The sequence below is a fragment of the Schistocerca gregaria genome, chromosome 4, assembly GCF_023897955.1.
Source record: "Schistocerca gregaria isolate iqSchGreg1 chromosome 4, iqSchGreg1.2, whole genome shotgun sequence".
Taxonomy (NCBI): domain Eukaryota; kingdom Metazoa; phylum Arthropoda; class Insecta; order Orthoptera; family Acrididae; genus Schistocerca; species Schistocerca gregaria.
In genome coordinates this window covers 519,111,230-519,183,121 of record NC_064923.1, presented here as the reverse complement: position 1 = coordinate 519,183,121, position 71,892 = coordinate 519,111,230, and the positions used below count along the sequence as shown (strand labels likewise).

Here is a 71,892-nt window from a genome sequence, read left to right as displayed (position 1 = left end):
ATGCAAACACCTCGTCGAGAACATCATTGGTTGAAGTCACGTGTTTCACAATTCACTGATTCTGTGCTCAATAACCATGGGGATGCACAGGAATTAAGGTACGGGTAAAATTGTTTTGGCAATGGGTTCACGGACATTGTTGGTACCATAATTTGACTACCAAATAATTTTCCCTATGACAAAATATGTTGTGTCGTAGTTTGTAACAATATGTAGTTTTAATTTAAGAATTCTTCCAGAAAATTATTCCCATATATAAAAGACATAAAAGTTCCTACTTATTCAGTATTTGATAGCATACAGATTTGTTATAGACAAGTACATTATTACTTATTCTGTATTTACATATCTTAGTTTCTTACATCATTAATTATAAATTTTGTTGACAATGCATTTCTTGACTTACTGTCCTAAAATTTTATCTTCCATTCAGGGGTGTATTCGTCAGTTATGAGTCGTCAAATGTCAGGTCATAATATACAATAAAATTACTGTCATAAAATTATTTAAAGTATTCTTTTGCAGCTGAAAATTAAGGTAAACATTATTCTGGTTAGACATTGTAATGTGTGGTCCCCATCCATAGTGTTGCAATGTGTCACATGCTAGCAAAATTATTTCTTAACATTATACATTTCTTATATACTAACATAACATACACATTCTTCTTCTGCATCTGTGTCAACTCTCTGCATAACCTGTTATAAACATTCAGCATTAATTAACGTCAGCGCACGGCATGACTTATTATAAAACATTCAGTATTAATTATCGTCAGTGCACGGCATGACTTCAATAAACATCTTCTGGTACTTCTCGTCCGCTCCTGGCATGACCTATAAAACACTTTATCATAATATTAACTGCTGCAAAATCACGTCAGCTCCCGGCATGACCTATAAAATTTCTGTAATGACAATTAGCGTCAGCTATCTGCGTGACCTAAAGATTCACATCCTTATTCTAACTAAAACTACGTTTCATTTTGATGACGTGTGACAACAATGCTGCATTCTGGAATAAAGAGTACATGTTAATGTTACCACTAAAATAATTGATTAATGAACGATCTATATTATCAGTTTAGCTATTGCAAAAATCGACATTTTCTTAAGTAATTATGTCACGTTATAAAAAAAAATTTCTTTCATTTATGAGCTCTCAGTGCACAAATTCATACGTCGTGTCGTTGTCTGCATGTTCTCTTTAAGTTAGGAAATGTGTCTCGTGTTTTTATTTGTCTTGGCTGGCGTAGCATCATTAAGTACTGCTGTGTTCTTTAAGGTACGGTGAAATATTAGCGGCCCGCTGCGTGTCGCGGCTTTGTTTGTTACTGAAGCGCGCTGAAACTACCATTGTTGCATACTTACGTGTCACGCCGTCCTTTCGTCAGCTGAAATGCAAAAATTTAAGTCAAGAAATGTTTCACGTTGGATACATGATGATTCCCTAATGATTTCTTCTTACGTAGCGTTTCCACATGCACTACATTAGCGTGTGGAATATTACGAACTCTGTAAGGGCCTGCATACAGAAGTTCGAATTTACGGCATCTGTGCTTACCTTTGTTGGAAAGAAAATGAGTGCGAATCAGTACTTTGTCGCCAATCTCGTACTTCTGTAGTCGACTTACCTGCTTCTGTTGTTTCTTCCGCCGATCTGCAGCTCTTTTAGTGTTTGCTAATGCTGTGTCTATTATTTCACAATGTCGAAGCCTACGCGTCTTAGGAAAAGTAATTAGTTCGGTAATTTTGTTCGGTGGGTCTTTATTTGTCAGTATTACGGTTGGTGATAGCATCGTAGATTCATTGGGTATTGCATTTATCACTTCTTGAAACTGTAAAATATATTTATCCCATGTTGTATGTCTTTTATGACAATAAATTCTGCATAACTTCCCGATCTCTTTCATTATTCTTTCTGATGGGTTGGAAGAACTGTGATATCTTGATATGTAAATAGGTGTTATGTTCTTACTTTCTAACATTTTCTTCCATACGTCTGACCTAAACTGCGGACCGTTATCCGAAATAACCTTCTGTACACGTCCTACTACTGATAGAAAATCTCTTACAAACGCTCTTGATACTGTTCTTGCTGTTGCTTTCCTTAGTGGAGAAAATGTTACAAATTTGGATGTTAGTTCTACAGCTACAAAAATATAACTATAACCATTATTTGTTCTGGGGATTGGACCGAAAAGATCCACTGCTGCCATGTGTCTTAACTTAACCGGTATGATGGGATACAATGGTGGAATGTGTGACACTGTTGATGATTTAGCTTTTTGACATATCTTGCATGATGCTATTACTTTTCTTATGTGTTTTTCCATGTTATTAAAGTGGCAATTTTGTCGCAGAATCAGAAAGCATTTCCTCGCTCCGTAGTGTCCATAACTTAGATGTGTATACCATATCAGTTTATTTACGATCCCTTCCGGAATGCATAAAAGCCAATTATTACCGTCTCGGTATGATCGAATAAAGAGTATATTTTGATGTACAGTGTAATGAAGTCTGACTTTAGCGTTACTTCTGTCTTTCAAAAGCGTTACAATCTCTTTCAGTGTTTCATCTTTCTGCTGTTCTCTCTCTATATCCTGTAATGCTGCTGATATAAAGTTTTCGAAAGCTACTTGTTTAATATACATAATACTATGGTTGTTGTAGCAAAAGGTATTTTCTTTCTACATGCGTTTATTGTGAATGGACCTCGACAATGCGTCGGCAACAGTATTCTGCGTGCCTGGAATGTGTATAATGGTAAAATCAAACTCTTGTAAGTATAATTTCCAGCGGCTTAATCTATCGTGCGTAAGTTTTGCTGACAATAAAAACTGGATTGCTCGGTGATCGGTATATATTGTTGTATGTCGGCCATATAGAAAATGACGGAATCGCTTAAAAGCGTAAATTACACATAGTGTCTCTAATTCTGTTACAGAATAATTGCGCTCTGCTGGAGAAAGTATCCTGCTTGCAAAAGCAATGTGTTTCACGACTGTCTTATCTTCTTCCTTTATTTCTTGGAAAATGAGTGAAACCTTCCCGTCTAATATTGGATGAACGTTTGCTTGCTGACTGAACGCTGCGTCTCTTAAAATCTTTTAACTGCTGCTCTGTCAAGACTACCTGCTGATTATTACGACGAAACATAAAATGTGTTGTCGCCGTGGCCCTCAGTCGTTACCTGAAATTATTAAGACTGATTCTTACCTTTAATTATTTATACTGGATCGCCATCTGACTGCTACAGCAAACTGTGGAATGAATATACCTACTTCTCTTTAACATAATTATAAGCTGCTGGTGGAGTTTCATAATACTTTGTGACTGGAATTCTTTAAGTTGAAGTTAATTTAGATTTGATAAAAGCTGAAGCTCAGTTTAGACTTTTCTTTTAAGATAACAATAAATTCCGTAAAGCATTTACGTGAATGATTTTGGGATAGAAAATTCTTAATGCATTTAATCTGGTAGAAGTTAACTATATTCTGAGAACGATCTTGACAAACAATTACAAGGGGTATAGTTCTTTACAAAAATTCTTAAAAAGTAGCGTTGCGCTACATACCTAATTTTCCATCAAAATTACATAACTATATTCTGAGAACGATCTTGACAAACAATTACAAGGGGCATAGTTCTTTACAAAAATTCTTCAAAACTAGCATTGCGCTACATATAGCGAGTGGCTGGGCGAGCACACCGCTTCTTTCAAAGTGTTAATTCATACCTCGCTTACAGCGACCTCCTCTCATGTCTCGCTAGCTACGACTGCCTCGTCTCACATCTTACTCGCAACTGCTCGCTTCCAACGCTCAATGCTACAAAAGTGCGGTCTCGCCGCCAACAATGGTTTTTGGTGCAGACAATCCCTGCTACCATTACAGATGTATTACTGCGCGCTGTTTCCCGCTCTTTCTCAAAATGTATCCATGCGCGGTTTCCCGCTCTTTCTCAATAATACACAATGCAATTTAATTAACAAAACAATTTAAATAAGAAACAGTTCAGATAATTACATGCTAAAACAGTTTAAATACGCCTATTACATAATTACAGCCTCTCTGTGGGCTCTAATCTCTCTGATTTTATCCTCATGGTCTCTTCACGAGATATACGTAGGAGGGAGCAATATACTGCTCGGTGAAGGTATGTTCTTGAAACTTCAACAAAAGCCCGTACCCGGCTACTGAGCGTCTCTCCTGCAGAGTCTTTCACTGGAGTTTATCTATCATCTCCGTAACACTTTCGCGATTTCTAAATGATTCTGTAACGAAGCGCGCTGCTCTCCGTTGGATCTTCTCTATCTCTTCTATCAACCCTATCTGGTACAGATCCCACACTGCTGAGCAGTATTCAAGCAGTGGACGGACAAGCGTACTATAACCTACTTTCTTTGTTTTCGGATTGCATTTCCTTAGGATTCTTCCAATGAATCTCAGTCTGGCATCTGCTTTACCGACGATTAATTTTATATGATTATTCCATTTTAAATCACTCCTAATGCATACTCCCAGATAATTTATAGAATTAACTGCTTCCAGCTGTTGACCTGCTATATTGTAGCTAAATGATAAGGGATCTTTGTTTTTATGTATTCGCAGCGCATTTACACTGGTGTACATTCAGATTCAATTGCCGTTCCCTGCACCATGCGTCAATTCGCTGCACATCCTCCTGCATTTCAGCACAATTTTCCATTGTTACAACCTCTCGGTATACCACAGCATCATCAGCAAAAAGTCTCATTTAACTTCCGATGTCATCGGCAAGGTCATTTATGTATATTGTGAATAGCAACGGTCCTTCGACACTGCCCTGCGGCACACCTGAAATCACTCTTACTTCGGAAGACTTTTCTCCATTGAGAATGACATGCTGCGTTCTGTTATCTAGGAACTCTTCAATCCAATCACACAATTGGTCTGATAGTCCATATGCTCTTACTTTGTTCATTAAACGACTGTGGGGAACTGTATCAAACGCCTTGCGAAAGTCAAGAAACACCGCATCTATCTGGGAACCCGTGTCTATGGCCGTCTGAGTCTCGTGGACGAATAGCGCGAGCTGGGTTTCACACGATCGTCTTTTTCGAAACCCATGCTGATTCCTACAGAGTAGATTTTTAGTCTCCAGAAAAGTCATTATACTCGAACATAATACGTGTTCCAAAATTTTACAACCGATCGACGTTAGAGATATAAGTCTATAGGTCTACAAATCTGTTTGACGTCCCTTCTTGAAAACGGGGATGACCTGTGCCCTTTTCCAATCCTTTGGAACGCTACGCTCTTCTAGAGACCTACGGTACACCGCTGCAAGAAGGGGGGCAAGTTCCTTCGTGTACTCTGTGTAGAATCGAACTGGTATCACATCAGGTCCAGCGGCCTTTCCTCTTTTGAGCGAGTTTTATTGCTTCTCTATCCCTCTGTCGTCTATTTCGATATCTACCATTTTTTCATCTGTGCGACATTCTAGAGAAGGAGCTACAGCGCAGTCTTCCTCTGTGAAACAGCTTTGGAAAAAGACATTTAGTATTTCGGCCATTAGTCTGTCATCCTCTGTTTCAGTACCATTTTGGTCACCGAATGTCTGGACATTTTGTTTTGGTGCACCTACCGCTTTGACAAAAGACCAAAATTTCTTATGCGATTTCTTTGGTGACCATTCAGTCATTGAGGGTGCAAGCCTTTGCAGAACGTGGTCGAGATACAGTCTCGTGTCTTTCCTTTGTCACTTGTTCGAACAGCCCTTTAGAACTGCAGGAAAAGAAACCCATCAGACACACAATTCAGAGTCCGAGGCCATCTGCCGGCAGGCCCCTTTCCTACCTCAGAGCGGCACATAGACGTGGTTGCAAAACATGTGGCCATCATCTGTACACAAATTCCACAATGACGCTCCCTTCCCCATGCGGCAAAACCTCATCAGCAGTGCCGATTAGTTTTTGTCCTTGGACTTGTCAGACATGCGGTTGCTTACTGAGACTACATTCGGTTTTATATGGTAGGGAAATTGTAGCAGATACTGAAAGTCGTCATGTTATTCTATTCGTATGGTCGTTTATGCCTCGTCTGTGAACGCAAGTGAAACAGTCGGAAAGAGCACTATGTGTAGTCATCGAGTTAACAATTCGGCATAACTGCATCATAAGGTGTCGCGCTGCGCAAACGGAACTGTCTTGGTTCATTTTTCGGCTGATAAGAGACCAGTTTGATGGTGATCTTGAGAGGTTTTCCAAATGTAGGGAGAGTAATGCATTTTACATAACAAAGAATGTAGCTCCTTAAAACACATTTGGTTAAGCTTCAACTATGGTAGCTGACATTAAAAAATGTTAAGCATGAAAATAATGTAAGAAATAGGTTAAGATTTTTGGAAATAAAGCTTTATGGGCAAACAGGATGTTGTAGACTTCATCGAAGCTCACTTCCTGATATTCCTCTTTCAGTATTAATCAATTACAAGAGCCCCTTCATCTGTGGCGAAGTCGCATGAGCAGCAATCGTTCTCCATGACTCACCGTGCACACGGTACGGTGTCACTCACTACCACACCGACGAGCACTCGCCGACTGCGACTCCGTGGTGCCTTCGTCCTGGTTCAGGAAACAAGTGCGGTTAGCTGCATCACAGTGAATCGCGAGGCGTTTCTCCTATTCCGACTGAAGCTTCGTGGATAGTGTGCATCAGTACGAGTTCCGCGAGGCTATGCGGCCAGGTAATGCCGGTCATTTCGGCAACTTCCTGCAAGACTGGCGAAGTTTATTCATTCTCTCTCAGGTTCACCGCAGTAGCTTGTAGACTAAACGGATGACGCCCGCACGTGTAGTGCCCTGATGTTTCCTGTGTATTGTGCTGTCGTCAGTGACATACGCACCGTTCTGGTTAAGTCAGTACCCATGTCAAGGCGATAACAGAGCATATGTAAATTAGTGGTAAGAAATAAAGACGTATGCAATTAACTGTATTATGGTTATTGGTGTCGAACACCTGGTCGACCCTTCATGGCTCCACATCCCGCAACCATTCATCCTGATGGTATTCAGAATGAAATCCCTATACAATGGTTCTATTACGTTATCTGCTTTTTTTGTTATTCTGCAGGATTTTCACTGTTCTGTTTATGTCTCCGATTCCAGATTTCAATTGTCATTGTCAATCTAAGATTATTCTTATGTGTTAAAATGATTTAGGAATACTTTCCTGCTTTATTTCCTAACTCGTCGAATAGACTAGATTTAATCATATATTTTAATTTAGAATCAATAATTAAAAAATGGCATCCATAATAGTGTTAATAAAAGAAAAATATGTACTCGCCAGTAAAATGTTTTTGCCTTTTAGACATCAAATAAATCTCACTCAAAAAAGAAAAAAGTATTTGTACAATGATCTCCCTTTTATTTCTAAAAGGAGACGAATCACGACTGATAAATTATTCAGGAGGAAGAAAAAAACATTCCAAAATCTCGTTTAACAATTTAATGGCGATTTCTTTCTGTTATGTGAAAAATTAATTTTCTTCAATGTGTATGTATAATATTACCCAATTTGAAAAATATTTGTTGTTGCTATGGTGATTTTTATAACATGAAGTTATCCCCTTAAAGTAATAAATTAGGAAGCAAATGTATTTTAAGGCGTTTATTTTAATTATACGAAAGTAAAAACTTGTATTACATGAACGAAAGAATTCTGAGCCCAAAAATGTTGCTATTAAACAGAAAAATTACCGTAGATTATCATAATATGGTCTGATTTAAATGATAACCAAATAACTTATTGTTTCTAAATGCTTTTGAACCCAACATTGAACATGTTTAATATCGCTTTTATAGCACTAAATGTTTACAAAACTGCCCAAAGTTCATAACAAATGAATACAAAACATGCCATAAATAATGATTAGCCACTTGTTCAAAAAACTACATTAAGTTTACACAAAAGTAACACAAAACATGTTACAAAACTGATTGGTTCTCGTCGTTTTTCAGTCAATTTCATCCAATTCTGCTGTAGGCTATGTCTTCAGCTGATTGTAAGAACTTGATACTTTCTGTCTGTAATATACTTCAGACGTTACTCATTATCATCTTTCTTCTTCTCGTTTATGGAAACTTTCACATCATATGATTCTGTTTCACGAAGCCCAATACTCTTCTCGAAAAAATATGTCCTGGCTTTCATTAATGTAAAGTTAACGACTTCGAGTCCTGCGATATAGGACTTAGAACTGCTTTCCATTTTTGAAATGTACTCATAGTACATAAATAATGGGAAGCAAACTACACTTTGTCCTTTTTGCTAGTGCTGAAATGACGACCATTCCGTATAAAATGTTTCATAGCGTTTTAAAATTCACTATTTTGCTTGTTTTTTTTTCTGCGTAAACTGTAAAGCGACGAAAGCGGCTGTTTTCGGTTATAATCGGTCTAAAATAATTACTCAGTCACACATTCGTAACTTCCTCTTCACGACACGTAAGTCGCGGTCAGATGGTAGAAAAGAATGCCCTCCAATGGGGAAATATTGGTAGGTTTTGACAAATCTTCCACTTGCTGTTAAGAACGGTATACCCGCATGATTGAGATTTTGGATTCTTCATGCAGTGTTGAACAAGTGGAGTTGCCTTGTGGGGACAAGGTGCTCGGTGCAATGGTATACAAAGGCGCATGCTTCATTAGGACCTTTCTTAACTTGGTTCTCTTGACGACAATAAAATGTGCCTTCATTTGTTTTCATATTTTGTATCTCACAATTAAAATGCTAATAGGGTCATTGCAAATTTTGGCAATATACATATCAGTAAATTAGCTTACCACGCCTATTTTCATTCTCTGCTTTCGTATGGCAACATATTCTGGGGTAACTCATCATTGAGTAAAAGAGTGTTCATTGCACAAAAGCATGTAATCAGAATAATTGCTGGAGCTCATCCAAGATCATCCTGAGGACACTTATTTAAAGAGCTAGAGATCTTCACTGTAGCTTCACAGTATATGAGGCTACAGTGAAGATCTCTGGCTCATATATATATATATATATATATATATATATATATATATATATATATATATATATATATATATATATATATATATATATTTATGAAATTTGTTATTAACAATCCGAACGAATTCAAAAGTAATAGCAGTGTACATGGCTACAACACTAGGAGAAAGGATGATCTTCACTACTCCAGGTTAAATCTAACTTTGGCTCAGAAGGGAGTAAATTATGCTGCCACAAAAGTCTTTGGTCACTTACCTAATAGCATCAAAAGTCTGAAAGATAGCCATATAGCATTTAAAAGGATATTAAAAGAATTTCTTAATGGCAACTCCTTCTACTCGTTAGATGAATTTTTGGATATAGTAAGTGGGTAATTTCCCCAGCCCCCAGAAAAAAATTAAAAATATTAAGTGTATGTAATATTTTGTGTAATGTAATACCTATAGACGCCTTTTTTTAACCTGACACTTTGCACATCACCATGAAGTGTCGTATTCATGATCTATGGAACAAGTAGTAACCTAATCTAATCTAAAAGCATACTAAAAAGTAATCAAGCTTACCTTGATTTCGTTTTCTTGTTTCTTTCCACCAGTATTTGATACTTCAAGCTCTGAGCTGCACAACTTATAATAAATGGAATAGTTAAAGTTTTCAACAACAATCACAGATTGGTCCAGAATGATTCCAGACCTGCCACAAGTTCACTTCCAAAACGTGACAACTCCTGGAGTTGTCCCCTATTAGAAACAACTGCAGATTTATATCCTCTCTTTACAATCAGCAAGGCAATGACAGTTTTCCCTTTTTAATTTCTGTTCGATGTATCTGTTTCTAAGAAACCGAAACGGACATAATCTGCATTTTCTATTTTTGAGGAGTTACGGCCTTTTACGGGGTGGGGGGGGGGGGGGGGAGGCGTTCAATCAGTATTGCAAGACTTTTTTTCTGAATTCAGGTTGGTTTTATTCAAAATTCCAATATACCATGTAATTCCCCACTATTTTGTCTACAAAATCCTGTTTTTAAGAGCAAGTTCCGTTCAATGCGACGGCCTTACGCCACCTTGCTGGGAGGCCCGGCACGCCCGCATCGCACTACTCTATAGGTCGACGTCGGAGCCAACGTCTTCCTGGACGAGAGCATCAGCTCGGTAGAGCCCAGTTGAGCAGCGACTTATTCGGTTGCGATCTGCTGGCCGGCTCGAACTAGTGTTCGCAAAATCCAACACGGCAGGAGTCGCAGCTGTGTGAGATCGGCTGGCGCGCGGGAATGAGACTGTTTTGGGCGACCAAGCGATGATGTCAGACGCCACACCTAACGACTCATCGTGCTTTTATTCGTTGACAGGTGTTTCTAAATATTCTGCAAGCGCCAGTGAATATTAGCTATTCTCTGGTTTCCCGCCAAAACAAACTCAATGACAGCTCTGTGCTTAGAACGCACTTCCGTTACAGATTCAATTTTGAACGATACGTATAGCGCCACCACCTATCGAAAATTCATTAAACTATAGAGGCTGAAGCGAGAACATTCCACGATATCCCGCAACAAATTCTGCATTTTTCAACAGAAAAATCGCTGCGAAAAATATCTGTTGCATTGTAGTCTGTCGGTAAACTGAAGAGCGAGCGTGCGAGTCCCCACTCTGCCTACCCTGATACGTCACAGGGCGTTTCTACAGGCTGTTCCACAACGTAGTGCAGTCGCTGCCGCAGCGCGCGCTTTAAATCTGTGACGACGCCGTGTAGAGATGCGTCTTGTCTGCGTTTATTTTTAGACAAATGCGTTAAGATTATAAGGAAAACAAAAGACGATAGCTTCTTCGAAACAAAACATTATAGAGTAAATAATATTAACATAAGAACGGAAGTCAGGATTCTACTACAAACATAGAAGCGAATGCCTATTCATATGAATGTATGTTCCTCTATTCGTAAGACGAACCATATATAGTGAAATCAGTCTGTAGAATTTAAGGCTTGTTCTTACTTTGTGTTTCTACTAAAAGGTAAAAGTTTTCTTTGGAGGGCTGCATTAAAACTTAACAATTCCTGCAACACGAAGAGTGTTTAAAAAGTAATCAGATATTTATAATTACGTGTGTTGTATTAGTTCGATTCCCACTGCTATTTTTGTCATTATCTTCGTAAACATGTCTGAAAAGTATTTCCAGGTAAATCCCATTTCACTCAATGTCTTGTGTAAAACATGTTTCTGCAACGAAAATGTATTTTTTGTTTCACGCCAGTGAGTAATTTCCGTAATGTGGGCATTATTTTTGGTTTATGTAAAAGTCCTCCATCGCTTGTCGAATGACCGATTTTGTGAAACTGTCTATAACGATGGGTTTCCTCCCTAAATTATTAGTTTTTCTTCGCGGCGATTCCAGTAAACCATGCGCCTTGTTTTCGCGTTCCTTCCTTATGCGTCCTATTTTGGCGAGGCTGACGTTTGCATGAACTGCAGCCCTTTGATTGGGACTGGTAACATTAGCCATCAGTTCTTTTTGTGTAGCCTCCTTAACACAAGCTGTACTAACGTTACAGACGATCGAACGCTCGTTCTGCGCAAATATCTCCTTCGTATTCTGCACATTTTCTTGCAATACAGGGCGATTATCCATCACTTCCGGATACTGAAGTATATCAGTGAGTACACAAAGTCAACTGACTGAGATTGGCAACTAAGATCCCACGAATAGAAACGACGTATATCACTGCACGCCGAACTACACCGCTAGATAGGTAACGGGCAACTGATTTTGGGTTGCCCTGTAGGCCAATGGCAGGGTTCTTCCGGGAAAGGCCATTTCCCCCACCAAAAGCGCTGCTCGCTCTTGAGTTTACAGACTATACTTACTGAAGGGCCTCGTAGTAATAAGCGGTTTTTTAGAATCTTTCGTCCTCTTGAATACATTTTTGGATAGGTGGAAAATCAGTTAAGAAAATCAGTGGCTTTCTTTAGGTACTCATTTATTATAGGAATTAACATTATCAGTCTGAGAATTAATTTATGTCACGTTATATCATTAAATACAGTAATTCACGCTATACTAATGGATATCGAGGAGGGCAATCGCGGTGAGATTCTCGGTGCTGGGCGGCTGTTGCACGGGGCGCCTACTTCTCGCCGTCCATCTCCTTGATGATGATGACGTTCTTCGTGGGCGTGGCCTTGGTGGCGGCGGCCTTGGTGGGCCGGTGACCCTCGCAGTAGTCGAGGTCGAAGGGCAGGCGCGTGGGCTCGCAGCCGGTGACGGAGAAGGTGACGACGTGCGAGGGGTCGACGTGGGCGCGCGTCGCCGTGTGCAGCAGCGTGCCGCGCAGCGTCACCACGCCGTCCGCCCCCGCGGCCGCCCCCTGCACGGCCGCCGCCCCCGCGGCTGGCACCCGCGGCGCTGGCGCCGCCAGGCCCAGCCACTCGCTCCACGAGTAGCGGTGCGGCTGCTCGCCCTTCTTCACCGCCACCTGCAGCGCCACACAGACCGAGTCGCATTACTGATGTGCGATTTCGGCAGATCGTAGATACTAATTTCGATTGAAAAAAAGACAACTGTGTTTTGCGTAACAGACTGACCGTACAGTACCCTTTATAAGTTTGGAAACACTATATTGCGTACTACAACAGACCAAGATGGGAGTGATTTGCGTGAGATATTGTTAGAATACGGAAGGGTATGTTCAAATAACGATTAATAATGACACAGTATTTCAAAGATAATTATTGTACATAGAGGATGTTGGAACGCGTGAGACAATACTGACCTTACTACTTATCTTAGAAGCTAGATTAAGTAAAGGCAAACCTACGTTTCTAGCATTTGTAGGCTTAGAGAAAGCTTTTGACAATGTTCATTGGAACACTCTCTTTCAAATTCTGAAGGTGGCAGGGGTAAAATACAGGGAGCGAAAGGCTGTTTACAATTTGTACAGAAACCAGATGACAGTTATAAGAGTCGAGGGACATGAAAGGGAAGCAGTGGTTGGGAAGGGAGTGACACAGGGTTGTAGCCTATCCTCAATGTTATTACATCTGTATACTGAGCAAGCAGTCAAGGGAACAAAATCAAAATTTGGAGTAGGTATTAAAATCCACGGAGAAGAAATAAAAACTCTAAGGTACGCCGATGACATTGTAATTCTGTTAGACACAGCAAAGGACTTGGAAGAACATTTGGGCGGAATGGACAGTGTCTTGAAAGAAAGATATAAGATGAACATCAACAAAAGCAAAATGAGGATAATGGAATTTAGTCGAGTTAAATCGGGTGATGCTGAGGGAATTAGATTAGCGAATGAGACACTTAAAGTATGTAACATTACAGGACATATTGAAGTATTCGATACTGTAGACTTTTAGGGGATGTCGATACAGATATGCAAAATGTAAAGGGAAACTTTGGTGATGTTTAAATATTGTACTGTGTCAATATTAGGACATTTTGCACAGAAAGAACAAAAATAGAATTAATGTAAATATATATTAGTGTTAGTAACCTATTTTCATTCAATTTTGTAATTATATTTCATTTTGTAAAAGAAAGACTCACTGTTTGCTGTAGCTCTGATTAATAGTATAAATTATCAGTTTTGAGCTAAATTATTTCGTATAATATGGACAAGATACTTTTAAAAACTCACCAGCTAAAGAGAAAGTCTCTAAATGAACGTTTAATGCACACTTCTGGAACTTTCTATGGAGAAATTCTATATTATGATCGCAAAAATACGAAAACTTGTGGAAACTGTTTCATAACCTAATTTCGAAAGACGATTTGTATCAAGAAATATTGCTAAAAAGAGTTATTTACGTTTTGAAACACGATTTAAATCATTTTACATATAAATAGTTGTTCTAAATCACTCAAGAAACATCCAGAATCAAATGTCAAGATATTTCTGGAAACATCGGTACAAATCTGGTGAAGGTTATCCAGAAGCTGGTAGAAAAATGTTATAAAATCTATTTGGAAATTATGCTTGTAAGAATTTATATGTACTGATCCTTTTACTTACTTTAATCTGTACTAAAATTCTGTAATGTCTAATTTAGTTCTAAGTCTTGGATTGCTATCGTATTGTAAACAAAACATTGTCAAAGGCTCTCATTGTTTGGAAAGATATTAATACACCTAGGAGTTGTCAGTTGCCAGTTCGGATATGCAGTGCGGTTAGCTCTGAGAGTCAGTTGTTGAGTCTGTGGTCTGTCAGTTCTGTTTTTAAATAAACGTCTGTAATGAAGAATTACTTGTTGTCGTCAATATGAACTCAAGACCTTTTGCACGAAGCAGACACCTCCTAATGCAACGTTTTAATTTGGTTGAGGAAGCTGGGATCGCTATAAGTGCAAACAAATTGAAGTGGAACGTTTTAATTTGGTGTTGAGGAGCTGAAATGTTATAAGTAGTAAAGGAGTTTTGCTATTTGGGAAGCAAAATAACTGATGATGATCGAAGTAGGGAGGATATAAAATGTAGACTTTCAATGGCAAGGAAAGCGTTTCTGAAGAAGAGAAATTTGTTAACATCGAGTATAGATTTAAGTGTCACGAAGTCACTTATGGAAGTATTTGTACGGAGTGTAGCCATGTATGGAAGTGAAACATGGACGATAAATAGTTTGGACAAGAAGAGAATAGAAGCTTTAGAAATGTGGTGCTACAGAACACTGCTGAAGATTGGATGAGTAGGTCACATAACTAATGAGGTATTGAATAGAACTGGGGAGAAGAGGAGTTTGTGGCACAACTTGACTAGAAGATGGGATCGGTTGGTAGGGCATATTATGAGGCATCGAGGGATCACCAATTAAGTATTGGAGGACAGCGTGGAGGGTAAAAATCGTAGAGGAAGGCCAAGAGATGAATACACTAAGGAGATTCAGAAGGATGTAGGTTGCAGTAGGTACTGGGAGATGAAGAAGCTTGCACAGGATAGAGTAGCATGGAGAGCTGCATCAAACCAGTTTCAGGATTCAAGACCACCACAACAACAGAGGGTGTTCGGAAGTTCCAGTTATAAATTTCTAGGACTTGTATAGGGGAGCGAGTACATAATGTTTTGAACAGGAGCCTATGCTCAGAAATGCCACCCAACGACGCTACAGAGCGTCAAAGTTACAGGCGCCAGTGCCTGCAAATGAGTGTATATACAGGGTGACTCCGTGATAATGTTACGAACTTCCAAGGATGACGGAGAAGGATAAATATTTCAATGTGAGGTAAGGGTCCTTGGTCCGGAAACGAAGGAGTCGAAAGTTAAAAGCCAAAATCATTCTGATACCTCTAAAAATGGACTTGTGCAGTTGTTGCTAAGAATGTAAGGATTGCAACTTTCAGAGGCGGTAGTATGGACCAAGACAAGAAAAAATGCCTGGTAAATGTGGGCTCTAAATTGCATACCTGAGGAGTTATGAGCACTTGTTCATTTCGCTACTATGACACACAGCTCTACTGAACAACTACTCATAGCCTTCAAGTCATGCATTGAGAGCCCGCATTCACTAGATATTTCTTCTAGGTTTCGTCCATACTGATGATGATGAGGTCCCATACTCCGAGGAGCGTAGGGGACGATGCGGGAGACCCGCACCGCCGTACGCGACAAGATCCTTGTGGAGGTGGTTTGCCATTCCCTTCCTCCGACCGTAATGGGGATGAATGATGAGGTTGAAGGTGATACAACAGCACCGAGTCATTTTGAGGCAGGAAAAATCCCTGACCCCACCGGGAGTCGGCCTATGTGGCCGAGAGGTTCTAGGCGCTTCAGTGCGCTACGGTCGCAGATTCGAATCCTGCCTCGGGCATGGATGTGTGTGATGTCCTTAGGTTAGTTAGGTTTAAGTAGTTCTAAGTTCTAGGGGATTGCTGACTTCAGATGTTAAGTCCCATAGTGCTCAGAACAATTTGAACCATTTGAACCCAGCCAGGAATCGAACCCGGGACCCCGTGTGCGGCAAGCGAGAACGCTACCACAAGACCACGAGCTGCAGACTTCGTCCATATTACCACTTCCGAAAGTTTCCTACCCTCTTGGCAGCGATACATGTACTACACTGCCAGAGGTATCAGAATGATTTTCAGGGATCCTTACCTCAAATTGATTCATTTATCCGTCTCCAACATCCTTGCCAGTTTACAATATCGTGACGAAGTAAACCCGCACATACTGAAATTTACAAGCACAGGCTCCTATAATTTTGATGCTCTGTAGCGTCGGATGATGTTTGCGGACGTGGATTTCCATTCAAATTATTATGTACTCACTCCGCTCTACAAGTCCTAGAACTTTGTAACGGGAATTTACGAACACTCTGTATCTCTGTATACATACACACTGGTATTTCTCGGTTTCATATAAAATGACTCTACCTGACCAAGCAGTTCCACTGAACACGACAAGTGGCGCAGTAGATGGCACGACTGAGTACAGGAACGTTGTTTACGGTTCGGTTCAGTTGTGGTTCTACATCTACATGCATACTCCGAAAGCCACCAAACGGTGCGTGGTGAAGGGAATCCTGTACCACAATAGTCGTTTCCTTCCCTGTCCCACTCGCAGATAGGACGAGGGAAACGACTGTCTATATGTCTCCGTGTTGTTGTTGTTGTCTTCAGTCCTGAGACTGGTTTGATACAGCTCTCCATGCTACTCTATCCTGTGCAAGCTGCTTCATCTCCCAGTACCTACTGCAACCTACATCCTTCTGAATCTGCTTAGTGTACTCATCTCTCGGTCTCCCTCTACGATTTTTACCCTCCACACTGCCCTCCAATGCTAAATTTGTGATCCCTTGATGCCTCAAAACATGTCCTACCAACCGATCCCTTCTTCTAGTCAAGTTGTGCCACAAACTTCTCTTCTCCCCAATCCTATTCAATACCTCCTCATTAGTTACGTGATCTATCCACCTTATCTTCAGTATTCTTCTGTAGCACCACATTTCGAAAGCTTCTATTCTCTTCCTGTCCAAACTAGTTATCGTCCATGTTTCACTTCCATACATGGCTACACTCCAAACAAATATTTTCAGAAACGACTTCCTTATACATAAATCTATATTCGATGTTAACAAATTTCTCTTCTTCAGAAACGCTTTCCTTGCCATTGCCAGTCTACATTTTATATCCTCTCTACTTCGACCATCATCAGTTATTTTACTTCCTAAATAGCAAAACTCCTTTATATATGTCTCCGTATGAGCCCTAATTTCTCGTATCTTACTTTCGTGGTCCCTACGCGAAATACATGTTTGCGTCAGCAGGACAGTTCTGCAGTCAGCCTCAAAAGCCGGTTCTCTAAACTTTCTCACTAGTGTTCTTCGAAATGAATGATTTCTTCCCTCCAAGGATTCAACCGGAACTCCTGAAGCATATCCGTAACACTCGTATGGTGATCGAACCGAACGGTAAAAAATCTAGCAGCTGCAGTTGTATGCTGCGAATGAAAGTAGTACACGCACAGAAAATAACTGAAAATGGCCCGAAAATGCAAGATTCCTTATGATTCACGGGTAAAGATAATCGTTTTGCACCTGACAAAACTGAAGATTTCCGTCAGCGGAGTTGTAAAGAGCAGACATCGGCATCGAGATACAGGCTACTATGATGATCGTCCTCGCTCAGAAGCACCTAAGGAAAATATCACACTACCACGAAAAGTATTTGGGATTTACCAGCATATGTAGTAGATTCAAAACTATCCGTGAACTGACTGCTGAAGTAAACTCATCTAGGAATACACCATGGAGAGAATCAACAGTGAGACGACGCCTGGCAAGAAACAGCTTCCAGAGTTGTTGCACCCTCTTACTAAGAAGAAAAGGCTTCAGTGGGCTGCCACACACTAGGGTAGGGAAGCAGGGGTTTTGGAAAGGGTTTTATTCACTGATGAATCCAGAATAGAAATATATGGAAGTAAACGCCGTCAATTCATACGCCGTTAACCCCACGAACGCTTGAATCCTTTGCGCGTAATTCCAACTGTGAAGTTTTGAGGGTGTTCTGTCATGGTATGGGTATCTTTTGGAGGGTATAAAGTCGAGGATTTTGTGAAAGTAGATGAAAAAACGAACCAAAACGATTATCATTCATTCACCAGCGACATGCCAAGACATCCAGTTTCCGTCTTATTATGAAAGGGTTTGTGTTGCAACAAGCCAACGACCCGAGACATACACCCCGCTTGTGTCAGAACTGTAGAGGTTAAGAAAATTTTGAAAAATAGGAAATGGCCTCTCCAGCCCCCTGATTGTAACCCAATCGAGCTGCTATGGAATGAATTGTCAGCAAATCCCGAAAACGGGGAATTGTGAAAGGGACACGGTCGTGCAAGGCCCTGCAACAAGAATTGAGGCTAATTCCAGCTGAAAACCTGGCAAAATTGAGCCATCGCATGCCAAGAGTACGCAAGGCGGTGATTAAAGCACAGGGTAGCTACTCTGAGGAACCTAAAATTTAATAGCTACCTTTACCTACGTATTGTTTGAACTTAATCAACATCTAGAAAACAATAAAATGCTATTTTATAATGTATTTCCTTTCCATTGTCCATAATCACTTGGTGTTCGCAAACTTCTGGAGGGCAATGTATATCCACTGCAAACACTGCAAATACGGAGTTTCAAGTCAAAAAGTTAAATAACTCATTGTTGACATACTGATGACCGATATCAATTAACCCCGAAACAACGACGTTAAATGATGAATATACAGAATGGTGTAAAAAGCAACATAAAAATACATCTAATACTGTACTTATTAACCAATAAACAGCAGTAATTAACTTTTTTAAAAAAATGGGTTACCTTAAAGTAAGAAGTGAAATAAATTAAGGAAACATTTGATGTGTCTTTGAATGATGCTCGATATCACGTACAGCAGGTGAAATACTCATACTCTAGTGATGTCAGAAGACCATCGAGTCAAATTCCACCGGAAAATAACCTCTAGCACTCTTTAAAAATCTAATATACTAAGAAAAAATTTGACCTTTTAATTGGCACTTTATTTGCTGTATATGATTTCGAGCATAATTCAAAAGTGTGTTAAATGCTTATGTACCCTAGTGGTACTTCTAGTGAAGGTCGAAGCATAAACTGATTATTACTTCTCATTCTACAGTTAACGTAACGCAGAATTCTCCTCCATTTTTCTTTCTTTCATAACAACGTGTCAAATAAAGTTTCAATAACCGCAGAAATTTTCCGTCGACGAATACGACGTTCCTACACTGCCGTATTATTTCGTAATTAACTTTATTGTAAACGTAGACTGCGAGAAAAGGAAAGAGAGATGGAAGTACTTTACTTCATAGTAACAGATGAAAAGAATAAGATTATTCGAGAACTGGCGGAACACAGACACCTGAAAGATCTTAATTGCGGATTAGCGATTTATTTGGGTACAAATGTGCGATCAGTCGCTGCAGGCTCTTCATCGGATGGAAGTGCTATAGGAACATTATATCGATCACCAGATGCTGCTAGACGCTGTGGTAACAGTTCTCACGAAAATGACGGAAATTTAGTTATCTGTAACAAAACGTTTACGGAACGAAAAGGTTGTTCTACTAAAATCCAAAAAAGCGACCGGTTGCATATTTATACCCGAATAAATTGCCAGTTTAAATCACATATGCAGTTAGTCATCAGTAATGGATATACTGAAACTTAATTGTGAATATGTTCGTTTCCTTCATACAAATACTCATTTCCGCATGGATCAAGTGTAACCTTACGCATCATAAACAGAATATGTACTTACATAATTCGAAATATCATTTCTAGCAATTAAAAAAATTCCGAACAATACAGGCACAAATGCGAAATATCATTTCTAGCAATTAAAAAAATTCCGAACAATACAGGCACAAATTACTTGGCACTGAACTGAATGAGCAACAAAGGGCATACTCCATGCTTAGCTACAACAATAGCCAATGGGCCCTCCTGTCCCCGAGCATGATCACGTTTACAAGTCTGACTAGTGTCGTTAAGAGACATGATCACAAGTAAAATTTTAAACGACGAAACAGTTATTCACGATGGCAACAAGTGGTCTTGTGTTTATGCCATTAAAGTCGATATTTTAACACTGATGTTACGATGTTTCAAAGACAGCAGTATCGATATTGAAAAACTGATTTTTGAATTCCCAATATCTCTAATTTGTAAATATTAATGAACACTGAATGTCTCTAAACTGATCCGCCCCGATAGCACTGCGAATTAAAGCACTTTCTTCTTTTGGGATAGGCTGGTGTACTGTCCTTGGATCGGAGCAGACTGGCGGGTGTGTGTGTCGGCCAGCATAAGTGTGGCTTTTAGGTGGTTTCCCACACTTGGACACTTTGAAGTACTCAGATTCATCAAGCACAATGCGGCTGCCTAAAAGCTGTGCAGACAGTTATCTGTTATTACAATAGTACTAAATTTAGAATTGATACTATTGTTTTGTTGTTAGAATTATCGCGTTTTCTTACTAGCCCGTTTTTATTAGAGGACACACTCAGCGATAGATGGTCAACATTGCAACTTGTGGACAATCGACAAGTTGTTTCGTCGTGTGTAATGCGAGTAACAGGTGATTCGCTTTGTAGCTGGCAAGTCGACAGCAGAGCCGAAGCACTGCCTGACGCGCGCGCTCGTCTGAACGCTCTCATTTGAATCAGCGTATTGTGGATCGCTTCAGTTAACTGCAGCCGGCCCGCATTCCCTCGTGCGAAACACCCAAAGCTGCGTTCAACTGATTTGGTAGAATAAATAAATCACACTTGATGCTACGTATGATTAATTTAATGAAACCAAAGAAAGAACGTTCTAATAACAGAACTTGTGACAACATAGTAAATCATACAGCTACTTTGTATGAGACACAAAATTAAGTATTTAAATATGTTGAAATGCAGAGTTACGGTTGTGTACAGCACCCAGAGTTCCATTTTAACTTTTCTGGCTCTTTTAAAAATGGTATTTATTGGATTTCTGAACTTTAGAGAGAAGATTCTGCCGCTGAATGACGTAGTCATAAACGTCAGAGCAGTTCATTTTATAACTAAAAACACATTTTGTTGTTGACTCAACTACTTATACTTGTAATCTATTTCGTTCCTCACTCCACTGGACATTCATGAGAGAGAACACGCTTCCCATGTTAGCGCTGTGCTGGGACAATAATGATGAATTTGCACAGATTTAGTTCTTGCGAATACTGCCCCAGCGACCACATTATTGAAAGCAACTGGTACATTTCTCCATATTCTATTCACTAGGCCAGTTATCACGGCCCACTTGGATTCAAGTACGAAGAATGCAGAAGTACTTTTGCAAGACAGGGGCAAGGAATTTAACATATATTCTTGATTTTGTGGACCACTCGACTGTGACTTCAGTTCTTTTTTGATAGGGCATTGCCATGTAGAGCTGTTGCCATGCCGTGATAGAATATTGCCTGCCGCTGTGGCCGAGCGGTTCTAGGCGCTTCAGTCCGGAACCGCGCTTTAAGTAGTTCTAAGTCTAGGGGACTGATGACCTCAGATGTTAAGTCCCATAGTGCAGACAGGCTCGTGGTTTTCTGCGAAGAGTCAACATAAACCACAGCAGAGGCTCTTGATCCGGAGATTGTCAGTTCGTAATCAGTAGCGACGAGTATTGTCATCACCGAGATTCGAGGAATCGAGCATAGGTGACGGCGAAAGTTTTCTCATTACCAGACTTCGTTTTATCTCTACTTCAGCCAAAACCTTGGCTCTGTCTCAGGCGACGAGGATATAAGACGGCGTTAATGGTGATCCATCCGTGTGTAATAGGAATAATGAAGTTTGCAGCCTCTTTAAGTAGGCGGTGTACCACCACTGACATCAACAACAGAAACACAGAACTACATTTAACGTATAACATGCTCTCATTTTGTGAAGGACATGTGCAATCAAGCGCAAAATAACCTTTCCAAGTATATGAGTCCTCCTTACATTCGGAGTCCACCAGCCAAAATGGAAACGTACTTTACGTTTATTTATGTAATTTGACCATTGGATGTTCCTCATATTAATATTAAGTACACGGGTGTTGCACGCTCGCCTTCACTGCGAGAAAGGATGGTAACTGTGTACGTGTTTTCATGAGACTGCATTAAATACAGAATAAAAACAAATCTTTCTAAATTTTCATGACGTAGCCAACCGGCGGTAATGAGTTGCTTTTCCACTTGTAAGTGTATGTTGGTTAAGTGCAAGATGTAATAGCACTGGGATGGAATTTCTGAAATTAATCAGCGTTTGGTTCGTCGAAAAGGAGTCGTAAATTGGTGAACCTACTGCACTAAGGAATTATAGGATAACGATGCTATGGTCCCTTCTAAATGATTATTGATGCATTTGATTGACGTCATAGAAACAGCTATTGAAATTGGAAAAGGAGAAAAATATTCACTGTAAAAGGGGCGCTTGCAGTACGACCCAGACTTCATGTAGAGCTATGGAAAGTCTGGTGATTTCATAGTTATTGTTTCTATGAAAGTACTGTCACACTGTTCAACCAATCAGAAACCTAAGAATCTGTGACTGATGCAAGATACAACGATAGGGACTCACCAGTCTTCCAACAGGAAGGTCACAATAAACTAAAACTACTGACTGACCATCAGTGTTTCATTCGTCCACATTTGCAATGGCTTGATTGGAGCCGCTTTATAGAATGTGAATATTGGCTCTGAGCACTATGCGACTTAACTTCTGAGGTCATCAGTCGCCTAGAAATTAGAACTAATTAAACCTAACTAACCTAAGGACATCACACACCTCCATGCCCGAGGCAGGATTCGAACCTGCGACCGTAGCGGTCGCTCGGCTCCAGAGCGCCTAGAACCGCATGGCCACTCAGGCCGGCGAATGTGAGTATTACGTGGATTTCCGTTCCACCAAAATTTCATGACTCTCGCAGACTCAGCCTTGTGTTTTACATTAAATCCTAAATAAACTCATGAAACTTTCCAGTCTTCTCTTCGTTTTTGAACAATGCTGCTATCCTACATTTATTGTAAACTAATAACAAAAATTTCATTTCTGCCATAGTGATCTCTGATCCTAGTGTTCTGCAGCACCTAGTCCACTAAGTCCCTCTACCCTTACAAGGTCTCCACATAACATCCCATCTAAATTTTAACCACGTCCCTCTACACTGTCTAATCAAATGTGTTCCTGTAAGCCGTGTGTAATGAAGAATTGACAGCTAGATGTGACTAGAGGTGGACACGCCAGTATTAAAGGAGAAGGAGACTATTGTATTGTCAGCAGAAAAGCAGTAACAAGAGATGAGTCGCTCAGAACAGTGCAGTGGCCTCGAACGTAGACTAGTCACTGGATGTCACTTGTGTGACAAATCCGTCAGGCACATTTCAACCCTTATAAAGCTGCCCAGGTCGAATGCTGGTGCTTCGATTAAGAAGTGGAAACGAGAAAGAATAATCACAGCAAAGCCACTACCGCATGGACATCACACACTGACCGTCGAGCTTTGCGGATTGTACTTATACAAGATCGAAAGGAATCAGCAGCAGAAATGACTCGTGAGTTCTAAAGCGCTACCAGCACTCCATGTAGCATAATAACTGTGCATAGGGAGTTAAAAAGAATGTTCTAAGTGGTCGAGCAGCTCCTTATAAGCCACACATTTCTGTAGTCGATACCAAGGGACGCTTGAAATGGTGGAAAGAGAGATGACACTTGACAGTGGATGACTCGAAACGAGTGATTTGGAATGATGAATCACGCTGTACCGTGTGACAATCGGATGGAAAGTTTTGCGTCTGGCCATTGCCTACAGAACATTACCTGCCATTATGTGCAGTACCAACGGGGTTTGGGGAGGAAGTAGCATTACGATATTGGGGTCTTTTACGGGGTTGGGGTGTACGCCCCTTATTGCGCTTAGCAAAATGTTAAATGTGGAAAGATATGAGCAGAAATGTGTACTGCGTGCAGTAGAGGAACAGTTCGGGGATTCTGACAGTATCAGCACGACAGTTCACCCTGTCATAAAGTATGATCTGTTGTAAGTAGGCTGTTTAGGTTTTTATGTTGGTAACGCCTCGTAGCGCTCTGTATGAAAATCACTGACAGTGCTGTGTGCACTCTGTGGCTCATTTGCATTGTTGGAATATTTGCTATTGTAGTGTTGGGCAGTTTGGTGTGAACAGCGCCTAGCGTTGTGCAGTTGGAGGTGAGGCGCCAGCAGTGATGGATATGGGAAGAGAGATGGCAGAGTTTTGAGAGCGGATGATCTGGACGTGCGTCCGCCAGAAAAAGGAAATTTGTAAGACTGGATGTCATGAACTATATATAATGACTTTTGAACACTATTAAGGTAAATGCGTTGTTTGTTGTCTATCAAAATCTTTCATTTGCTAACTATGCCTATCAGTAGGTAATGTCTTCAGTAGTTAGAATCTTTTATTCAGCTGGCAGTATTGGCGCACGCTGTATTGCAGTAGTTTGAGTAACGAAGATGTTTGTGAGGTAAGTGATTCATGAAAGATATAGGTTATTGTTAGTCAGGGCCATTCTTTTGTAGGGATTATTGAAAGTCAGATTGCGTTGCGCTAAAGAAATATTGCGTGTCAGTTTAGTGATGATCAGAATAAGTAAAGAGAGAAATGTCTGAGTATGTTGAGTTTTGCTCAGCTGTTTGAAAATCAAATAACGTAGAGGTTTTCCAGCACTGCCATGTATAAAAATTTTCTAAGGGGATGTTTCACTGTGAGGTTATAATTTGTAGACAATAACATCTCTGGAATGGACTCACCCGACTTGAACCCAATAGAACACGTTTGGGACCAGGAACGTTGACTCAAGTTGAAACCCTAGTATCCGTCACTAGCTTCTCTGGTTTCGGCTCTTGAGGAAGAAAGGGCTACCACTCTTCCAGAGACATCCCAGACACCTCATTGAGGCCTCGCCCGCCGGAGGTTCGAGTCCTCCCTCGGGCATGGGTGTGTGTGTTGTTATTAGCGTAAGTTAGTTTAAGTAGTATGTAAGTCTAGGGACTGATGACCTCAGTAGTTTGGTCCCTTAGGAATACACATACATTTGAACACACCTCATTGAAAGTGTCTCCAGTACCGAACAGAGTTCAAGCTGTCGTAAAGGTAAAGTGTGGAAACACATATTATTGTTGTACACTAATACGTGTATGGATACTTTTGGTCACATAGTGTACATGACCATGGTATCCGCAGATAGAAAGTGTACTGGACTTTGGGTAGGAACTGTTATACTGAAAATTTGTGGAGTTGTGACAACTTGGCGCGGTTGAAAGATTAATAAGTTGTGATTAAAGAGCAGGGATCGAGAACGCACCACTTGCTGCTGGGGTTCGGCGCCCTGTAGCAAGATGGTGGTGCCGTGGATGGCGGATTGGTCCTCGGCGCCGGCGATGACGACTTTCTGCAGGGGCCTCTGCGGCTGCTCGACCAGGAAGACGCCGCCGGCGTCCTCGGCGCCGCTGACCACGATGTGGTGCTTAGACGCGCCGGCGGGTTGGGCCGCCCCCTCGAGCACCAGCGTGTGCGTGACTGGCGAGACCTGGTGGGTGGGCGCCGCCACTACCAGGGTGCGCAGCGGGGGCCGCTGCTCCTGCAGCAGCACCGCCTCGCCGGCGCCGCCCACCACCTCCTCGTGCAGCACCAGCGCCGGCGTCGGCCCGGGCACCACCTGCGGCGCCGGGGCCGCCTCCGTCGTCGACCCGCCGCGGAACCAGCCGAACGTGCGGCCCTCCGCTGCCCCTTCAGCCTCGTGCAGCGTCGCCGCTCTTGTCGGCTCGATTCTGCGCAGTCCACGTGTACAGTGAGCATCTGCACACGTACTCCGCACGACACTATACAGTCGTCAGACACACATCTACATCTACATCTACATCTACATCTGCATACATACTCCGCAAACCACCATACGGTGCGTAGTGGAGGGTACCTCGTACCACAACCAGCATCTTCTCTCCCTGTTCCACTCCCAAACAGAACGAGGGAAAAATGACTGCCTATACGCCTCTGTACGAGCCCTAATCTCCTTTATCTTATCATTGTGGTCTTTCCGCGAAATGTAAGTTGGCGGCAGTAAACTTGTACTGCAGTCAGCCTCAAATGCTAGTTCTCTAAATTTTCTCAGTAGCGATTCACGAAAAGAACGCCTCCTTTCCTCTAGAGGCTCCCACCCGAGTTCCTGAAGCATTTCCGTAACACTCGCCTGATGATCAAACCCACCAGTAACAAATCTAGCAGTCCGCCTCTGAATTGCTTCTATGTCCTCCCTCAATCCGACCTGATAGGGATCCCAAACGCTCGAGCAGTACTCAAGAACAGGTCGTATTAGTGTTTTATAAGCGGTCTCCTTTACAGATGAACCACTTCTTCCGAAAATTCTACCAATGAACCGAAGACGACTATTAGCCCTCCCCACAACTGCCATTGCATGCTTGTCCCACTTCATATTGCTCTGCAGTGTTACACTCAAATATTTAATCGATGTGACTGTGTCAAGCGCTACACTACTAATGGAGTATTCAAACATCATCGGATTCTTTTTCCTATTCATCTGCATTAATTTACATTTATCTATATTTAGATTTAGCCGCCATTCTTTACACCACTCACAAATCCTGTCCAAGTTATCTTGTATCCTCCTACAGTCACTCAACGACGACACCTTCCCGTACATCACAGCATCATCAGCAAAACAGCCGCACGTTGCTATCCACCCTATCAAAAGATCATTTATGTAGATAGAAAACAACAGCGGACCTACCACACTTCCCTGGGGCACTCCAGATGATACCCTCACCTCCGATGAACACTCGCCATCGAGGGCAACGTACTGGTTTCTATTGCTTAAGAAGTCTTCGAGCCACCCACATATTTGGGAACCAATCCCATATGCTCGTACCTTAGTTAGGAGTCTGTAAGGGGGAACCGAGTCAAACGCTTTTCGGAAGTCAAGGAATATGGCATCCGTCTGATACCCTTCATCCATGGTTCGCAAGATATCATGTGCAAAAAGGGCGAGTTGCGTTTCGCAGGAGCGATGCTTTGTAAAGCCGTGCTGATGCATGGACAGCAACTTCTCTGTTTCAAGGAAATTCGTTGTATTCGAACTGAGAATATGTTCGAGAAAACTGCAACAAACCGATGTTAAGGATACTGGTCTGTAATTTTGAGGATCCGTCCTTCTACCCTTCTTATATACAGGCGTCACCTGCGCTTTTTCCAGTCGCTTCGGACTTTACGTTGGGCAAGAGATTCGTGATAAATGCAAGCTAAGTAAGGAGCCAATGCAGTAGAGTGCTCTCTGTAAAACCGAATTGGAATCCCATCAGGACCTGGCGATTTATTTATTTTCAACCCATTCAGCTGCTTCACAACCGCAGGGACGTCTCTCACTATGTCCATACGGGAATCTGTACGAGACTCGAACGGCGGTGTGTTTGTACGATCCTCCTGCACATATGGGGGTTGGACAAAAATATGGGAACAGAGTGAGAAATGCGTGCTCGGACATACATGCAGGTGCTAGCCGAGCCTGCGGGGTGTGCTGCTCTATCTGGCCACTATCGGCGCCTGTGCAATGTATTCAATATGTTGCAAGTGTCAGTCGTGGTCAGAGCAGTGTTCGGTGTAGTCGGGAGTCCATTACGTCGGAGATAAGTGAACTCCAACGTGGGATACTTATATGGAGGGTGCTCCCGTAATCAAGGAAAACAAACTCTTTCGTGTTTCAAGAGCAACCGTATCGAAGATTTATACCGCTTGTGGGAAAAGAAGAAAAACGTCACTTGCACGTCACAGCGCAGAAAAAATTGTGCGTCGAGTGATGGTGACGGATGGTCATTCAAGAGGACTGTGACGAAAAATAAAAGGACGAAGCTACAAAAATCTCTGCACAACCATGTCACAGTCCCGAATCCTGTCAGTAACAAAACAATACGAAGGGCCCTGCGGAAGCAAGGTACTGCAACTCGAGCTGGCATTCCAAAAATACTCGTAAGTGACGACACATGAAAACTTGATGCTGATGCCATAACACCTAGACTATGGGAGAGTGGAAAATATTTGGCAGGACGTGTCTTGCTTTACGCTGTTTCCAACGCCTTGTCCAGTTTACGTCGCAAGAATGAAACATGGCCAGGGTTCGGTGATGACGGGGTTTGCTACATCATGATATTCGATGGGTCCCCTGGGTGCTCCTGCAAAGTCGAATTACTACCAAGGAATAATTTTGTGTGATCGGATACAATTCATTGTTTCTGTGCCCCGTTCAAGTTTCCGACATTTCACCCCCCGACTCATGGAACATTATCCTTTCGCTGATTATTCGGTCTTTTTCTCATGGTCACCTCCCCCATTGGCAGTGCCCTCCCGGAGATCGGAATGGGGAGCTATTCCGGAATCTATTGCCAATGGAGAGATCATGAAGACACTTTTTCAATTACGGGCCACATGTCTTACTTGTCTTTAATGCACTTGTTCCCATTGCCTTCTGCATACTCATGCCGGTCATTATTGCTGCTTCTCCACCTTTATGGGAAGTTTCCCACCCCTAGGACAAGAGAGTGCTCTGAACCTCTGTCCGCTCCTCCGATCTCTTGACAAGATCGTTGGCAGAATGATGGTGACTTCTTATGCCGGAAGTCTTCGGACGCCAATCCTGATTATTAATTAGAATTTAAACAGTGTCGGGATTCTAACCCGGGACCTAGGATGTTTTGATTCAAAGACGCCACCCATAAACCACGGGTACGAAAATCCCCAAGCTATATCTCACGAGAATACCTTGAAGTTAAAATTAAGGATATTCTATCTTACACGGAGACTAACCAACAATTGTTGCTATAAATAAAGTATATTATCAACGTAATTAACAGCCGCCGACATAACTTGGACCTGTGAGACAGGGTTAAAATAGTCGCTTTTCCCACACCCCTAGTCGACGCCCTCTAGCAATCTAACTAGTTTCAAAACTTTTTCAGATCCGGCTTTGTGATTGAAAAACGAGCACTGCAGTCATAGCAACGTCTCTAACTAGTTTGTAGCCTCCCACCAACAATCTCCACAATAAATAAAACAGGATAACACCCTTTAAGTGAAGAAGAAGAAAGATACAAACCAAAACACCATACTTCAAATTTTGATTGGAACAAATAGAATTTATAGTTCTCTAATATAACTTGTAAAGTTCCCCTCGTTCGTTAAGCAATGCTCCAGACCCTGCTATACGGCGTATTCCCACACAATACATATTCCTTCACTAAATTGCTACACACACCTAAAAAACGGGCAAATGACCAGTTCGGTTCTCTCGCAAACTCTTTCGAAACTTCCCTCATGAGGGTGAATGACTTTATCGACCACTGAGGATCGCTGACTACCGACTCAAGGAATACGCGGCACCGTCTTGGCCTAGACGGCACAAAACTTACCTCCTGCGACCCACGAGGACTGTCGATAAACTTCCCAAAGTCACGAACTGCGAACCGTTTCACAAAATTATTTAACATTTACTGCTTTTAGCCTCAACAGCAGAATTAGAGCATTTCCATTCGCCTACTCCAACTAAAGCGCTTCCTGCATGACCCTGCTTGTTGTCAAGATTTTCAGAGGTTTCTTCTAGCCACGCAGGGAATATCACTCGTTCTTGAAAACAACACCACAAGCCACTACCCATTTAGACACCAGCCCATCCTCTCCAGGCATACATAAAGCTTTCTCACCGGTTCCGACAACTACTCTTGACCTACACAATAGCCACTGGACAGGTATACAGTCGCAGCCCAGTCATACTGCAAAACTTCCATCTATTGCAGTCACGTTGCAGCAATGTTGGCGGCAATATTGGTGTAAAATTGGGCCCATCTAAACGCACCTTAACAACGTGAGGGTGCAGTATCGCCGGCAACTGACCTACTGACGGTGACGGAGGGCCTGAGGGCGGCTCCCAGCTGGCGCAGGTTGCGGCAGGCGGGCAGCGACGTCTGGACGACGACGCAGGAGGAGGGCGTGGTGCTGGTGACCCACTCGCGGCGCAGCACCAGCTGCGTCACGGTGCGCGGGGGCGGCGCCGCCTCCTGGCTGGAGGAGCCGCCGAACATGAGCCGCGCCGCCTCCTTCTCGCCCCCGGGGGCAGATCGCGCCGCCGCCAGCACCAGCCACAGCACCAGGCACAGGATCCCAGTCCTCATCGCGACCTTGAACCATCACCGGAAAACAGCCTACTATAGTTCCTTTTCTGTTTACAATCAAACTTCATACACACTAAGAACAGAAAAGTAATGAGAAAACCAGGAGTGCGTACAGACCGCAAGAATGATCCATGTAACTGTATGAAGTACATTTGTTGTTGTTGTTGTCTTCAGTCCTGAGACTGGTTTGATGCAGCTGTCCATGCTACTCTATCCTGTCCAAGCTTCTTCATCTCCCAGTACTTACTGCAACCTACATCCTTCTGAATCTGCTTAGTGTATTCATCTCTTGGTCTCCCTCTACGATTTTTACCCTTTACACTGCCCTCCAATGCTAAATTTGTGATCCCTTGATGCCTCAGAACATGTCCTACCAACCGATCCCTTCTACTTGTCAAGTAGTGCCACAAACTCCTCTTCTCCCCAATTATATTCAATACCTCCTTATTAGTTATGTGATCTATCCATATAATCTTCAGCATTGTTCTGTAGCATCACATTTCGGAAGCTTCTATTCTCTTCTTGTCCAAACTATTTATCGTCCATCTTTCACTTCCATACAATGCTACACTCCATACAAATACTTTCAGAAACGACTTCCTGACACTTAAATCTATACTCGATGTAAACATATATCTCTTCTTCAGAAACGCTTTCCTTGCCATTGCCAGTCTACATTTTATATCCTATCTACTTCGACCATCATCAGCTATTTTGCTCCCCAAATAGCAAAACTCCTTTACTACTTTAAGTGTCTCATTCCCTAATCTAATTCCCTCAGCATCACCCGACTTAATTCGACTATATTCCATTATTATCGTTTTGCTTCTGTTGATGTTCATCTTATATCCTCCTTTCAAGACACTGTCCATTCCTTACAACTTATATGAAGTACATGTACCGGCCATTAAAACTGCAACATCTTTAAGCTTATGCCATGTGTGGCACGATTTTTAGTTTTGGTAACTAGGTTGGCTTTCGGAAAGGGAAGGGCACCAGACATGCAGGCCTGAAGTTGCGTTTGATAATAATGGAAGTAAGACTGCAGAAAAATCAAGACACGTTCCTAGTATTTGTCGACCTGGAAAAATCGCTCGAAAATTTAAAATGGTGCAAGATCTTCAAAAAAAGGGTGTAAGACAGGGATGCAGTCTTTCTACTTTTCAATCTATACATCGAAGAAGCAATGAGGGAAATAAACGATAGGTTCAACAGTGGGATTAAAATTTAGGGTGAAGAGTATCAATGATAAGATTCGCTGATGACATTGCTATTCTCGGTGAAGATGAAGAGGAACTACAAGAACTGTTGAATGGAATGAGCTGTCTAATGAGTACAGAATATCGATTGAGACTGAAGCGAAGAAAGACGAATCTAATGAGAAGTAACAGAAATGAGAATAGCAAGAAATATAACATTAAAACCGATGATCAGAAAGTAGTCAAACTTAAGGAATTGTGCTACCTTGGAAGCAAAAATGCCGTGGCGGACGAAGCAAGGAGGACATAAAAAAATAGTCCTCGCCAACACAATTCTACTAGTATCAGACGTAGGCCCTAATTTGAGGAATGAATTTCTAAGAAAGAACGTTTGAACACAGCATTGTACGACAGTGAAATATGGACTTTAGGAAAACCGGAACAGAAGAGTATAAAAACATTTGCGATGTGTTGCTACAGAAGGATGTTGAAAATTAAGTGGATTGGTAAGGTGGGAAAAGAGGAGGTTCTCCACAGAATCGGTGAAGATAGAAACAAATTTATAACACTGACAGAAAGAAGGCTGATACATCGTGTGTTAGTACATCAGGTAATAATTTCCATGCTAGTAATGAGACTGTCTACTAGAGGAGACTGTAGAGGGGTACTTCAGTCGACTGATTTTAGAATCACATGAAGGAAGGGGAACTATAGATCGCTATAACCGTTTTCTGCCATTTCATCCAGTTTTGTGTTTGCTAGACAAGATGTGTTTTGCGCAGCATCTGCAAATTTTTCGAGCTTTGCACATTTAAGTCCTCTGTAATATGTTAAAGGTATTTGGAATATACTGTTAATTCTTCAGGTACAGAATTTTACAGTGAGTGAGCAATTAAGTTGTGCACCATCTTGTACCCTGAAACAGGAAAACGTCTTTCAACAAAGGAAATAATATAAATGCAAACGAACAGCGTATCTTTAACGTCTTAACAATTTTCACTGTCTTGAAAGTGGAAATTTTTTTTTAGATTGCAGTACTTTCATTTCAGAACGTATTTAATTCGTAACTGATTTTTCATAATACACTGACGGAAAAAATGTCACAGTACCAGGTACGAGTTGTGCTACATAAACAAAAGTTGGAAGACGCGTTTCTACATCTGAAAGATTATGTCTGGTGAAATTTAAATCCAGTCGCTTAAGAATGGGGAAAGTAGCGCTACTATGAAATACAAAACAGGTTGGCTTTAAATACACACTGTAATGGCCGTGAGAGTTACTTACCTTTGAGACTGGACGTAGTGAATCAGTGTTAGTCAAGAATGGCTTTAAGGCAACAAAGATGCTAGTTTCAACGCCTCACTGAGCTTGAACGAGATCATGTACGAGGGCTATTCGGAAAGTAAGGAACGGTAGGTCGAGAAATGGAAACCATAGTGAAAATCAAAACTGTTTTATTTGTAACAGTTAGCTACAACTTCCAGCTACTTATCTCCATCAGCCGCCAGTGCTTTCTGCCAATTCTCTACGCTGGCCTACAGCTCGCTGCCTGTGCCAAAATATTGTCTTCATAGCCAACGGTTCATGTGAGCAGAGATGAAACTCAGAGGGAAACAATTACGGGCTGTATTGTAGGTAATCAAACATTTCCAACTGAAAACGATTCTGGAGTATCTTCATTGCTCCTGCAGAATGCGACTGTGAATTATCTTGAAGAAGAACACGCACGACAATAATATAATGTTGGCTGCATAGCTTCAGGCGAAATTTCTCACCCGGCCCTCTTACTTGGCGGCAGACACTACTGTTCTAGGTATCTTTATGTGCTCCTTGTGTGCTCAGAACTAAAACGTACGACGTCACGCGATCGACAGGCATACTAGAGACACTGCCCAACACACCTGTGCTAAACTTCATCAGATTTTCACTGTGGTTTCCACTTCGCAACCGATCGTTCCTTACTTTCCGAATAACCCTCGCAATAGGGCTACGAGCAGTTGGATGTTCCTTCTGGAATACTGCAGAAAGACTTGGCAGGAATGTAGCCACTGTACATGATTGCTGGCAACGGTGGTGACGGGAATGTGTGCTCGCAAGAAGACCGAGCTCCGGACGGCCACATGGCACTGTCGAGAGACTCTGCGACCAACATGTGGTGCGTGATAGACGCACTGGACCTACACCTGGAGCTATGGTCTGGGATGCGATCTCGTATGATAACAGGAGCGCTGTCGTGGTTGTCCCACGCACCCTGACTGCAGATTTGTACGTGAGTCTCATGATTTTACCTTTTGCGCTGCCATTCGTGAACAGTATTTCAAGGGGTGTTTTCCAGGAGGAGAACGCTCTCCCACATACCGCTGTTGTAACCCAATATGCTCTACAATGTCGACATGTTGTCTTGGCCTGCTCGATCACCAGATCTGTCTCTAGTCGAGGACATCTGGTGTCTCAGTTCCTTAACTATTGTGGACTATGCGTGTTGTAAAAATGAAAGTTGTTGAAAATTTCCATCACACGAAGCAAAGAGATTAGAAAGACATGAAAAGCTAGAACAGGTTTACAATGGATGAAATCATATTTCGCATCTTGGCTATGAGATGACCGAACGATGTGGCACACTGATTAAGGATATGCACTCACATTCTACAAGGGGTGGGTTTAAATGCCTGTACGGCTGTCTTTATTTAATTTTTGCCGTGGTTTCACGGAGAATGCCGGCGTGCATCCTTTGAGAAAGACACAGCCGATTTCCTCCCCTAGCCGTATCCTACCCGAGATCGAGTCGTCAGCACTACGTCTAATCCTAATCTACCTTCTTTCCTTAGTTAGGCTGTTATATGGTGCAGGGCCCACATTTTATTTTGCTTCTATCTGCGGACACAGTTCCTTCGGCACATAGTTATTATAACCAAAAATGACAGGAGAAAGGTTGTTTACATCTGTCTATGAACAGTGAAAATTTTTTCTGTGTATTTTAGTGTTTTTCCTCTGAGTATGTTGCGTTTCTGAGGCGAAGGAAGCGAATCTACCTAATCTGTATCTAGGTAAGTTTGGAAAACTGGCTAAGGTTCACTCTAACATTGCTGCATGTAAGAAGTTAGCTGTTGCTAATTCGGCGTGTGGATTCGATCCTACTTCTCGCTTGCTATCGCACCACGCTTTGCACTTTATTGACAAATTCAGTTAGAGGCGAGATTGAGAAGCTGAGGAAGCTACGTTACACAGCAACGTCTAAAAGCAAAATTGATATTTTTCCAGCAAGAGAAAAAAATTAAAAAAAGTTCAAATGTGTGTGAATGCTTAAGGGACCAAAGTTTTTAAGTCATCGATCAGTTGACTTACACACTGCTTAAACTAACTTATAATAAGAACAACACACACACCCATGTCTGACGGAGGACTCGAATCTCCGACGGGAGGGACCTAGCAATCCGTGACATGCCGCCTCAAACCGCACGGCCACTCCGCGCGGCTCAGTAACAGCAACGCGAAATGGAACTGTTTTAATGTCAAACACAACAGAGTCATGCAAACATATTTCTAATGAAATATGCTGGGAAGGGTGAATGTTAAGTAGCTGTGTGGTGGCGTTAGAAAAAAAAAACTGAAAATGATTCCCTGTTTCGATACATAAATGAAATTTATTTTAGCGTAGAATATGGTATCATATAGAAATGAATGAAGATCAAAAACATTGTGACGAATCGTATAATAGAGCACATGTGCATTTTTTTTCCTGTGAGACGATTTCCAACAGTATTAAGGTCATACAGGCGGCTGGCGGGTGTGGTGAAGACTGCTGGCCTCGCGCGCTGGTTGCAAGCAGAGTCAGCAATTTGCAGCATTGTTTCCAGAACCGATGGGGGTCCTTTGGCTTGGAGTCGAGTGAAGCGTCTCAGCGAAAGGCTTCGTCGACTCTGTGACGATCTTGGCTGCAGATTTCTAAACCTGCGTTATTGTGTGGGAATTTTTAGGACTCTCCTTCATAAGCAATGGGTGCACTACACAAAGGAAGCAGCTACTTGGGTACCAGAGTACTTGGGGAGTGCACATGTGGGTTTTTTAGGCTAGGCAGTAGCTTGCGGTGCTCTGATGAACAGTCGTCAGTCGATACAAAGCGAGGGAAGTGTCAAACGACGTTCAGAATAAAGACACTTCGACTGTAATAATTTTATAAGCAAATTTCGAAGTATTCGTAATAAACTTCCCGAATTTATTGTACTCCAGGAAAGTTCTCGCACTCAAATATCTTAGACCTTGTACCTACAAATATTCCGGACCTTATAGACAATGTCAGTATAGAAACGGGGATTAGCGGTCATGATGTCATTATTGCAACTACGATTACGAAAGTTAATAAATCAGTCAAGAAAGCTAGGAGAGTGTTTCTGCTGGATAGAACTGAGCAGTTATTAGCGTCACACTTACTCAGCGGATTGGCATCACTTAGTTCCAGTAAATGGATGTAAAGGAATTACGGGCAAGGTTTAAGCAGATAATTGTAAATCGTGGTTTGGAGAGTTATGTGCCTAGTTAGTGGGTAAAGAACAGAAATTACCATCATAATTTAATAACGAAATTCGGAGGGTGCTGAGGAAGCAGAGGCTGTTGCACTCTCGGTTCAAAAGCGAACGCACGAATGACGACATGCGAAGTTTAGTAGATGTTGGGCGTCCGTGAAAACATCGATGCGCGAAGCATACAACAACTACCATCGTCACACCATAGCAAAAGATCTGTCAGAGAATCCGAAGAAACTCTGGCATTACGTAAAATCTTTAAGCGGGTCTGCCGCGTGGGGTAGCCGCGTTGTCTAGGGGGGTCTTGTCACGGTCCGTTAGCTTAAATTAGTTTAAGTTAGATTAAGTAGGGTGTAAGTTTAGGAATCAATGACCTCAGCGGTTGGTCCCATAAGACCTTACCACAAACTTCCAAAAATTTTAAGCGGGTCTAACGCTGACCAGTCTGGTGTGGCTGTTGAAGATAGCAAAACGAAAGCCAAAATTTTAAATTTCATGTTCAAGAAATCATTCATACAGGAGAGTCATACAAATATACCGTCATTTGATCATTGGACGACATAGTAATAAGCACCCTTGGTGTAGAGAAACAACTGAAAGATTTGAAACTAAATAAAACACTATGTCTGGATGGAATTCCAGTTCGATTTAACAAAGAGTATGGCATTAGCCCCTTACTTAGCTTGCATTTATCGTTAATCTCTCGCCCAGCACAAAGTCAAAAGTGGCTGGAAAAAGGCGCAGGTGACTACAGTACACAAGAAGGGTAAAAGAACGGACCCTCAAAATTACAGACCAATATCTCTAACTTCTGTCTGCTGCAGAATCCTTGAACATATTCTCTGTTCGAATACTATAAATTTTCTTGAGACTGAGACTGCATGGTTTTAAAAAGCATCATATGTGCGAAACTCAGCTTGCACTTTTCTCACAAGACATACTGCGAACTATGGATGAAGAACAACAGGCAGATTCCATATTTCTAGATTTCCGGCAAGCATTTGGCACGGTACCCCGATGCAAGCTGTTAACGAAGGTACGAGCATATGCAATAAGTTTGCCGATATGTGAGTGACTCGAAGACTTCTTAAATAATAGAACCCAGTGTGTTGTCCTCGTCTGCGAATGTTCATCAGACGCAAGGGTATCGTCAGGAGTGCCCCTGGCGAAGTGTGACAGGACCGCTGTTGTTCTCCATATAAATAAATGATTTGGCAAACAGGGTGAGCAGCCATCTGCGGTCGTTTGCTGATAATGTCGTGGTGTACAGTAAGTTGTCGAAGTTGTGTGACTGTAGGAAGACACAAGACAGCTTAGACATTTGCAGTTGGTGTGGTGAATGACAACTAACCCTAAATGTGGAAAAATGCACGTTAATGCGGATGAGTGGGAATAATGTTCGGACACAGTATTACTAGCATCCTAATTGACAAAGTCGAGTCGTTTAAATATCTGGGCGTAACGTTGCAAAGCGACACGAGGTGGAATGAGCATGTGAGAAATGTGGTAGGGAAGGCGAATGGACGACTTGAGTTTATTGGGAGAATTTTAGGAAAGAGTGGTTCACCTGTAAATGAGACCACATATAGGACTCCAGTGTTCTTGAGTACTGCTTGAGTGTTTGGGAGTCTTACCAGGTCGGATTGAAGGAAAAAATCGAAACAATTCAGAGGCGCGCTGCTAGAGTTGTTACCGGTAGGTTCGAATAACAAGTAAGGGTTACATAGATGCTTCAGGAACTGAGACGGGAATCCCTGGAGGGAAGGCGACGTTCTTTTCGAGTTTAGAGAATCGGAATTTGAAGCTGATAACCGAACGATTCTACTGCCGCCAACACGCGTTGCAGCCGGCCGCGGTGGTCTCGCGGTTCTAGGCGCGCAGTCCGGAACCGTGCGACTGCTACGGTCGCAGGTTCGAATCCTGCCTCGGGCATGGATGTGTGTGATGTCCTTAGGTTAGTTAGGTTTAAGTAGTTCTAAGTTCTAGGGGACTAATGACCACAGCAGTTGAGTCCCATAGTGCTCAGAGCCATTTGAACCATTTGAACCATGCGTTGCACGTAAGGACCACGAAGATAAGGTACGAGAAATTGCATTACGGCTCATGCGGAGGCATGTAGATAGTCATTTTCCCTCGCTCTATTTGCGAGAGGAATAGGAAAGGAAATGACTAGTAGTAGTACAACGTACCGTCCGCCACGCACCGTACGGTGGCTCGCGGAGTATCTATGTAGATGTATCTATAGATGTAGCTACGGTCAATGACACAGTCGAGACAGAGCAGTACGTTGAACCCCCAAACTTCCTGAGCTAAATCCTATGCCCTTGGGTCGTCTTTAAAATGTTGTATACAGCACCTCGCGTAACAAAGTTAAGAACTTGAGCAGACAGTTGTAACCGTTTGTCAACAATGTAAAAATTATCAGAAGACACCTGGAACAATGCGAAGTTTGCACAGATCTCTATCGCTACAAATGTGCCACTTTAAACGCCACCTTAAAAAGATATGGGAGTATGCAAGTTGTAATATGCTAGTGGATTATGCAAGAGTAGGAGTGCGTTACCTGTTCTTTAAAAGCAAATGTACTTCTGTCAAAGAATCTGATCTTTTTTAAGTATTACGTTTCTTCAAAACTGAAATGACGTTTACAAAAACATCCCTCGTGGCTGGTAACAGCATATTTGATGTCAACTCGCAAACAGTTTGTTTGTCGATCAGTGTTCACTAAGACACTTTGAGTTCTAGCGTTCTGAACTTTCATCTCTGTCAGTTTACGTCTTTACATATGATACACAATGCATTCACGGGTGAGGGTTACTGAAGACCACAACGCATGAAAATGTTTGGAGGAGGCTTTTATATGGCTATGATGATACTATATCCTGAGATATTCTCAGAGTTCTGCGTAAACGTAGTCCAGCAATATTTCAATTTTCCGGTGTGGCAGACAGTAAATAATTTTTCAGGCACTCAGATGAGTCATCAGTTTCATTTTACACTAGCACCGTTATCCAAACATTGAACAAAATCAAACCGAGAAAAAAACTGACGCCCGAAAAAATATTCAGCAATTAAGAATCTCCTGACATTTGTATTGTTTCGACGTCTAACGCATTAACTTAACATGTTTTGTAGACAGTGAATCACTTAGTGTTTTTCTAATGTTTGTTGAATATTAGCTTCGAGTTGTGTTCATTTGTATCACTTCAAAATTGCTCTTGGGTGATTAAATCAGTGATTCCATAATTAATCTTAATAGTGACAGTGACTGTTGTCATGTGGCGATAATTTATTAAGTTTTTTTTCATTGCTAAAATGAAGAAGAATATTTACACAAACTTTATTACTGCAAATGCTCTGTGAACGTTACTAGAAAGCGAAAAATAATTAGTTTATTCAAAGTTAGCATTTAAACAGTAATCATATTCTCCAAAATAATGCATGTGATTGTAATTTTACTTGCCATATTTGCCGCCCAGAGTGGCCGAGCGGTTGTAGGCGCTGCAGTCTGGAACAGCGCGACTGATACGGTCGCAGGTTCGAATCCTGCCTCGGGCATGGATGTGTGTGATGTCCTTAGGTTGGTTGGGTTTAAGTAGTTCTAAGTTCTAGGAGACTGATGAGCTCAGAAGTTAAGTCCCATAGTGCTCAGAGGCATCCGAACCATTTTTTTGCCATAATTTGTTGCATTACTTCACTTAAAATTACAAACTCTTACTCATCTGTAATTTAACTCTTTTTTGTTTCTGATTCCATTTCAAAATTGTTTCCATGAAATCCGATCATTTTCAGGAACCTAAGATTCCAGAATAAATGCCAAAGTACATGTTTTCTATGATAGATCTTTAAGAATAGTCACATATTCACAAAACGATTTAATTCTGCAGTTGGTTCTTTCTATTAGCGTAGCGTATATATTGTAAATAGCCATATAGTAATGTTGGAAGGTCTCCAGATATTTACGATATTTTATACTGGTGATCAACATGAATAGACAAAATATTAAGAAGTTCAGTTTTTTTCACTCCGTTATTGGCCGTTTTGCTTACAATTAAAATCGAGTGCGATTGATAACTCTATCGTTTTATCCGTCTCTACAAAATATTCTCAACTTCTCGAAGAATGGAAAACTGAGTGAAAGAATGATTATTTCACAAGTCTGACAATATTACATGTAATTTAAGTCACTTCCTACAGTGCTTTCAGATATACAAAGTCCGAATAAGAGATGATTTCAAACAAAATTATTTACCTGAAAGGTTACGTTCCATACCGCGCATTGAAATCACCAACTTCTGTCACTGAAGTCTCTTACACTGAGGCGACAACAGTCAAAGGATTGTGATATGCCCGTATACAGATGGCAGTAATATTACATACACAAAATAAAAAAGGACAGTGCATTCGCGGAGCTGTCATTTGTATTCAGATGATTCATGTGAAAAGTTTTCCGACATTATTATAGCGCACAACGGGAATTAACAAACTTTCAGAGCGGCAGTTGGAGCCAGACACATGGGACATTTTATTTCGGAAACCGTTAGAGAATTCAATATTCCGAGATGCACAGTGTCAAGATTACCAACTTTCAGCTATTACCTCTCATCACGGATAACGCAGTGGGCTACGGTTTTTAGTTAACGACCGAGAGCAGCGGCAGTTTGCGTAGTGATTTCAATGCTAAAAGATAAGCAAACCTGCGTGAAACACCACAGAAATGAGTGGGACGTACGACGAATGTATCAGTTAGGACAGTGTCGTGAAATTTGGCGTTAATGGGCTATGGCAGCAGACCGACGACGTGAATACCTTTGCTAACAGCACGACACCGCGTGCTACTCCTCTTCCAGGCTCGTAAACATATCGGTTGGACCCCGGACTACTGGAAGGCCATGGTCGGGTCAGATGAGTTCCGATTTCAGTTGGTAAGAGCAGACGGCAGAGTTCGAATGGACTGGAAGTGGTTACGATCGGCTATTTGGAGACCATTTGCAGCCATTCATGGGCTTTATATTCCAAAACAACGATGGAATCTTAATGGATGACAATGCGCAGTGTCACCGGGCCACAACTATTCGTAACTGCTTTGAAGAAACTTCCTGGCAGATTAAAACTGTGTGCTGGACCGAGACACGAACTCGGGACCTTTGCCTTTCGCGGGCAAGTGCTCATTCTGGTTTGAAAAACGTTCTGGACAATTCGAGTGAGAGATTTGGACACCCAGATGGACCGACATAAACACCGTCGAACATTTATGGAACATAATAGAGAGGTCGTTCGTGGACAAAATCCTCCACCGGCAACAATTTGGCAATTATGGAAGGCTACGGGGCAACAAGGCTCAATATTTCTGCACGGGACTTCCAACGACTTGTTGAGTCCAGGCCGCACCGAGTCGCTGCACCAATCTGGGCAAAAGGAGGCCCGATATGATGTTAGGATGTATCCCAAGGACGACTGTCATTTCAACGTAAATTGTCTCTGCTCTGTGTTCAGTATTTAATAGCACTCTGGGTTCACTATCTTCTTCTTGACAGAATTTGGGTATTTATTCATTTCTGCAAAGTTATGATCTAAACCCTATCTTTTTTATCCAGACATTTCTTTCCAAATAACAATAAATACATGATTACAGTGTGCGTACGTACAGCTGATTAAATGAACACGGTTTTTAATGTGGTAGTGTAACGTGTAAGCATTGGCCATTTCTTAATACCGTGGCTGGAGATGGTCTTTTCTACAGGTCACAGTGTCAACATTTTATAGGTAATCTAGGTTAGTAGTCAACCAACGACCCAAAATGTATTGGGCAGTTTTTGACTTCAACTAGGGATGTAACAATTTTGTCACCAACTAGAGAAGAAAATTTTTGAAACATTTACTAGGACAATGGAATGAGATTAGACAGCAAAACGAGCAAGTAGTCGAGATAATGACGTTTTCTTTTCAGTTTATGCCGCGTGAAAGGATGGAAACATCATCCTTAAAAGAATTAGTGTGTTGGCACTACATTCTAATGTACAGGGTGTTTCACAATTCATGTTACACACTTATAGAGGCTATAGAGGGGACTTAGTACATCAAGTTTTACATAGAAACCCATGTTCAGAAACGCCATCCAACAACGCTACAGGACGTCAAAGTTACAGGGGCCGGTGTCTGTAAGTTTATGTATATACAGGGTAATTCCGTGATGATGTCACAAACTTTCTAGGATATGGAGAAGGATAACTGTATCAGTTTGAGGAAAGGGCCCCTGTACCGGAAACGAACGAGTCGAAAGTTATAAGCGAAAACCGTTCTGATACCTCTGACAGTGGGATACATGTACTGGTACTACTCTTGCTAAGATTGTAGGATAGGCAACTTTCAGAGGTGGTAGCATGGGCGCTAGGAGCACTTGATCGATGGAAGTGTTTCACAGTAGTGAAGATGAACAAGTGCTGATAGCTTGTCAGGTATGCATTTTAGAACCCATGTTTATTGGACATTTTTTTCTTGTTTTGGTCCACACTACCTTTTCTGAAAGTAGCTGCCCTACACTCTTAGCAACAACGGCATCAGTACATGTATTCCCTTAGTAGAGGTATCAGAACGGTTTTCGCTTGTAACTTTCGACTCGTTCGTTTTCAGTACAATCCTTACCTCAAATTGATACATTTATACTTCTCCACAACCTAGAATGTTCGTAACGTCATCACGGAATCACCCTGTATGTACATACTTACATTAACAAACATGGATGCTTATGACTTTGACGCTCAGGCGTAGTTGGATGACGTTTCTGGACATGGGTTCGTATATAAAACTTGATCTAGCAAGATCTACAGCCTCTAGAAGTGTGTAACACGAAGTGTGACAAATTTTGCAGATATTCTGCTTTTGAAAACACAGAATTCCATATCCTCCCTTTTTTATGAGAACGCCAGAAAAGTTTGAAAGTGAATCCACTTGACAAGTTCCAATCCGTCTCTGCGGATGCACATAGAAGACTGGTTAATAATTTTTATGAAAGTTGTCAGTGATTCTTTTGTTCTAGGAAATATGTCTCGTGATGACTGGGTGTTGTGTGATGTCCTTAGGTTAGTTAGGTTTAAGTAGTTCTAAGTTCTAGGGGACTGATGACCACAGATGATAAGTCCCATACTGCTCAGAGCCATTTGAACCATTTGAAATATGTCTAATACTTAAAGACTCTCGCTGACATCACGCTGTAATTCCAAATGCTTGGCGCTTTTCGCACGACCAACTTATATCTCGAGAATCCAGCGCGTCCCGGTTAGTATTCTCCATTCACAAATAATAACAATGTTACAGCAGATGCGGAACTAATGTAGGAAGACCGTTGTGTGCCAGATAGCTAGGCACAGCAACTCTGGGCCTGCGGTTCACTCGATTAGCCAAGTCCGCAATAAAGGAAGAGAATCTTATTCTTTTTGGACCCATATTCCTTATCAGATGGCACACATCGACACACATCGCATCGAAACAGCAAATCTCAGGGAGTGAGCAGGGTGGACCGCGTCGACATCATTAGCGTACTTGATTGCCGAAATATTGTGCTTGTTGGGCACTGACATCGGACCGTTCACCAGTGAACTGTTTGATCATGAAGTGCACACGGAGAAGCTGAAGAACCACACACTACAACACACTCTGATAAGTAATTTCTAACGGCAAAAAAGATGGACTGAGTGGTGTTATTTTCAAATGATAAAACAAATGAAACTGTCTCAGAATATTTTAAAATACATTGCTAGTGCAGTAATCGGTACAGTTCTGGAACAGTAAACAAAAGGAGAGCACTGAGAGACATGTTTGCAGATGACAAATACGCGATGAACATCCCTTACAAGAACAAACCATAATCTTTTATTTAGAAATAACAAAAAACAGAAACAGTACTAATTCAAAGTTGTCTATAGACTGCAATAAAAAAAGTATAGTGGAGATGAAAGTTGTGTGTTTCATACAACAGCTAAATAATTTTATACAACGTAAAGATCGCACTAAACGAAACATACGTTACTGGTTTCGGATGACTGTAATCATGTCCTGATGTGGGAAAGGTGTCCCAGAGCGTTTCGGCATTTAAACATTAAGAAACAGCACACTCCACAATCGTTCGTTAACAACTCGTCTCATCTAAGTTAGATTGTTACATCAAATGAAATGGTCAAGCTGCTACCGAGCGAGGTGAAGCAGTGGTTAGACACTGGACTCGCATTCGGGAGGACGACGGTTCAATCTCGCGTCGGGCCATCCTGATTTAGGTTTTCCGTGATTTCCCTAAATCGCTCCAGGCAAATGCCGGGATGGTTCCTTTGAAAGGGCACGGCCGACTTCCTTTCCCGTCCTTCCCTGATCCGATGAGACCGATGATCTCGCTGTTTGGTCTCCTTCCCCAAAGAATCCAACCCCCTAACTGCTACAACAGTTTATGTCAAACGTGACGAGCTGCTAACAAACTACGCTATTTCCTAACGTCGAAGTGGTGAGTCTCAATTAGTCTGCGAGCAGTCCTATTAAACTGTCTGCAGCTGATGTAGTCCTTTAGCGTCTAGTAAAATTTTCACAAGATCAAAACCAATTGCACAATGACTTGGACGCGATATATGTATGGTGCTAAAAGTGGCAATTTACCTAAGAATAAATGTGAGGTCATCCACATAAGTACTAAAAGAAATCCGTTAAATTTCGGTTACACAATGAATCAAACAAATCCAAAGCCTGTCAATTCAACTACGAGGGTTGGAACTTTAATAGTGGCAACTATTTATTTACAGGTCGTACAAAATAGATACGTGTTTCAAAGTTTTACTGACCTTCAGAGTAGTGACCAGCATTCTGTATAATCCGTTGCCAGCGATGTGGAAGTCGTAGGATATTCTTAGCAGTGCCAGTTGTGTTGACAGTTCCAGCGGCGCGGTCTATTGTCCGACGAATTTGTAGCAGTTCTGAGGCGAATGCCGTGAAGCGTTTCGTTCAGTTTAGAAATCGAATTGAGCTCACGAGGACTTAAGTCAGGGGGGTTCAGTAGGTGGTATAGCACTTAGCAGTCGCATCAGTGAAACAAATGAGTAACAGCTTGCACTGTACGTGCTTGAGCATTGTCCTGCAAAATGATGATCAGGTCCTGCAGAAAGTGTCATCATTTCCGTCTCTAAGCAGGTCGTAGGTCGTGTTCCAAAAATGAACAGCTTAGAGACAGAATGATGACACTTTCTGCAGGATCTGATCATAATTTTGCAGGACAATGCTCAAGCACGTACAGAGCAAGCTCTTACTCATATGTTTCACTGATGCGGCTGCTAAGTGCTATACCACCTACTGAACTCCCCTGACTTAAGCCCTGTAAGTTCAAATCGATTCCTAAACTGAAGGAAACACTTCACGGCATTCATTTGAGAACTGCTCCAAATTCGTCGGGCAATAGTCCGCGCCGCTCGACTGTCAACACAAGTGGCACGGCTAAGAGTATCCTATGACTTCCACATCGCTGGCAACGGGTTATACACATTGCTGGTGACTACTTTGAAGGTCAGTAAAACTTTGAAACACGTATCTATTTTGTACGAGCTGTAAATAAATAGTTGCCACTATTGAAGTTCCAACCCTCGTAAATGCCTAGGAAATAGAGTTACTTACAACTATTACATGAGTAGTGTTGCGGGAACACAAACTAAAGACTGCCTCTTATTAGTAGAACATTTAGAAGACTCAACAAGTTTGCTAGAGAGACTGCCCACACTACGCTTCTGCGTCATTTGCTAAAGTATTGCCATGCTTTATCACATCCTCACCAAATAGAATTGACGGAGAACGTCGAACAAATTCAAAGAAGGGCAGCTCGTTTTGAACTATCGCGACATAGGGGATAGTGTGGCACGGATATGACAAGCGAGTTTGGATGGCAATAATTAAAAAAGGGCGTTTTTCTTTGTGGCGGTATACTTTCACGAAATAACAACCACCTAATTTTCTCTTTGAGTACTAAAATATTTCTTTTTGGCAACCATCTACATAGGGAGAAACGATCATTGTAATAAAATAAGAGATCAGAGCTCTTACCCGATGATTTAAGCGTTCATTTTTCTCGTGCGTCGTTAAAGACTGGAACGATGGCGAAATATCTTTTGAATTATACTGCCTCCATTTGACTGTAATAATTTCTATTTTATTGTTATGTGATCCATATTTCGTCCTTAGTCCAATATCAAGTACAAAAACTTATTCATACGCCAAAACAATATCAGACTGATATGAAATACAAGTCATTGACAAAATAAAGGCCAGATCTGTCATTAGTAAAAGTGAGAACACTTCTGAAACTCCTAAGTATGTTGCACACTTTTATTTCTGGACCCTATAGTTGAGCTGTTAAATGAAACTGCTAACTAATAAACAAGTATATTTGACGTTCAGACACAATAGTGTAGTGCATACCTGTTTATTGGTTAGCAGTTTCTTGTAACAGCTGAGCTATAGGGTCCAAAATCGAACGTCTGCAACATATTTAGCAGCTCTTGAGATGCTCTCACTTTTACTAATGTCAGATCTGGACTATTTGACCAGGTATGCTTTTCTGCCAAGGATTTGTGTTCCATACCAGTCTGATATTTCTTGACATATAAATAAGTTTTTGTGGCCAAAATTTGTATCGCAAAACAACAGAATAAAAATTACTGCAGTCAAATGACGGCAGTATTATTCAAAAAATTTACCACGACTGTAGCTCCAGCCAAAATAAAAATTATCGATAGAGAAATAGTCTGAAGGTGGTTCGATGAATCCTCTGCCAGGCAGTGTGAAATGTAGAGTAGTCATGCAGATGTAGGATGTGGAAATTTGTATTTGAACAAGTATTCACATCAGAAGACTGCTGTAGTCATATGGTATAGGTAACGTGTGTATTACCGGAGGTATCGTGTCCGTGAATAAAATTATTTATAAGAAGCTGAAGGTGACGAAAGGATGTAGATAGAAAACGACACTGTGCAGTTTCGTAGCTTTCCTTACCGGCAGCTGTATGTGAAGTCAGAAAGCTTCAGGAGGATACCCAGACAGCAGCTTCGGCAATCCCAGAACGCCAGAACCTGCAAGAGCAGTAGAGCGGCAGCGGCAGCACGGCAGCGACTGTGGCGAGGTGGCCGCGTCCTCCAGTTTTGAGCAGCCTCGCTCCCTATCTGCGTCGTTAGGCCGCAGATAGCTGCGACTCCACCAGCTGGGGCGTATCCGCGTTCTTTGCCGAACGTGCCTTCGTCCCCCGGGACACGGAACCCCCATCTTGGCGGAACGCTATTCTGTAATGGGTTACACTTCCCCTTTTTCGTATTTTTTTTTTTTCTTAACTGAGGTATGCGTCGTTCGCTTTTCACTTCCAGCCTGTCAAGAAGTGTCTTTCTTTCACACGACTGCTCGTAGCATATGTCATTCATCAATAAACATACCTTACATGGGATGTTTCACTCTTCAAACTGTCATATGCGTTCAGAATATGCCTAGAATAAGAACAACCTACTAATCACAAGAACATTGAAATCCAAACTATGAGAAGCTGTCATTCGACTATTATTACCGGTGTAAGTAGGCTGTTTAGGTTTTATGTTGGTAACGCCACGTAGCGCTCTGTATGAAAATCATGACTGTGCTGTGTGCAGTCTGTGGCTGGTTGGACTCATTGTTGGAATATTAGCTTGTATAGTGTTGGGCAGTTGGATATATATATATATATCCAATATATATATATATATATATATATCCAACTGCCCAACACTATACAAGCTAATATTCCAACAATGAGTCCAACCAGCCACAGACTGCACACAGCACAGTCATGATTTTCATACAGAGCGCTACGTGGCGTTACCAACATAAAACCTAAACAGCCTACTTACACCGGTAATAATAGTCGAATGACAGCTTCTCATAGTTTGGATTTCAATGTTCTTGTGATTAGTAGGTTGTTCTTATTCTAGGCATATTCTGAACGCATATGACAGTTTGAAGAGTGAAACATCCCATGTAAGGTATGTTTATTGATGAATGACATATGCTACGAGCAGTCGTGTGAAAGAAAGACACTTCTTGACAGGCTGGAAGTGAAAAGCGAACGACGCATACCTCATATATATATATATATATATATATATATATATATATATATATATATATATATATATATATATATACTGACTTTTGAACATTATTAAGGTAAATACATTGTTTGTTCTGTATCAAAATCTTTCATTTGCTAATTATGCCTACCAGTAGCTAGTACCTTCCGTAGTTAGAATCTTTCATTTAGCTGGCAATATTGGCGCTCGCTGTATTGCAGTAATTCGAGTAACGAAGATTTTTGTGATGTAAGTGATTCATGAAAGGTATAGGTTATTGTTAGTCAGGGCCATTTTTTTGTACGGATTATTGAAAGTCAGACTGCAAAGAACGAAACGAGTGAATTGTCGCGTCGCTTACGGTCCCGCAGGGTAATTAGTAGGGCTGAGACACCAATCGAAACGATTGTAGAAAGTGAAGTGGGAAATCTTACGGACTTTGGTGCCTCACACCATAATGTTACCGGTACTGAACTAGACTATGCCAGCATAGTTTCTGCCACTTGAAGTCGTAGCCATATACCGGTTACAAGGGAGGCAGGTGAAAGCAATTCAGGGGTAGTGACAAACGTTGTATTCAAACAGCTACTGAGTCAAATGATGCAGGACTGAAATCGCCAGTTGAAAGAGGAAACTCGTCAATTGAAAGAGGAAACTCGCCAAATGGTGAATTCCATTAAAAATTATTTGAAAGACGAAAATAGACAAATGTTAGCCTCGCTTGAAGATAAATTTTCTACAGTAATTGAAGATAAACTTTCTACAGTAAGCGAAGAAATAAAAACTGTTAGAGAAAATGTAGCCAAAGAAGTAGCAATGCAAGTTAAGGATGCTGTTTCTCAAATGCGAAGTGGAATAATTTTCGAAGTGAATGACACTTTAGCTACCAAGCACAGCGAGACAGCTGACATCCGAAACGCAACCAAGAATCTTGACTCCACCGTGACCATGGTTAATCACAGATTAGACAGAGTAACTACGCAGGTAGAAAAACTAACCGAGGGAATGTCAAACTTGCCTCTGGAAACTGAAACGAAAGTAAAGAAGAGGCTAGATAGTCATGAGAGAGAATTTAGAGAAAAGTATGAGAACTGGATTGGTGGAAAGGACAAATTTGTCGAAGATAAAATTAACAAAGACCTAGTAGAGACTGTGAAAACAACCACTCTTGGTATCTTGTCAGCTCCTGGAAGCTCCGGAGATACCGTAATGTCTGAACTCGGTAGCATTAGGTGTACCCTTCAGTAAGAATTACCAAATTGGAAGCAAGAGGTAACGGAACAGCTAAATAACCTGAAGGCACAAGTGAGTTCCCGAATACAGAGACCGAATTATCGTAACTCGTTAGCCTCAGAGGAAGAAGATGAATTATTTCGGCAATTCCGAATACCTGTTGTATCTAATGAACACACTTCACCACCATATATTCCAGTTAGTCACCAAAACCAAGAATCTGCTTCAGTAGTAAAAATGATGAAGGAAGAAAGCATGATAAAGCATCGAGTTTTTCAAACCTTTAACCCGGAAAAACGAAATATCCACCCAATTGTTTTTCTTCGTGGATTCTCTGGCATTTTTCCAAATTCGTGGACTGATAGACAGCGTATCCAATTTGTTACCGGATATATAGGTGGCGAATCGGCAATATGGGGAACCGAAATGGTTGACAAGTGTCGAACGTATGAGGAATTTGAGCACTGTTTTCTCAGCAAATTTTGGAGCGAAGGTGTTCAGAAGCGCCTTCGTAAAGAAGTCTATAATGCAGAACAATTTGACCCCAGGAAAGTAGCCTGAGAAAGTACTTCGAAAAATATCTTGGCAAAATCAGGTATTGGGATAACCCTATCAATAGTAAAGATGTAATTATGATTCTCAAGTCTAAATTACCCATTTCGATTCGTGAAAAGCTGACAGCCATACCAGATGATGATCCAGATACCTTTCTGTCAATATTAGATTCCCTAGACCTGATCTATGAGGACATGAGAGCTAACAAACCGCGGAATGCTCCGCACAATTCTTGGCCACAACATTACGAGAGTAACGGCTGTGAAAAGCCAGGGAACGGTTACAAAAATAGTAAATATTGGAAAAATGGAAATATAGGCAATGGGTATCCGCACAAAAGGTATAGACATAATCAACACAACCGATTCAATCCCGTGTATAACACGACTGGTAACCAGTACGGCAATCAACCGTACAAGCACAAGTTTGGAAATGGTTTCAGTCAAAAAGGTTGGCAACAGCAGAGCGGATCGCAATGGAATGCACCGTACTCGCGCAGCCAACACTCAAATTACGGGCAGCAACATACAGCTGATAACGCCCACTCATACCAATACAACTCCGCGCCTGGTAAAAATCAAGAGCAGGGAATGTACAGAAACACACAGTTTAACGGCAAACCACAGTGTGAAGGTGGATTTCACAGTAACAATTCCGGAAATAATAATAGTAATAAAAATCATCAGACCCCGCGAAGGCATTACAATCCCCCTGTATTTTTCGCAAACGCGGAAGACAGTAACATGTGTTGGACACCAGAACAAACGCAGCAACATTTTGACACAAGGTTTGTGCATAACAGTAATTTTGTTCCTCAGTGTTCTCATAACGTCAGATTGGTCGAACTTTCTAATGATGAAGGCCAATCAAAACCACACAAGCAGGAAAACTTAAGTTCAGCATCTGAAAGCTCCCTAAGGTATGCTGTGAGGCAGAATGGGGGCGATCGCTTCGACAGAGAGACTAACCATGACGTACTTGTACTGAGATACGGTGTTAACTTATAAAGTAGGCGAAAAGATCTTCCTAAAAACACACTTTAAAAGATCGTTGCTCTTACGCAAAAATCGAAAATGGCAAAGTCTTTTTGAGGGACCTTACGAGATCCTTCGTACACCGCACACAGGTTGTTATCTGATTTCTGATCCCGCAAATGGAAAAATAAAAGGGTTATATCATCACTCTGATCTTAAAAAATATCATCTTACAGAATAAGTCAAAAGGAAAGCTTTATTATGGCAAGAGAAGGTTAGCCGCTAGTGACTAAGTGACAACTGATCTGACTTCGTAAAAAAAAAAATGCTTAGAATAAATTACACGACAGTGAGTCTGTCTTGCTATACAGCAGAGAATTTAAAATATGTTATCTTGAGCCATAATTTAAGTACAGAGAAGCTGATAAATAATTTAAAAAATTCTTGTTTAACAAAGAAAGTGATCAACTCCAAGAACTCTAGTTGTAAGATTTAGTTTTAAGGAGATAATATTTAAGAGAAAAATGAAATATAAAGCGAAGGATGTGCCTAACAAGCCGGCTTCTGCGATATGAAATGCTAAAAAAGTGAAAATAAAACATAGTATGTAAGAAATTTTTTTAAGTTCAAGGAGCAATGAACGAGAAATGAAATTTATATTCGTCAAGGACAAGGGTCGCTTGACAATTATTGGTTCCTGATCCCACTAAAAAGCAAAACAAGTAACTAGTTTCTAAGACAGCTATGTCTAGATTAAGTTCTAATGTACATATAAATCTGGAACAGGTTCATCTCTGTATTAAAATAACGTAATGTTTACGAAGCATGTGAGTTACTTGTAAGTACCAACATGACCATGAAAGCGCTATCCTTCAGCTAGATAAACAAAGTAGCATTAATTATAATTGCAATACGCAGGTCAGATACATTCAAAGGCATAAGTGAAATATATACCAAGTATAAGAGCGTAAGTGACAAGGCCAAAGCAATGATGACTTAAGGTCATATATAGAGGTCAATGCAGTGTAGCAGGCGTCAACGCGAGAATAAGACCGCCGGCAAAACAACGCAACTAGTTCTTAAGTGCAGCGCGTACGCAGACGTACGGCGCAAAGGAAAATTAATTTCTAAGTCACAAGGAACAAGGAGTTGTTTGCTAGATTTCATCTTCTATGTACTATTATACCTACGCCTTTCTTCTGAATTTGTGTAAATATCCTAACCCGCCTAAACCCGTCCCGTAGACTTGACGTCACAGATTGAGAAATGCGGTTGACGTGGAAGGCTGGTTTGGCATACGATTTTCAAAAGGAAACGCGTGAACGAAATAGGGAAAAGCTAGTTTTGTAATGTCTTTATTTTTCCTTTTAAAGTCAATCCGAGACGCAAACCGAGATCGCGATAAGGAATTTGAATATTTTCTTGAATGGTGTTCTGTTCTCATGTGAGAGGGCGATCAAATGTGAATGATTGATCCTCACATCTAGTAAAAAGAGAATTTTTGTTGAAATGACAGTGATAACTTTAATAAATCTAATGAATAGAAAGAGCGATTCAAATGAATTAAAATAACAATAATTGCTAACAGATCGGAGAAACTAATGTAGTGTGACTGTGAACTAAGCGCATAATTAGTCTTAGAGAAAGATGATGAACAATGTAAAGCGAAATGTTATAGATAGTTACCAACAAAGTAACAGAAATTGAAATGGACATGATAATCAGAGCTTTCAACTAGCAAGCTTCAAAGTGAGACAAACTATTTGATTATAAACTGTAAAAAAATTTGTGTACATAGTAGTGTATAAGTGAAGGCTTAAAATGCTGTTGAAGTCTGCCACAGACACGAAGCAATGTGTCGTTGTTATAAGTAAGTGGTAATTTCATTCACGATGAAGATAAAAAGTGTTAAACGTGCTGATGGGCCGACGGACAGTGATAGTCCGGTTGTGTAACCGAAGGCGGTGATGTGATTACGTGCAGTGCATCGGAAACCAAGTGTGTTAGCTGCTTTGCAAATTGCGAGCGCTAGCCTACCTTCAAAATCGGCTGGAAAATGTGGAGGTAGGGATGGTTTCAATGGAATCTCTGTCCCTGGTAATCCTCGTCCCTCCGCACCACTTCAGCAAACCACAAAATACCACAACGCCATCGATACAACGTGTTCACTTAACCGTGCACGGAGAAGCTGAAATACCGCCAGGAAGCTAGTGAGCGCCTCGAGTTGCGATTCAGCTCTAACAATCAGCCAGTGCCAACGTCTATCGATGCAACAAACGCGTTAAATTTAAAGTGATGTACTAGCACAACACTCCCGCTGCAGTTCGACGAAACGGACTTTCCACGAAAGCCGCTCCCAAAATAAAAGACTCTTATATGAGTTCACAGCATATCACATACTATGCTAATGTTATATCCTGTGAATTAAATGCGAACAGCCAAACCACACGCGAATAGTGACAAAGTCAAATTCCTATGAATCCCAAGTCCTAAAATTAGATTTAAGCTTAGTTCTTAGACTAATGGGTATTTATATTTTTTGTTACATGTAACGTGTGTACGTAACGTGAGAGTGAGACAAGCCCGCCAGAGCTGATGAAAAGTTTTCTACTCGGAGAACGCAAAGTAGCGATCTAACTTCTCAAGGGATAAGCTTCACCTGGAGAAGAATCAAATTTTAACTTACCTGTCAAATACACAAACAGTGAAAGCGTAAAAATCATGACAAGTAGTGAGCAATGGTAAATGGACATGTGTGAGAAATTCCATGTGTGAGAATTATATATGTATAAAAATGGACACGTGTGATAAATTCCATGTGTGAGAATTATATGTGTATAAAAATGGACACGTGTGAGAAATTCCATGTGTGAGAATTGTGTGTATATTAAAAGATGGATCCTATGTGTTTTCACAGGAACAAAGAGCCTATGAGCTCTGGACAATGACTTGAGGCCACAAAGATGGTCATTATGAACTCTGTAAAAAAAAAAAAGACTGTAATGAGTATAATGTATAATCTCCATTGTAAACTTTGTAGATTTACTGTCTTAGTTTTTAAAATTTTTTTTGTGTATCTTTACCTTAAGAATTGTCTTAGTCTATGAATGAGAGATCACCGTATTTGTGTAATCCTAATAATCAAATGACAGCAATACTGTGTTTGATCAACGTAAATCTGTAAAGTACTCAATCCCATAATGTTAACGGCGACATGTGAATCTTGGTAATCTCCTTAATTTCCAAGATTCCCATGGAAGGCAGTGTAACATTATGTGATTGCCTTCATCATTTTAAATCATTCACTAATCGAGCAGTCGCTCGGCAACAGCTACAGTTAGCAAATAATGTTGCGAGAATGTAAAACGTGAACGACCTGTGACGTAACTTGTTTATTGTCGAAGCGCCGTCAGAGATGCAGTGAGTTATTGACTTTGAAAACCGCGGCGCGAAAAACGGACAGAAGAAGAACACTTTTACACATTTTCTTTTTTTATGTACGAGATATTCTCGATGAACAGTTACTCATTCTTCTCTTGTCTCTTGTAACTTGTGTCGGACGCGCATGTCTTGCCGCCGTATTATTATCGCTAAAAATAATATTATTTTAGTGTAAAGTAAAGTGCAATACTGCATAGCAGTAAATTCATTGTGCGACGTGTATGTGAAAACGTCAAAGGAATTATTGTCATTACCAGAAGAGAAGTGCCAGTCAAAACGGCATCCATGTTATATTTTTCATTGCAGTGTAAGTTCTATTAATTGCCATAAATTCAGATTTAAATGCAATTGGTGTATGGACTATTTATTTAGTGTAGAATCTATGTCTCACTTCTTCATGAAGTTATTTAATTTTCTTTATGTTTCTGCTAAATAGAGAGTTAACAGTCACGAATTCTTTCGTCGAAATCGGACGGCAGTTGTATGCGGCGAAATATTTTCTCCGCGCCACATTCTACTGGTAAATGCATGGTAAACTACTGTCCCTTAGGAAATTCATGTTGAGGTATCCAAAAGTAATTATATTTTGAATAGGCATTTGCTCTCCTCTGCAATGCAACTTCCGACTGATCAGACGATCCAACAAGAGGCAACCGCACACGGTCGGCGTTCGCAAATATATTTCCACCGCTGATTATAGCTGTATGTTACAGCACAAAAGTAAACATATTGTTATAATTAGCGACTACGAACGGGGACATTTATAACTGTATGTTTATGTATACACATTACGTAAACATATCGTTATAGATGTCACATTTATTACGTCAGAATTTTATTATTTAGAGTCAATTATCAATGTTTGTACCATATGGATATCTTGTCATAATCATGTTGCAATTAGTTTTGATCATCTGATGACTTTACAAGACTGCAAACAATCTAAGAAGGCTGATCGGATTGTTTCATAAATCGATCTTGTAGATCAGAAACAGCAGAGGGGCTATTACACTTCCTTGGGGAACAACAGATATAATATTTGTTTTAGTCAAGACGATTTCTTTTCGTTTGTTATTACGAACTGCGACCTTTCCGACAGTAAATCACAAATACAGACACACAGCTGAGACGATACTCGTTAGGCACGCAATTTTATTAGAAGTCGCTCGGAGGAAAGGTGTCGAAAGCCTTCTGAAAATCTAAAAATATTGAATGAACTTGAGGTCCCCTTCCGACAACACTCATTACTTGTGTGTTTCACAAGAGCGATATTTTTTGAATCCTTGTTGGCTGTTTGTCAATAAATCGTTTTCTTCGAGCACAGTATATGTTCCAAAATCCTACAGAAAATCGACATTAGTGAAGTGAGTGTGTAATTCAGGGGATTACTACCATTGACTTTCTTGAATTTGATATGACAAGCGAAACTTTTCTGTCTTTGGCTACTGGCGTTTTTATGACCGAACGGTTGTATATGATTACTAATTATGGAGCTACAGTAACAGCAAACTCTGAAAGCAACCTGAATGGTATATAATCTGGACCAGAAGCCTTTCTTTTATGAACTGTTTTAAGCTGGTTCGCCACACCTTTACTCCTTCTGGCAGTTGTTCTTCAATCGAATTCTGGAATATTTACTTCGTTTTCTTTTGTGAAGGAATTTCGGAAAACCGAGTTTAGTAACGCTGTTTTATTGGCACTGTCGTCAATAACAAACCACTGTTATTGTGTGTTGAAGGTACTGACTGCATCTTGCCGCTGGCATATTTTACATACGACCAGAATCTCTCTAGGTTTTCTACCAGATTTCGAGACTTTCATTGCGGAAACTATTAAAAGCACCTCTCGCTGAAGTTCATGCTAAATTTCGAGCGTTTCGTTCTTTTAAATTTGGCTTTCTTTTTCGTTGCTTCTGAAATAGTTTTTTGACCTGTTTTGTGTACCACGGAGGGTCAGTACCACCTCTTATTAATTTATTTAGTGTGTATCTCTTAACTGCCGTCAGTACTATTTCTTTAAATTTAAACCACATCTGGTCTACGCTTACATACTCAGACTGTAAGAAGTGAAGACTGACTCTTAGCAAAGTGTCAACCGAATTTTTATCTGCTATTTAAAAAAAAATATGTATCTAATTTGTGTTTATTTTTGGTGGATTTGGATGTTACGGCGTTTAGTCTCACTACACCAACCTTATGGTCACTAGTCCCTTTATCAGTCAGGATTATTTGCTGCTAAGAGATCCAGTAGGGTTTTGGCAGTCATTTCACTTAGAATGGGCGCCTGAACTAATTGTTCAAAATAATTTTCTGAGAAAGCATTCAGAGCGATTTCAGACGACGTTTTATGCCTACCACCGTCTTTTCGCCAATATACAGAGAGTAGAGCGAAGTCACCACCAATTATAATTGTACTCGTGGGGAAGGAAGAAAGAAAAGAATAATGGGCGTAACGTCCCGTCAACATCGTGGTCATTAGAGACGGAGCACAAGCTCGGATTGTATCAGGGATGGGGAAGGAAATCGACCATGCCCTTTCATAGTAACCATCCCCGCATTTGCCTGGTTCGATTTAGGGAAATTATGGAAAACCTAAATCTGGATAGCCGGTCGCCGGGTTTCAACCCTCTTCCTCCTGAATGCGAGTCCATTGAACTAACCATTGTGCTACTTCGGTCGGTGTATCGATGGGGTACATACGTTGTATTTGAAATGAGACTCAAGCTTTCTTTAACCTGTTCATGTCACAGTGATTCATGCTTGAGAAATGTAACTCCCCCTTAATTGTGCAAATAAGCTGCAAGTGTACTGTGTTCGTAACCCAATTCTTGCATAAATTTGTAACTATTCATTATAAGATATCCAATTTGTTTCAAAAATTTTAAAAACATCCACTTGCGAGTTGTAAAACGAACACGTAAAAAAATTCTGTGCAGCGTTTTTGTGCACGATTTGTGCACGGGAAAAAAGTTTTGAATGGACAAAATAAATTTTGAAAATACACGTTTTGTTGGTAGGGTCTTATCTGAACTAGAAGACAGTGTCTTCAAAGTTTAGTTGCGGCTGATGGTGCAATTAGAATCGAGTTAATGTTAGGATTATTGTTAAAACAATAGAGGCGTGGTGAATGTGGACACGTTATCGGAGTGAAGAAGATGGAATTCGTGAATATGTTGTGCAACATAATTCACAAATACAGTATGGTTGATATAAATACACGAGAGTAAGTTTTACAGATGTAATGATTTTGAACTCTTTCATGATGGTGTTCTGCCAATACATGGAGTTTTACGTACAGGTTTAACTGAAACTCTGTCAGGACCATCTCTACAATAATTTTGAGATCCACTGTATTCGAGTGTACTAGTTACAGAACGATGGAAAGCATTTATGAATTCTATCAGAGTAATGGCTTCAACTGCTGTAACAACAAATATTAGAGACAATAAGTGTACCAGTAGCTGATGCACTGTAAGAATAATTTTATGCGAAAAGCAAAAGATGATATCAAACTCACTTAAAGTAAAGCACGCTGCCACAAACCACCACTTTACAGCAACGTGTAATGGTACAGTTTCATAGGTCAGAGTACACAGTTCTAATGTTTTCTACTGACACTGACGTTATGAGTGTTTATACTGATTGGTCTACCCAACTTACGTCACTGTTATCAATAAACCTGGACTTTTATGTAATTAAATATTCATTCCCTTTGCTCCTATGCACATGAACAATATAAATGTTGACGAATTATGTTGCTAGTATTGATATATTTCATTTTATTTTTACTAAACTGCTAAGGCCGGTATTACACTAACATATCTCTTTGACGAAGAAAAGTGATCAAATGTTCGTCAAATTTCTTTGACAACGATCTTTGACGTGGCGCTAAGAGGGGGTATTACACTGTCATCATATTTTTCGCCAAAGTTCCAGATGGCGGACACCAACAACTTGCTACTATGTGCTGTAGTCGCTTGTACCACAATTGCATTGTACGTGCAATTGGAAGAGAAGCGGCAGGGGAAAGAAAAAGGAAACATACCTGGGGGAAGCCGTGCGTTTTACGTCGAGATAATAAAAGGGGAGCTAGTAGTGCAAGACGTCAAGTCTTACATAAATTACTTACGAATGGATGAGAGTGCATTTCAGTATTTGGTCAGTAAGGTGGCTACCACAAAACAGAATACTCAGTTCGGAAATTCTATATATGCACAAGACAGGCTCACTATAACTCTGGAATTTCTTGCTACAGGAGAACTATTCTAGCTTACAATACACCACTTTAATATCACAGAGCACATTAACCAAAATAATTCAAGAAACATGTGAAGCTATTTATATAGCAATGAAGGAGGAATCGTAGTCATCATCATCATTTCAACATTTTCCCACGTCATGTGGGGTCGGCGTTGCTTTGCTGGATCCTTCTCTTCCAAAACTGCCTATGCAGTGCTTCTTCTCCGAGCCGTCCTTTCTCCCGTAGGTTCCATGCTATCTTGTTCTTCCATATCAGTCTCGGTCTTCCCCTTCTTCTGGATCCTCCGTTTTGCATGAAGGAGGAATATCTGAAGGTAAAGAAATGTTTAGTACACGCATGAACAATAGGAACTATTTTTATTTTTGAATAATTTAATTAACAGAATTAGTGTTCCAACAACTACAAACATAATAAAAAGTACGAAACAGATGAAGCACATTTTAAATTGTGGCATCCAAAAGTAGAATGGTTAGCTACTAATTTTTATTTTTATTTTGGAGTGTTTCCTTCTCCAGTAATCCGACTTGCTGAAAAGCTGCCTGGATCTTTCCAGATGTAGAGGTGGATGGTTTCAGCTGTGGCCGTGAGTTTGAAGTCGCCTTCAGATATCCCACCTGCCTATCAGCACATGATTAATAGCGTGCTTTGTGTCCACTTAAAATGAGTCGAAGGAACATACGAACTAAACTTTGCAGATGTCAAATAGCTGTAGCGATGCCAGAGCGCTCCAAACGGTTACATATCATACTGCGCTGGAAGGAATACAAACGACTTTAAAGTCAATTCTACGGTTATGCCCTAGATTTGACCATATTTCTTTGACGAAAGGCGAGATGTGGCAAAGTTCCCTATTACACTATCAAATTTGTCATAAGTATTTGACATATCAACTTCGACAATAAATATGATAGTGTAATACAGACCTAACCTGATGCACAGTCACCCGGTCACTATTACAGTTTACCTATCTAAAAGCTTCCACGGGCAACAGAATCTCCGATTTTCAATGTTTCATATAATTACTGACCGAATGGAAAAATTTAAAATGCTGTCATATGCTCATTAAGAGGTATAATATTATGTTTTCGGTTTAACACAGGAAGCCAAATAGACTTTATTCCTCCAGTATTTGAAAATGAAATCGCTTGGCGACTTCCAACAAACTTTTCGCAGCCATGTTTAAGATATTGAAACTTTAAGCATAATTTCAAGCATTTTCTAAACTTTTTTTTCGCTTACATGCTTAACGTAAAATAACTAAAACATCAACTCATTTGTCAAGTAATCAAAAGTTTGAAGTTGTTTTGTAAATAGAAGCTCGATTCTTTAAAGTATTTTTTACATATTTAACTATAATTACAAGTTTTGAGATATTTTAACTTGATGCTTCATAAAAGTACACATTATTTAGTTTTTATCCTTCTTCATATTTTCTATATCCTCAGTAGGCCGCTCCACCAGAAAAACATCCTATCATAAAAGATTACGATAGAAAATAAATCTGTTTAGTGCCGCCATGGTCGCCTTTGAATGCAAAATTATTTATTTGTAAAACCCACTATTGCAGTTTTGACAGTGTGGCCAGTATCAGGTTGAATATTGCATAATGGTCACATTAAGGAAATTACGATAATGTGTTTCACAATCAAACACTCTTGCAGTGAAAGACGACAGTGGTGTCTTTTAAAAAATTACATACTTGGAAACATCAGATACGAGAAGTTAGTAAGGAAGTAAATCATCTCTGAAAATCACGTTCTTGCGCAGTAAAACTTCGTTAATTGCACTCTGACTTGGATTTTGAAGAACGTGTTCCTGCTTAATTTTCTACGATTCGTACCTTCAGTTCACAAAAGCAAAGTAGATACAACAAAAACCCCTAAAGTAGATGACATTCCCTCAGAAGTGGTGATATCCTTGGGAGATCCAGCCATGACAAAAATATTCCACATAGTGAACAAGATATATGAAACAGGAAATACCCTCAGACTTGAAGGAGAAACTAATAATTCCAATTCCAGGGAAAGAAGATGCTAGCCAATGCCAATATTACCGAACTATTACTTTCACAAGTCATGGTTGCAGGATACTGACACAAATTCTTTACAGAAGAATAGAAAAACTGGTAAATGCTGACATCGGGAAATATCAGTTTGAGTTCCAGAGACTTGTTCGGACATGCGAAGCAGTGCATCCCTACGACTTATCTTAGAAGATTGGTTAATGAAAGATGAACCTATGTTTATACCACTTGTAGACTTAAGAACGGTTTTAACGATATTAACTGGAACACAATCTTTGAAATTCTGGAAGTGGTAGGAACAAAATACAGGGAGCGAAGGGTTATTTACAGCTTGTACTGAAACCAGATCACAGTTATAAGAGTCGAAGGGTATGAATAGGAAGCAGTGGGTGAGAAGCGAATGAGTTAGGGTTGTAGTCTATCCTAGATGTTATTCAACCAGTACATTGAGCAAGCGGTAAAGGAGGCCACAGAAAAATTTGTAGAAGGAATTAAAATTCAGGCAGAGGAAATAGAAACTTCGGAGTTTGCAGATCACATTGTAATTCTGTCAGAGATAGAGAGGGACTTAGAAGAGTTGTTGAACGGAATGGACGGTGTCTTGAAAGGAGCATTTAAAATGAACATTAACAAAAGCAAAAACAAAAAAGGTAATGCAATGTAGTGAAATTAAATCAGGCAGTGCTGATAAAATTAGAGTAGAAAATAAGACACTGAAACCAGACGAATTTTTCTACACTACTGGCCATTAAAATTGCTACACCATGAAGATGACGTGCTACAGACGCGAAATTTAACCGACAGGAAGAAGATGCTGTGATATGCAAATGATCAATTTTTCAGAGCATTCACACAAGGTTGCCGCCGGTGGCGACACCTACAACGTGCTGACGTGAGGAAAGTTTCCAACCGATTTCTCATACACAAACAGCAGTTGACCGGCGTTGCCTGGTGAAACGTTGTTGCGATGCCTCGCTTAAGGAGGAGAAATGCGTACCATCACGTTTCCGACTTTAATAAAGATATGATTGTAGCTTATCGCGATTGCGGTTTCTCGTATTGCGACATTGCTGCTCGCGTTGGTCTAGATACAATTACTGTTAGCAGAATATGGAATCGGTGGGTTCAGGAGGGTATTACGGAACGCCGTGCTGGATCCCAACGGCCTCGTATCACTGGCAGGCCTCTTATCAGCATGGATGTAACGGATCGTGAAGGCACGTCTCGATCCCTGAGTCAACAGATGGGGACGTTTGCAAGACAGCAACCATCTGCAAGATCAGTTCGACGACGTTTGCATCAGCATGGACTATCAGCTCGGAGACCATGGCTGCGGTTACCCTTGACAACGCACCACAGACAGAAGCGCCTGCGATGGTGTACTCAGCGACGAACCTGGGTGCACGAATGGCAAAACGTCATTTTTTCGGATGAATCCAGGTTCTGTTTACAGCATCATGATGGTTACATCCGCGTTTGGAGACATCGCGGTGAGCGCACATTGGAAGCGTGTATTCGTCATCGCCGTACTGGGGTATCATCCGGCGTGATAGTATGGGGTGCCATTGGTTACACGTCTCGGTGACCTCTTGCTCGCACTGACGGCACTTTGAGCAGTGAACGTTACATTTCAGATGTGTTACGACCCGTGGCTCTACCCTTCATTCGATCCCTGCGAAACCCTACATTTCAGTAGGATAATGCACGACCGCGTGTTGCAGGTCCTGTACGGGCATTTCTGGATACAGAAACTGTTCAACTGCTGCCCTGGCCAGACATTCTCCAGATCTCTCACCAACTGAAAACGTCTGGTCAATGGTGGCCGAGCTACTGGCTCGTCGCAATACGCCAGTCACTACTCTTGATGAACTGTGGTATCGTGTTGAATCAGCATGGGCAGCTGTACCTGTACACGCCATCCAAGCTCTGTTTGTCTCAATGCCCAGGCGTATCAGGGCTGTTAAATCATGTCTGTGGGAGCAACCGAGTGAATACACTCTATCGTCGGTTGCATTTTTACTGAAACCAATCCGTGGGAGCAAACAAAAGGCAGTCGATGCAATCAGGCGCGTTCAGTCCTGCATTCGATCGTTTTGCATTGTTAAATCATTATTTTTGACGACAATGTGCTATCGCCTATATTCACTGTTACTGTCGTTCGGATATTTCCTGTTTATTGAGTGCCAATAAGTAGCTTTTAGTTCAGGTATTCCTCCATGTTTATGAGTAGACGTTTTATTAATAGAGAATTTTTTGACTGAACCAGAATGTCGTAACGGCCTGTAGTGTACGACTGAAAGGAGACATGATTGTATAAAAATGATCTTCAAGATAAATTCAGCTCGATGTACAGTATGTGCAAGAATGATTCATATTATCAAACTAAATTAAGGAAATTGAAGGAAATTAAACAAATGATCGCAAATAATTCACGCAAAGAATAAAAAACTGCATCCAATTGACAGTATATGAGTATACTTATGGAGCAAGTAATGAAGTCACCAAACAATTTTTTTTTAAAAATGTTCCTTGTGTGGTTTCTGTTCACGTCACCTTAGCACTTACCTAAATAGAGTTATTGGTGATGCGTGCAAACCAGCGGAAATACAGAAACAGAACTTCAATAGATTTGTGCAACGTAATTGTTCCCTTACTTAAACCTAAATTTATAAAGAACTGCCAGTTATGAACCTTTTAAAACCAACCAGAAACATATATTTAATGGCAAAGGTACGAAAACTTCGCATGTAAACAAATAATTATACATTTTGAAGATACATAATTTTCAGAAATATACTTTAACTCACTTCTCCTTGAAATAAGATACATTATTTGTCTCAAAAAATTAACAATTCTAATGAATCACCGAAAAGGCTGAAAAAGTGTGATAATGAAATCACTCAAACTGAGTGAATGAATGTCGTGTCACTAGGGCCTTCGTCGGGTAGACCGTTCGCCGGGTGCAAGTTTTTCCATTTGACGCCACTTCGGCGACTTGCGCGTCGATGGGGATCAAAGGATATCGACTAGGACAACACAACATCCAGTCCCTGAGCGGAGAAAATCTCCGACCCAGCCAGGAATCGAACCCGAGCCCTTAAGATTGACATTTTATAGCGCTGACCACTTTTTTCCGTTTTATTCGATGTAGTTCATTGCGTTTGGTCATGGCGGACGCCATAAAACATCCGTTTAAGTTGATCGTTGATCCTTTGACTCAGTTTCTTTATTACAGAGAGCACGCAGTCCTCTGGCCGAACACGTTGAGCTACCGTGCCGGCAATGAAACCACGCAAACATGGAGAAGCGAATGAAAAATATCCATATAGCTGACATAGCTGAAACTAGTTTCATTCGGTTGTTTCATTCAAATAGCGAAACCGACTGAACAAAAAACAACCAGCTGGCCAGTCGGTTGTTGAAACCAGTCGACTGTTTGTCAACTACTACTTCCTAAGAGTTCGTGGTGCCTCCTGTTACATGAGAATTATCATCTAAATCAATAACTTGGCTTACGACGGACGAATCTTTAACTACTAATGGAAAGTGTTTTTGTTGAGCGTGCAATAAGCAGATCGGATACTCTCTGAAGTCCCAACTTCAGCAACATAAACAAAAGCAAATATTATTGATACAGATGCAAAAGATTCCAAAATGAATTTTTTTAATTATATCTATTTGTTCCGCTGCGAGCGTTCCATGGTACAAACATCAAGTTCCTGAATATCGTTCGTCCCTACAAAACTATTGAGGTGAACAGTTTCCTTACGAATCGACATTAAGGAAAAATTACATAGTTTTCAACAGGAGATTTCGAAAAGAGTGTGACGCTATGTAAGTAACAACTACATATGGATAGCTCTTGGCAAACTCCACGGCGTAGAACGATCATTATTGATACATGCGAAGTGTTAGTACGCGTAAATCATACAACAGTAGTTCGTTTTGTAAATGAAAGTCTTAAAGCGCTATAGCCTAAGGGAATTCAAGAATAAAAAGTTCTTGTTATGTACTCTAATGCTGTGCCCTAGATCCTGACTGCAGCAACTGTCCTATGTGCACCGTACCCACATTTAATCCGCTTCACCTGTCTGTCCCCTACAATGTAACGTATCGCCAAAGAAGTAAGCGGCAGCAATCCAGAAGTAAATCAGAAACGATTTCGGAAACCAAGAAAGTTTTCCTCAAAGCACACATCGTATGTCGCTCTATACAGATCTGATGGTTCAAATGGCTCTGAGCACTACGGGGCTTAACTTCTGAGGTCATCAGTCCCCTATAACTTAGAACTCCTTAAACCTAACTAACCTAAGGACATCACACACATCCATACCCGAGGCAGGATTCGAACCTGCGATCGTAGCGGTCTCGCGGTTCCAGACTGTAGCGCCTAGAACCGCTCGGCCACCTCGGCCGGCCTATACAGATCTGAAATCACTATAGTGTATAGCTAACGAGGAGTTCCTTTATTGGACGTCACTTACCCTATCGATTTGCTTATTAAACAGGCAGCTCCCCATAACTAAATAACTAACTGGACACTAACAATGCAGTTTCCGCAGAAATAGCTCCAAATTAAAGCGTATACTCAGTTTAAGACAAATGACTGAGATTGCATGGGACTTCAGAGTAGATGTATGGATATTATTTCTATATTTCTAAATGGCTTGTGACTGCATTTACTGACAGTCACTCCTATACACTCTGATAAGTCAGAACATTATGACCGCAGCCCATCGCAATGTTGGATGCCTCCTGGTGGCGTTTGCTCGCACTTGATGCGCTACCAAGAGTAATTTAAGCAGAGCTGGCTCGAGGCATCACGCTAGCAAGGATGTAGGTCGTAAACGGGAACTTAATTGGCATAAGCGCCTTTAGAAAGGGCATATTATTATTACGCAGTACCTGTGAGTGACTATCCCGAAAACGGCGAAGCTGGTGGACTCTTCACGTGCTACCGTCGTGAGCATGTACGGAAAGAGGTAAAAGGACAGTGGAACTACCACTAGGCGCTAAATGGTGTGACGTCTACGACTCTTCGCAGGACGTGGGATTCTGAGGCTTGTCTTTTCTGTAAAGTAGGGTAGATGGTGATATGTGGCATGTAGTGAAATACCCTAAAAGCTTATCAGTTTAGTTAAAATGTGTATAGAGGAAGATTTAGGTCGCGTAAATACACCTTCAGGAGAAACTGAAATTTTTAAGTTGTAATCTGGGCGGGAACACGTCAACCCCATTTCACTTGTTTTATTTAACCTCGTCTGAGAGAAAATCGTTAAAGAATCTACTAAAACAAATCCACAAGGATCTAACTGCAGGGGATAACCATTCTTTGAACTGGCTATGCAAGTTAGGTAGCATTAACATGTGGTTCCAAAATAGAATTAATCAGAATGATGCAAAATTACATGTGTTATAAAATCACCAAGAAAAGAGGATGACGTGTTAACGAAGAAGAGAGAGAATGTTTGGTGCTAAGTAAGAAAATCAGATGTTGTGCGCCTTTGGCACTAGATGGTTTCACTTTGAAGGTTTCTAGTTTATTTTTTGTGTTCAAGGAATGTGATGTGAGCTCTGTGTTTTCATTCGATGCGCCACACTTCATGTCAGTACTTTGGATACTTGAGAAGCAATAGTCTTCGCCATGTTACGCCACAGACGTTCTGAGCTGCTAGTAGCATTGTCGTTGCTGTAGCGTTCTGTGTGAGGTGAGCGAGTGGGGTGTTGGTCACCCTGCTGAGCCTTCTGGGAATAGTTTGCAGAGCAGAGAGGTATGGATACAGAATTTTGGGAATTTGATTTGTTAAAGATTAATTTGAAAAGTGAAGATTTTCAGATAACTTTGTCGCTGCGTAGCTTGCCAGCGCATAATTTATGATGTGTTTGAAAAACGAAAATGTTGTTAGCATTCCTCTTTATTGGTCCGTTTCAGTTACTTCAGTTATTGAGATGTGATTAAGTAAAGCTATCTCTTCACATAGCTTGCTCTCTGAAGGTATAGATATACCACTCCTTAACCATTTCAGTAACTAATTTAATGACTGGGTCATAGTTGTAATCAGAAATAAGTACAGAAATAGTTCTTAAGAAAAGTATAAAAGCTTCAAAACAGTTTTTGAATGTTAGTCTCTTTACATAATTCGGTAAATGCAATATCCTCCACCATCTGCTCACGTATTTATTGGCTGTATGTGGCACAGCATTACAGAGTGGAACACATTGGCACAAAAGTAAACCTCGAGCTTAATGTGCTCAGGAAAGTTGCACATCCTTGCATTGCATTTGCGCACGACTTTTCTTTTTTAAGCTGTTTGTTACATGCGTGCAGCATCGAGTTTCCCTTGACACAGGTAAGCTATATAAAAATTAGTTAGGCCCAGTTCAACACCACAGTCGAAGATAGCAGGATTACTTACAATTAGCGTTGCGTTTCAAAATTGTTATCAGGATCAGTATAGGTAAAAATCAGTTTAGATTTTAGAATCTAATCTAATCTATGCAGACAGACAAATTCTCACAGTGCAGAATTACATTTGCATGTGCGTTAACTAGCGTTTGGAATTTTATTTAGTTACTTGATTACGTAGTATCACAAGACATTTTTGGGAAACATTTTTCGTTATTTATTCTTTCAAAATTCCGTTTGCAATTTCAGGAAGCATTTTTATTATGTTAATTTTGTTCGCTGGAATTGCAAGTCACTCACTGTAGTCCTGCCCATTGCGCTACACACAACTGAGCTTCAAAGGACAGTTTATTTAACATACTGTTTTAGGTTTTTTATTTAATTTGGTAAATGTAAATTCAAATACAGTTACACAGTTTGAGATAGCTTTGGCGACCCATTCTTATTAGACAGCGTTTCAATAATTACACCACATGCTTTGTTCAGGATTACAACACAGACGCACATTAAGCGTAAGATAGGAAACTAGTTCAGTCCAGTACTGTTATTGTTCACAATATTCAAATTATTATCTATTTTTTCTTCAGAAAAGTTATACACTTTCAAGACTGTTGGCCCTTAGAGGAGTTAGGGAGTTTAAGTAACAACCATAGAACGGAAATAGAAATAAATGCCCGTATAACAACAGCAGTGAACAAAACACTCTTAAGTTGTTTCATCAATATCTTAAGGAGATTACTTAAAATTAGTACAAACTTCAAAATTCACTTTTTTCAATCGGCTGTTACGTCGGTGACGTTATACGGATGTGAGGCACTAATACAATGACGAAAACAAAAAAAGTTGCAACACCCAAAAATAATTAGTTGCAGTAATGAAATTTCTGCTATACGTTTGTCAAAGTAACTCATTTTAGTGATTAACATTGCAAAATTATAGGTTAACAGGAGGGCGATACAAGCCATTGCAAATGTGAAATGCTGGTACAATAATATCTAGTGTACCGGCCAGAATGTTGAACACAAGCATGCAAACGTGCATGAATTGTGTTGTACAGGTGTGGGATGTCATTCTGTGAAATGGAGTTCCAAGGGTGTTGCACTTCGTCGGTCAGTACAGGGATAGTTAATGCTGGCTGTGGATGACGCACTCTGCATTCCTTAATGATCTTTTTCCCTTTGTCAATTTCCATTTTAACTTGCATAGATGTCTCGATCAGGTTACAGTCTTGCATGTTGAAATACTGTATCTAACTAATCAAATATGACGTTTGTTTCAGGTACATTTCTCCTTTGTTCCTTGACACCTTGATTCCCAAGTATGATTGTAATTTCCCAGTTTCTTTGCGTTAACTTAAATCTCACTCTGTCTATTTCCTACAAATACTAACAAAGAGATAGAGGGACTGGCCAGTACTTGCCTCAGCTCAGTACAGGCGATAGATACACAAAACAGAACCGAAAATTTACGTTCCTAGCTTTCGGAACTTTGTTCTTTCTTAGGGAGGAGAGAGGGGAAGAAAGGGAAGAAGGGAAAGTGGATTTAGTTATTCACAACCGAGGTCTCTGACAACCATGCCTCCATCCTTGCTACCCTACCTGTTTACCTTTTCCTGTTGCTTCGTAACCTGGGTTGTGAGTAACTGAATCCACTTTCCCTTTTTCCAAAAGCTAGGAACGTAAATTTTCTGTTCTGTTTTGTGTATCTATCGGCTGTACTGAGCTGAGGTAAGTACTGGCCAGCCCCTCTATTTCTTTGTTAGTATTTATTTCAAATCTTTATATGAGATTTTCCATTAATCATTCTGTCTATTTCCTCTCTATTATTTCCTGCCATCAGAATATCATCAACAAAGGGCACAATGATGTAAATGTCAAGTTCCTTTAAAATAATACAGTAAAGACATTTATCTGTTTCTGACTGAGTGAATCTTATAGAGATAAGAAATGTGAGAATAGAATGATTCTATGCTAGTGGTGCTTATTTTAAACCTATAAAAACATCTGTAAATCGTAAATCAAACCAATTGTGTTTTTCAGTTCTTCAGAAATAGCCACTTCTTCAGTAATAACCATGTATATGTCCTCCTTGATTAATCCACGAAGAAAAGCATTGTTGACATCAAATTGTTCCAGAACTAGTCCTTGTTGGACTGAAATAACTAGCACTATTCTAGCAGTTGCAAGTCGAGCTAAAGGTATTAATTTTTCCTTGTAGACAAATCCTGTTTTATGTGAACATCCTTTAGCGACTCGTCTAGTCTTGTGTCTTGTGATATTTCCATCTGAGCACCCACTTACTGCTGATGGCCTTCCTTTCAGGAGGTAATTTAACAAAGATGCAAGTCTTGTTTTCCTTTATAGAGTCAGATTCATCCAGCATAGCTTTATGGTAGTATTCCTTACATGAAAAGTATCAGTTTTCCTGTAGCTTTTCAGTACATCATCAACAGATGATTCAGTGTTCAGTGCAGCAACAGTGTAGTCATCCAGGTATTTAGGAGGGTTCCTCTTCCTGATAGAATGTTGAACAGCTTCCTTTGAAGTTTCATCTTTCTCACTGATCAGTTCTGGCATATGTAAGGAATTCTTTCACAGCCCCGTCATGTGATGTAACATTTTCTTCAGTAAATTATCCTTCATTATCATCTTTGTATTCCTTCTCTGAAGATTCCTGTATGGGTTCCGGAATCTAGTCCTCAGTCACTGTACTTTCAAAGTCTAATCTTTGTTCATAGAAAACATTGTAGCTTCCTGTGACTATTTTTCCTTTCTCTGGACCTCAAAGTCTGTAGCCATAGGAAAATAGCCAGTGAAGTAGCACTTCAAGGACTTGCTGTCAGATATCTCCGTTCTCAGTTCCTTTGGTACCAAATAACAAGCAATACATTCAAATACTCTCAGTTTACTCAAGTTAGGGTTTTCATTGTACCACAAAGCTGCAGTAATCTTTCTTTCCAAAGCCATATTATGATTCCTGTTAAGTAGGTATACTCAGAGAGGCCTGGATGCTTCCCTTGTTGAGAGCTCTTCCTGGCACAAGGTAACAATGTGGATGCTGAACTACAGACAACACGAGCTGTGTACCTCCTTCCTGGTGGAATGACTGTAACTGATTGTCTGTTACACCCCCTCTGTCTAATAGGCGCTGCTCATGCAAAGTTGTTTACATCTTTGGGTGGGTTTAGTGACATCTCTCAACAGTCAAAGGGACTGTGCCTGTGATACAATATCCACAGTCAAGATCTATCTTCAGGAGTTCTGGGAACTGGGCTGATGTAAAACTTTTCTTGATGTGTGTATGAGGACAGGGGATTCAGATTTTCAGATCTGCGTAACATTCTGCCACAACACAAATGATACGAAGTCAAAACTGCAACATTACAACACTAAATTATAGAAATAAGTGCAGAGACAATGTAAATTACTAGAATTACAAATTGGAACTTTACACCTATAAAGTCACACCTTCAAAATCATCAAGAGAAGAAAAAAAATTCAGAGCTCAAGTGTATGATGAGTGAGCTGACTTGAAAAACTCACAATAACAGGTACAGACCAGAAGAATGTGCTCAACCATGAGTAGAAGTATAGCACAAAATCAGCCTCATAAACCAGAGTATGCAAGGATATGTTGACTTATGTAAGGAAAAAAATAATGAAAAATATTGGTGCCTAAGCTTACGAAGAGGGGACCTACCCATGAATCCAAACTGCTCTGGGTACACATCAGCAGAAATGTTTTGACACAACAAAACAAATAAAGTTCATAATCAGATATCAATAAGTTCAGTCATATGTAAAATAATTTTAGGGAGCATCTAGCCACAATAAATAGTTGCACACTCTATTTGAGTACACACATACACACAGTCACAATGACCAGGGGTACCCAGAACAGAGTTAAGCATGAGTTTGCCCACAACTCAAGTTCCAATGAGATACAATAATGCAGTACTCAGGATACATACAGGTAATCAGAGTCATAAATAGCTTTGATTGATGATATAATCGAATAGCCTGAGGATCAAAATCAGTGGGTGAAATCAAAAATGCATACATCTTGTTATACAGTCTGTACTCATAAATGTCTTCCACACTGAGATTTGCTAATTGTTCATACAAAGTAACCTACATACACAGAAGCCTAGAAGATTCATTTACAATTGATAAAAAAATACATACTGAGTTTTGAGAAAAGAAAATTCATTGAAATTTATGACTATTAACCTAATAGCACTTAATTTTATCAGATTCTGATAATTATTTACAACATGGTTCATAGAATGCACTCTTGAATTTTTTAAGCTCTCGCATAACAAATCATCAGTCATACGACATCAACCTTTCACAGCATTATTTAAAGTAACATAGTGTATTGGGAAGTTAATCCCCCTACTTGAAAAAAACATACCTCAATGTAGAATAACACTGTCAATAGCAGTGATGACTTTTCTAAACAAATAGTTTCATGAATTCTTAGTACAGGATAATTTCATGGCTAACAGTTTACAAATTTTAGTCACAACATTGATGTAGTTGACCGATGCTCGAGTACATTACCCAGCTCCTGTGATCTCTTGTAAGTTGACTAGACCAACAAGGGTGAAGCCATACAGACATGTGAGAGTGGATCCGTTCACGTCTGTCAGTTTCCCCCTTAGGTTTCTGATCTCACACTCCAATCGATAGGTTTCTTTCTGTCTAGCTTTCACATCGAATCCTGAAACATTGTTTTGTTTGCTAAGTATGCTTTTCAATACCTTCATCATATCGCACAGCATATGTTTTGCCTATTTATATTGAAAAATAAGTTTATGGGGTTTATGTCAGAATTGATTAAAAAGTGTTCACATATGGAACTTTAATAAACAGAGCTATATGCAATGAAAAAATGAACTATTAAAGTGATATACA

At 40.6% G+C, this 71,892-nt stretch overlaps 1 protein-coding gene across 1 annotated transcript; it reads right to left on the bottom strand.

Moving 5' to 3' along the window:
* Positions 1-11,980: 11,980 nt before the first annotated feature.
* LOC126267975 (uncharacterized) lies at positions 11,981-47,129 on the bottom strand. The gene is made up of 4 exons (XM_049973322.1): positions 46,988-47,129; positions 29,969-30,252; positions 25,377-25,842; positions 11,981-12,492 (listed from the first exon to the last, which is right to left on the bottom strand). Exons 2-4 carry the CDS (start codon positions 30,244-30,246, stop codon positions 12,145-12,147), a joined length of 1,092 nt encoding a protein of 363 aa, XP_049829279.1. The 5' UTR covers positions 30,247-30,252; positions 46,988-47,129; the 3' UTR covers positions 11,981-12,144.
* Between the last annotated feature and the right edge of the window lie 24,763 nt (positions 47,130-71,892).

Bases quoted from the DNA above. Each gene is read 5' to 3' on its own strand.
- LOC126267975 (XM_049973322.1), bottom strand. From the start codon at position 30,246: ATGAGGACTGGGATCCTGTGCCTGGTGCTGTGGCTGGTGCTGGCGGCG. The intron at 25,843-29,968 runs GTCAGTTGCCGG...TGGACTGCGCAG, and splicing joins CCCTCCGTCACCGTCAGTAG to AATCGAGCCGACAAGAGCGG. The intron at 12,493-25,376 runs GTGCGTTCTCGA...GTGGCGCTGCAG, and splicing joins CCGAACCCCAGCAGCAAGTG to GTGGCGGTGAAGAAGGGCGA.